At 45.7% G+C, this 71,843-nt stretch overlaps 3 protein-coding genes across 7 annotated transcripts in view; all 3 read right to left on the bottom strand.

The window, feature by feature from the left end:
* The window catches only part of EML1 (EMAP like 1), a 142,152-nt gene extending 136,728 nt beyond the window's left edge, over positions 1 to 5,424 (bottom strand). For all 5 annotated transcript variants that reach the window (XM_080619803.1, XM_080619804.1, XM_080619807.1 and 2 more), the window contains exon 1: positions 5,267 to 5,424. In XM_080619803.1, coding sequence (XP_080475929.1) covers positions 5,267 to 5,294 — 28 coding nt within the window. In that variant the 5' untranslated portion in view covers positions 5,295 to 5,424. The remainder of the gene's footprint in view (positions 1 to 5,266) is intronic.
* Positions 5,425 to 40,364: 34,940 nt separating this feature from the next.
* LOC308221237 (extracellular tyrosine-protein kinase PKDCC-like) lies at positions 40,365 to 48,073 on the bottom strand (the record flags this gene model as incomplete). Its single annotated transcript, XM_080618223.1, has 7 exons — positions 40,365 to 40,486; positions 41,888 to 42,064; positions 43,499 to 43,603; positions 43,686 to 43,765; positions 44,882 to 45,153; positions 47,249 to 47,371; positions 47,549 to 48,073. The coding sequence occupies 7 exons, from the start codon at positions 48,071 to 48,073 to the stop codon at positions 40,365 to 40,367; spliced, it is 1,404 nt and encodes a 467-aa protein (XP_080474349.1).
* An 8,077-nt stretch (positions 48,074 to 56,150) lies between these two features.
* Positions 56,151 to 70,912, bottom strand: CYP46A1 (cytochrome P450 family 46 subfamily A member 1; the record flags this gene model as incomplete). Its single annotated transcript, XM_080619444.1, has 15 exons — positions 56,151 to 56,312; positions 57,189 to 57,255; positions 58,146 to 58,234; positions 58,492 to 58,602; positions 60,461 to 60,545; positions 60,989 to 61,061; positions 62,142 to 62,204; positions 62,456 to 62,612; positions 63,398 to 63,508; positions 64,836 to 64,974; positions 65,615 to 65,701; positions 66,368 to 66,441; positions 66,991 to 67,072; positions 67,312 to 67,389; positions 70,785 to 70,912. The coding sequence occupies 15 exons, from the start codon at positions 70,910 to 70,912 to the stop codon at positions 56,151 to 56,153; spliced, it is 1,506 nt and encodes a 501-aa protein (XP_080475570.1).
* Positions 70,913 to 71,843: the final 931 nt, after the last annotated feature.

Raw genomic sequence — 71,843 nt, 5'->3', positions numbered from 1 at the left:
CATTGAAATTGTAGACAAAATATAGCATTTGACATGGTGACCTCTGTATTTTTTTGATAGAATAACACTCTACTGGAAAATCTGTGACTGGCTCTAATAGTTTACATTCATTTTCTGACTGGACTTCCCAAATGTGACTGAGGAAAGTGGGGTTGTTCAGCCTGGAGGGAAGGGCGCTGGGGGAAGACCTTGTCACTCTCTACAGCTACCTGAAAGGAGGTCGTAATGAGGTGGATGTTGGTCTCTTCTCTCGAGTATCAAGTGATAGGACAAGAGGAAATGGCTCCAAGCTGTGCCAGGGGAGGTTTAAATTGGATATTAGGAAATATTTCTTCACTAAAAGGGTTGTGAAGCTTTGGAACAGGCTTCCCAGGGGAGTGGTTGAGTCATCATCCCTGGAGGTATTTAAAAGATGTGAGGATGTGACACTTAGGGACGTGGTTTAGTGGTGGACTTGGCAGTGCTGGGTTAATGGTTGGACTCGATGATTTTAAAGGTCTTGTCTAACCTAAATGATTCTATGATTCAAATGGGGTAAATGCTGGCATTTGGAAATGCTTCTTTCTTGAAGATTTATACTGACTGACAGACATTTTTCCTTCTCTCTTTAAGACATTTGACTCAGCCATGTCCATTGCAGCTACAGAGCATGTAGCAAGTTAGCCACAAGCAAGGCTGGCCTCATAAACCTTCAGATTAAATCCATAGAGAGACTTCAGGCAACCTGCAGTGGCACCTAAGTCCAGTGACCTGAGCAAGGCTGCACAGCTTCAATGACAGTAGGCATTCACAGTCACTTTATTCAGGCTTCAACCCCATTCTTTCCTAGAGTTGAAAGTTTTATATGGTTTTGCTTGTTTGTTTCTAAGAATACTGACTGCAAGATTGCTCATGCCTCCCTCTGCAAAGCTAGCTCTGTAGGTCTGGGAGTACCAGCACCCCTGCCTCACTTTTCCCTGGCCAGGGAATGTTCCCAGGGAGCTCCAAGCATGGAAGCCAGAGCTGGTGGCTTTCATGGGGTCAGGAGCTGTCATTCATCCTGCAAACTGCTCTCTTGAGATGCTTAAGAAATGCCATTACCTTTCTAATCTGCAGCAGGGAGATGGGTTGATGTGCTGAGAAAAAATATCGTTGCCACTTCCCTGCTTATCCCAAGGGACTAAATGCACTCTGTACAGCAATTCTGCAAAGCGATTTCAGTGTATTGCCTTTTATTTAGGGTCTCACCCTGCGAACAGTAGTATTCAATGGGACCACTCACATGACAACATTAATGTCTGAGTGAAGGCTTTTTACCTAAGGTCTAAAATACAAAGCAGAACTGGTGCTCCAGCCCTAAATGGACACACAGTCATCTGCAAAAAGCTAGGCATTTTTTACCAAATTTGATGAAAGACTAATATAAAGCAGAGTCTTATTCTGAGTATGTGAAATTGGGCAGTTTTATTGGACAGGAGTACTGCTCATGCATGTGCTGAGTCATTTCTAGTGATTTTTCTTGTCACAAAAATATATTTGTGATGTATTTCATAGCGACTGGTTAGAGACAGCCCAGTGTGGGAGCTGGAGGTCTCACTCACTAGCAGCCTTTCTGACAGAGCTTAATGGACTCCCCCTGACAGTGAAGAATATGTGTTGAGTTTCAGAAAATCTAAATTCCTGTAGATTTCTGGATATCCTCATTCTGAAAACACTAATTTTAGCAAATTGACTCCAGTCTGTCTTAAAGACACGTTTGAAATGTGTAATTTTAGCTTTGAAAGGAAGTACTTAACTAAAGAGTCAGGAACATACTTCAGATGAAAGGTCTTGCTTCCTCCTCTGTTGAAACAAGGCCAGTAAAAGTTTGGGAGGGATTTTAAGGGAATTCAGTTAGATTCGCATGCCATCTGCTGCAGAACAAGCTACATCAATTCTGTTTCTTCCTTTTTTAGCCCTGCTGTAGTAAATAACAGAGGAAGCATGTGTCTGAATAGCTATTCCTGCTTCAGCAATATAATCTTCATCTACTGTGGGTGAATCCCTTCTATTACTGCAAAAGCTATGTTATCCGCAAGAAGTTCCTCATGCCAGAGTCAGTCTGTGGCTGAAAAAATAAATAAGAAAATAAGGAAAGAGGCACTTTAAGGACCTTTGCATGACTTCAGAGGGTTTTTTCCTGAAGTCAAAAGGATTGTGTTAAGAACCAGAACCATCATGACTCATATATTCCTAATCAAAATGCTGGGTGCGTGAAAAGCTGTTCAGTTGTACGGAGACTGAACTATGTTTCCTTACAAGAGAAAAATAATGCACACAAGAGTATACTCTTACATAATTGTTGTGCTTTTCTTTTATCTGCATGTAGGAATGACAGGAAATCTATGCAGCTGGCACTAATGGATAGCATCAGTATGCCAGTAACTGCTAATAAGAAAGCAATAGGAGTGCATTTGTCCTGAAGTGATTGATCTTTCTTTCTTCTTTAGTTCCCTGTGATACATTGCGAATTTAGTAGTGTAAATTTTAGGAATCTTCTCACTAATATATCATTTTGATAGTGATGCTTTCAAAGGCCTTTTTTGGTATTAACTCTGTCCAAAATAACCGTACACATGCTTACAGTTAATCTGCAATCTGACATCTAGGATCCTTTGCTTAACTCTTCTGCACTACACTCAAATAACAACATAAAACTTTGTTTGAATCACATGTTTAATTTTCCATTTGACATCAGTGAAAAGGTGCAGCCACACTGGAAGTGAACATAAAACAGAGAATTAAAACCACCCAATGTCTTCATCCTGAAAAATTGCATAATCATTTCCAGCACAGAAGTAGGATCTTCTTACTGAATAAAGCTTCTCTGTGAAGAATCATTGGTATATCGACCCTTTCGTACCCAGCTATTTAATTCAAAGATTGTATTCAGCAGTTCCCTCTCAGTTCCTTGTCTGAGGGAACAATTACACAGCTGTTCTTGCTACATTCCTGTGTAGGCTGAAAGCAGGCTAAAAATTCTGGCATTAATTTACTGTAACTACAATCTGCTGTTCTCCAGGTTGTTGGTTGGTGAAGTAACACATACACTTGACACTAATATTGTGCTTTGGCTAAACTTATTTATAGCTGTGTGCATGTGTATACATGGGCGCACGCATATGTCCGTGCAGTCTGTGTTATAAGCAGGGCTCTGGATTCTAGCCACATTGCAGTGCTAATGATATCTGTCACTGCAACCACTTTTTGCAGCTATATTATCGGGCCGCATTCAAAACCAAGAATTTTAAAAGTACAATGCCAGACTTATTCTGATTATTGGACTCAGCAAAGTGGTATTTCTGCACTAGTGGACATTAATCATTATTTTAGAAAGTTCGATGATGATTTTTGCAACCCTTTTAATGGAGTTTTTACTGCTAAAGTGTTAAACTCTGAGCTGGGTAGTCAAAGATGAATAACCACAAAGAGAATTATTTGATTTCGAAATACCTTGATGTGAAAAGAAAGCTGTCAACAATTGGTTCACTAAAATTGCTTAATAACTGCACAGGAGTGCCACCATTTCTATCTCCAGTGCTGGTTTTGTATGTATTTGTACATGCATATATGCATGCACACATTTATACATACACAAACCAGAAAATAACGCAGTGGGGTGGCCACTCAGCTGTGATGACCTGTTATTTGTGCCCAGCATGGGTCAGAGCAGCAGGAGGCAGGGTGAGCCCTGCTACCAGGGAGCTAGAATGGAGGCCCCGCCAGCTCTGGGAACACGGGAAGACTATTGGGGGAGGACAGAAAAACGAACCTTTCCTCTGCATATGGTGGCACATTCCTGATCCACGTCCACATCTAAACATGACTTTGTCTTTACTTTTCATTCTTGCTCATAACAAACTGCTTCCTTCCCTCAAATCATGCATCTACAAACACTTTTATGGAGGAAACCCCCTAAGTCCTTTCAGCAGCAAAGGTAATTGAGATATCAGTAACTTCTGCACACAACATGCCATGCACTGCCAATATCAGTTTCAACATTAATATCAGATGCCAGCTAAATATTGTCACTGAAATATGCCACCCTCAACTCAGAGTGCTTAACAAGCAGGCTGAGGTCAGGCCCTTAAATCAAAGTCTGCAGAAGAGAAGCTTTGCTGGTAACAGATCAGCCCTTTGAGAAGGTAAGCAGGAAATACTCATCCTCATTTCTCTTTAGACAATGCTAGCAACAGCACAGGGGATTGCGGATGGTGCAGTTTGCTCTGCACCATATACATAATTTACAGTTTTCCACTCTGGCTTTGAGTACGTGTTATTGGACTTGGGCTTGTGTTTGTAAAATGGAAGCAGAGAGAGGAGAAAAAAGCACTGCTGCAGCCACCTTCTTCTCCAGCCCCACTTTTTAGCCCAAATCCTCATCTCTGGCACACAGCCTTCACAGGCCAGTGAAACACAAGTGTTATACAGTATGCCTATGTATAAGTATATATATGAAAACAGAAATGCTTGCCATGGCAAAAGGAAAAACGAAACTAAAAAGATGTTTCCAGTGGTCCATCTCTTTATTAGTAAAATGCCTTGGCAGAGAACTACTCCAGCATTTTGACAGGAGTTTCCTTTTGTGCAGACAGTCTAGTGAGTGTTTATAGTTCCTATAGAAGTTAAAAAAACCAGCTGAGAAACGTGCTTCTTGCTGATGTGCTCTCCTGCTCAGTGAAGTCTGACTTATACAGCCATAAGTGCCAGTAAAGGTCTCCTTCCCACATTTAGGTAAAACACGTAAGACACTTATTTTGAAAATAAGATACATTTCTATTTCCTTTCAGCAAATAAACCCTTTGCATTACATTTATCTGCCCTTGCGGCATGCGTTACTATCCCGGAAGGTTTATCAAGGCATGAACACAGGGCACATACATGGCGTGCTTGCTTCTGCAGGACGCATCCCCGGAAACTCTGCTTCTCGAGCTTGAGACCACGCACACCAACGCTATCATCTCTCCAGACACAGACACTTCAGACCATCTACCTGAATTCCAAAACCCTTCCTCCGATCCTTCCCCTGTGCCTTTAGAGAAAATCCAGGCATTACTACCCACACCAGCCCTCCACCATGGGCTCGTAAGGAACCGCACCAGGATCTGCAGTGGTTGCAGGGAGTTTCTCCTCTCCCTGCTGCAGTTCCAGCTCCCTTTGAGAGCAAACGGCTTCGCGTGTGACTTTGCAATCTGAGAATGTGAACTAGTCGGCAGAACACCGGGGTAAATATAAATCTGGCACTTACCCACAGGCAGTCCCTCGCAGTCAGACATCGTGCGAGAAGTCCTCCTCACTGGGGGCTTAGGAAAACCACAGCAGGACTGCAAGCACTGGTCCTTCTGCTTGCAAAGGCAGGGGGGAAAATATCTAACAATTTACAGCCACCCTTCTCTTACACTGTACATCTACCCACCCAGAGAGCTGTAGCAACAGTCCCGTCCCTGCCTTCTCATTATGGGATGTAAAGATAAGAATGTGCTTTTGTGCCAAAAGAGTGTGCTATTGGTGGATAAATTTGTTGTCATCCCTCCCCTTCGCAGAGTTTCCTCTTTAATGTCACAGAGGCACATTACCCTGTCGGAAAGGCCATCGAATATTTATGAAACGGCTTTTAAGAGCTAAGCTGCAAATCTGCGCTGGAGAACCGGGCTAATTGCTGTGCCGTGGGGTTGGTGCTGGGAGCCGCACCACTGGAGCCCTCCTGCTTCCCAAGGGGGGGTACAAGGGGGAAGTGGTGGGGTTGGGAATACGCTCTGACATCTTGCTCTGTACCTTCTGAGTCTGCAGGTTAAGGAAGGGTCTGAGCAGAAGTACTTGCTGCTGAAGGGGGGGCAGGAGCCAGGGTGTATCTGTTTAAGGGGGAAGGAAAAAAATTATCTTCTGTTTATACTCTATATCTGAAAAACGGGTTTTTTCAACGCTGTAACTAAAGGCTATTTTGAGGTATGTAATATTGTTGTGAGAACAGATTTCTCTGTGACTTCATGACTTTTGCTTGCTTAAAATGTGCCACTTTAATGCTGCCTTAGTAAAGCATTTTGTGGCTGCTCCTACAACTTCTTTTTTTTAATCTTTGGAAATGTTTATGTGGAATTTGCTTGGTATGAGATTTCCACAGCAGTCAGTAGGGTGCCCCTGCACACTGGTGTGTTCATTAGGCTCCTGAATGAAGTGGAAGTAAAAGCTCTGGCAGCTTTAGACACATGGTAGGCTTAGCAGAGAGATGTGTGGGACCTTGCAGGTGTCCTCAGCACCTGGGGGGTGGTTTGCTGCCACTTTGTCTTCTGGGAACAGTCAGAGACAATGTGAGCTTTACCTGACACAGACCTTTATTGTCTGAGCCCTTCGCAAATGTTGGGCTTTGCACCCAGAGCCGCTGTGAGGGCTGGGAGGAGAGAGAGGCTCTCTGGGGGGAACTCTGTGAAAAGCTTCCAGACCGTTGGCCAGACACAGCCCCTCAGGGAAATGAGCCATCAGAGCCCCAGAGGACACCTTTCTTCAAAATGCCTTGAAGAACAAAGGATTAACTAGCATGAAGTATACTGGGAGCTCAGTGTACTCAGCGTCTCTCAAGAATTTGGGCTGGTTTTACTCAGATGCCTCAGTCTAAGGACCCAAAATCTGGCACCGCTGGCTCTACCTGTTTTCTCTCTGAAGAGAAGCCTTTTAATACTGTGGTGGTTACTCAGCAGCATAGCTAGCCACAGATTCAATTCAGGATGTCAGGCCAGTGACTAAGAAGCTAAAATAACTGCAAATGTAGATAGTTACATGTTCCCAAAATCATCCCTCAGGCTGCCTGTCAGGCGAGAGGGCCCCAAGTCTCCCATAGCCATGAGGGTTTGCCAGCATGAAGATCTGTTGGCATCATTCAAGGAACAGCACTTGTCAGGGGCTGCTTCTAGGTCTGCTCATGCAACAACACAGGGATATTCACTAGTGTAAGGCTCACCTGGAGAGCAGCTCTGAGGAGAAACAGAGCCTCAGGTTGTGGTCTCTGCCAAAGAGGCTGTACAAAGGAGAAGTGCAGGGCATCATGTTTAGCCTCTCCATCCTGCTGCCACCACAGACTCTGAGTGGTCCCTAGCTCCTCTGAAAGATAGGGAGACGTGGAGACATATGGTCTTAATCTCAGTATGCATCTGGGAAGGGAAGAAGGCCTAAACCAGACCACAGGGCTTTTTTTCCAGTGCAATTTCACTGCAGAAACATATTGCTCCAATGTGTGAGAATTGAAGCTTTCTTAGCTGGCTTCTCTGCAAACGCAGGCTCCCTGTTCTGCCGGCATTTACATGCCAGTACAACATCAAGCCCCACTGAAGTCCCTGGAACTACTCACAGTTACGAGATTAAACACATGCATAAGTATTTGCAGGATCAAGAGCTCACCATCCTTGCTGAGCAAACAGCTGCAGCTGACTTTGGAGTTACCTCTCACAGCTGCGTGCTGGTGCTCCTCCACTGAAGGTTCAAGCTCTCCAGCAGAGCTGGACAAGTGCCTGCAGCCAAGGCATGCCACGTCACAGACTGGTGTCTTAACTCCAGCTCATCTTCAACAGCAAGTTAAGAAACCCATGCCTTAGTCACCGCTGTTGCGTTGTCCTTGGCCAAGTCTGCTACAGGGGGTCAACATCTTCTGCAAGAGGGCAAAGAACGTTGAGGACAAATACATCTTAAACTATTACAGCAAAGTTGGCAAGAGTTTGTCTGCCAGAGCCATTATTAGGATTTGGCCTTGGGAGAGCTCTTCAGTGAAACGCTAAACATGAAGTTATCCATGGAGTCAAAAGTTGAACAAATCACACCCAGTTTTTACAATGACACTCACAAACACTTTCCTTTGATGAAGACTACTCCAGTTAAAAAATTAGCTTCTATTCCTGGATACTTTAGTTACTGTGTTGTTTATTTGAGAGGGCATAAGACTTTTTTTATTATTTATTTTGAGCATTTCTTTTAACTTTTTCTGTTCCTCATCCTGAAATAAATCAATGCCTAGTCCTGGAGAAAGACCAAGCCTGGAAAATTTAAGTCTGAAAGGAGAAAGTTTGGGGAATTTATGAATAAGCCTGGTGTCCGTCATGGCAAAAAATGCAAAAGCCAAAAATTGAACTAAACAATAAAAGGTAAGAAGTAAAACACATATTATTTTAGGTGGTATTAAAATAATGTGGGAAATGTGATAAAAACCTGTCAATAACTGTTCTCACTTGGGATTTCCAAGGAACCGAAAAGATGCTTATCCCTCAACACACAATGAGAACCAGTCATGAATCCTTCTGCTTCATACTTGTACTGACAGATAGTCCACTCCATAAAATCCATGTCAAGTACCATGAGTGGGATCGTAAATGTAATGTATGGGAGGAAGTCACTGGAATATTTCCTAAAGAAGGTTTAACTGGACTCGTTTGGTCCAGGACAGTTGCACTGCCCTGATGCATCTTGAAATACTTAATCTATTGCTGCAGTGGCCTCTCTGGAGCTTTCCAGGAGGAAATATAAATGTCTTGTTTGCTGTTTATGCCACAAATCCTGCAGACAACCCACACTCTGGACTGTGCAAAGGGCTCTTGAGACACCAAGAACCTGGAGCTGAGCTGATATACCTGGGGAAAGAGGATGTATGTGGGAAAACCTGGGTGTAGGACACCTACAACAGTACAAGTACACGGTCACCTTAGTGCTCAAATACTTCATGTAGCAGGACTTACTTTCTAAACTAGAAGTTTACACATCCCATCATACTCCTGATCTAAGGGCCTAAATGCCTTGGAAAATCTAGTATGTAGGATTTTAAATCCCATGAGAGGTCATAATTTTCCCACAACCAGACAGGCTCAACCCTCTGACCACTCAGAGGGCCAGATCCACCCGAAAACTCCCAGCTGGACCAGGGCTTTTGCCATTTGCTGACTCACCTCTCATTCAGTCTCATTCAAGGATGGAGCCAATCTCATCCAAACCTCATAGGAAAAGCAGGGAACTGCACTTCTTACAAGGATCTCAGGCCCTGCCGGATGCTGGCCACCTGCTAACATCACTGGTGGCTGACATCACTGGCTTTGCTAAGCTAGTCACCACTGTAGCAGCATGGACAAGTTGTTCTCCTTCCTTCTGCCTTTCTCTCTCCTGGCAGAGAGATATGACAAGAAGAGAGAATGATTTCTTTAGCTAACCAAGTCAGATCTGATTATTAAATCTTCAATTTTCCGTGAGATTGAAGCAAGCTCCTTACTGCCTGCTTTGGCAAGCATTTTTATCTCTCATCAGTGCGATTTCCACGCAGTTTAAATGGAGAATGGCTGAAATGCTCTTCTCCCTTCTAATTTATGCAAATTCCCTTGGGTTTTCCCTGCCGTGTGAAGAGATTGCTGCCTGTTGGATATGGGAGGATTCACAGCCTGGGCAGGGGGAGGGGAGGAATACGGCTAGAAGAGAAACTGCAGGCTGATACAAGGAGGTTGGCATCAGGATGTGGGTGACCTCCCAGAGCACTGAATGGCCCAAAACACAGTCCTGCTGGCGGGGACCATGCCCAGGCATGGGGGCATTTACGGAACATGACCCACGCTCAGACAAGCTAAATATTCCTGCTTTCACTGATAGATGAGCTGAATAAATTCAGCACATGCTTTAAGTCTTTTGCTCCTCATGCTGTTTTCTTTGGGAGTCACAATTAAGAACTTTTTAGCAAAGAGTGGTTTTCTCCCCTTGAAAAGCCCTGCAGCTGGTGGGGAGAGCACGGGACTTTCTGGCCCGTAGTGTAAGGAGTAAAATTAACCACAGCTTTGGAACTGCACCCAGATAAAGTGCAGAGAAGCAAGGAGGGACCATGCTGGCCACTCTCTCCCTGCTCCTGAGTCACTGGTGGGGCCTTGGCCATACCTAGGGGACGCGCAGGCCAAATCTAGGGTCCATGGGATGCTGTGCCATGTGCACATCACAGAGAAATGACTCCAGAGCTGTCTGATGGGCATCAACCTCTGCACATCCTCTGCAGAAGCCTGCCCTGAGGAAAGCAGCCCAGCTCAGACTAGAAGTCGAGCGCCCAGCAAGTCCCAATAATTGGGATTTTATTTCATTATTGTTTTCTGACATAACTCTGTTCACATTTCAACTTGATGGACGGGAAGTGTAATAACGCAATCACAAGAGAAGCTGATGCACTGACAGTATCTCACGTGGGTGCATCCAGTGAAGGGAAATCGAGTGAAAAAAGGCAAGATACAGATGACAGCTAAACCAGTCCTCTAGGAAAGAACAAAGTAATGAAAGTAATAGCAAAATAGCTGTAATAACAGTTATATATCATAACTTTCCATTTTTTAAGTTATTTTATTAACACAATTTTCACTAGACACAATAGAATCTGAGCTTTGTATTCAAGAAAGGAAACATCTGCATCATATCCTCTGATGTCACCCCAGAGAGAAGATTAGAAGATTAACTATGTCAGATGACACCAATCCAATGGCAGGGAAAATAATTTTGCACATTCAAAGAGAAAATGGGGGAGAAATTCCAGCTATGTGCAAGGAATGTGAACCTTACCAGTGATAATTGCTGGCTCACAGAGAAATATTTTATGCAAGCATGCAGATATACGGTAAATAATATAAGAAGATCAAAGACTTGGAAAAGGATTTATCTTAAAGAAGAACTGAGTGGATAGCCTGAATCTTGGTGGCATTTTAGTTTTATCTAATTTATAAGTGGTTCCATCCTCTGGGGAGGAGTTATGAAAGGCCATTGAAATTAAGTGAGGAAATAGAAAAACTGCATCTAAAGGACAAAATTGGCTTCTGAGCTGTTCACAGTTGTTGCTGGTAATGTCTCCTGACACACTGGGTACCAAAATGAACCTGCCCTAGCTCTCAAGTGAAGTGCATATTCACGAGGATGGAGAGAAGGTGAGTGTGACAGCGTGAGCCTGGCTTTCGCTGATAAACACAAGTGGCCCTTTGCTGGCAGGCTTTGCAGGAGTCACCCAGCACAAGGGGACTGATGCTGAAGCTATTTTCCCATCAATATATGGTAGATTTTCATGCACAGTTGCAATTTGCATTAATGGGAGTTCCCTCTGCAAATGTTCCAGGTGTTACTGAATAGTCTCACAGCGAACAGAAAATCGAAGAAAAATTATACAATTCAATCTGATCCTGCTACTTCTGGGTTTAATGGCATTATTCCTGCTTGGTTCAGGGGGATTAAGACTGAGTCTTGCACAGCAGAGCATAGCTGCATTTGCTCAGCACAGATCCGGTCGAAAAAAGAGTGTTGAGTCCTGAACGTAAACATTACGGTATCAAGTGGTGGGTTTGAGGAGAAGGTGAGAGTCTTGCAAACCTGATTTGGCAGCTGCAAAAACAGCACTCGGGCAAACAGATGGTCTCTGCCATGAGGGAAGTCTTTAGAAGTTTCACAAATGAATGAGCTCTGCCAGGTTTTCAGTGGTTCCTGTGGAAATTCCTATAAATCAGCCTAACTGGACAGGGAAGTGGAGACGAGAGGAATCAATAACTTCCCTAGACAGCCTGTATATCCAAGGCTGGCTGACAAAGGCTTCAGAGCTGGAAAATCCCAAGAGGAATTACAGAGGTGCAGTATCATCCTCTCAGAAGACAAAGGCCACAGCGTTTGTCATGTACTATCAGTGCTCTGGGAACTAATTGCAGCCATCCATGATTAAGGATATCGGTTTGGTAATAATAGAAGGTGAGGTGTCAGACACTCTGAATCATCCTGGGAATACTGAAATGTGCTTTGGGGGAGCAAAAGCCTCCTGCTTCCACCACAGGTCAAAGGGAGCCTGCACCTTCACCCACCTTCAGTCTTTATTAAAACCAGGCCCAGATAGTGAATTACCAATGCAGAATATTTACAACAGCCAAAAACAGTCCTAGCTTCAAATAAATGATCTCTCATTTCTCCCTGCTCTATGCAAAGAACAGCAAGAGGCTTTCACCAAGCTGAAAATATGTCATTGAAATTGCCACTGGCCAAGGTTAGCCACAACAGGTAACCAAAAGATCAGAGTTTCATCCCAAAATTGAACAGGAGCAAACTATGCTTTTGGGAATGACCAGAAGGGGTGCACCAGAGAGATCTGGTAATGCTCCATCTGATCGCCTGTCCAAGTGGTCTTCTCTACCAAAGCAACTGCTGTCTCCACAACACGGAGCAAAGGTCTGCCATGCTAGAAGACAGAATTAAGGGACTGCCAATGGAACCAGAGTTGAACAGCAGGGGAAATTATTCATCTGGGTACCTGTGAAGTTTGTAACGTGGTGCATTTTATGACCCACTTTCATTTTCTTCTTGACAAACGTTTGTCTCCGGTGTTTGACAGAATTAATGATCTGGGAGGAGTTTTCATTCTCAGTCATTTGGAGCTGCCTCTGTCTTACAATAAACACAGTCACAATTAACGGAAGCGGTGACCTTGTTGGCAGTTTCTGCAAAGGAGACAAGACTCTGTGGGAATAGTGAATAAAGCAGATTATTACCATGTAAGTGACCTCTCTAAGTCACATTTAGGGTGGGGCATGTAGCTGGTGCAAAAGGAAAACTTCCTTGTGACTGCTTCAATAGCACATAAGTAGTATTTCCAAGCAGTTTTCATTGAAAACAGGATTAAGTTTGTTTTAAGTTCTCCAATATTGATGTTTTTCATATGGCACCTCCAGTTGCCTCAAGGAGAAATTCAAGACTGCCTTGGTGTGGTTAGACTCAGCTCTGCGGGTGGGAAGCCTGGGCCAGGACTGCAGCACCTTAGTGCTGAGCCAGGCACTGCAGGGTGACAGGCACTCAGACCCTGGGGAGGGAATCAAGGTTCCCCCCTGCCAGCATGGAGAGGAGGAAATCCTGGAAGGAGGTAAAGTGAATTTCCTAGGCTCACCCTATGAGGCTGCGGCATGGTGGCAGGGGAGCCTGGGCTCTCCTCTACAGGAGGCAAACAGGAGAATTCACTAAATCAGGTTGTCAAATTGGAGTGTTGCTTGCAAACAGGGGAGTCTCAATAAATCTAATTTGCTTATTGTTATTATAAAAGAAAAAAGGTAAGAGAAGAAAGTCCGTGCTTCCATTCAGCACTCATGAAAAGTGTGAGGCATCCAGAAAGCACAGATCAAACGTTTTATGCTTTAAAATTGTAGGGACAAACTTCCTTGTAGTTTCCTAATCTGATGCATGAAGCTGCTTCTTCCTTCTCACTGTCCAGTTCTCCTCCAGGGCTAATCTGGGGACCAAATTTCTCCCGCTGCAGTTTCTGCACACAGGCATCACACCCACTGGAGTGGAGCAGTTAGGGGAATCCCAGCGTTTTCACATGCAATTAAACAAAACCAAGAGCTCCCATCTCAGCACAGAACCGGGGATGCTGCTGCCTCCCAACATCCCCTGGGGCTGCCTCTTGCAGTTCTTAGTGATGCCTTGTCCCTACTGTGCCTCTTCGGCACAAACCCAAGCCAGTATTCCTGAGGTATCCTGGATCCATTCCTCATGTATCATGTCATTAACCCACAGAAATGAAATGAATTAGAAGTAGCAGGTGAACGATTGCTTCTGAAGCCCTGGGATACAGCTAACCAAGAGCACCATGCACATAAAATCATGGTTATGTTGTGCAGAGCAGAGGCAGATGTGAAGAGCCATTCCCAGGCCACCCCTGCAACAGCTAGTGTGGACTAACCAGGGGTCCTGGCATTCTGGAAATACGGCGTCAGCATAGAGTTAGTTCCATTTTATCACAAAATTATACTTAAAAGATACAAAACCTTATTAATAACGAGGTGTTAAACTTGCATGGAATAGATCAGGGAAGGCCCAAGGCTGAAGAGCTGAAAATTAAACAACCATTGATATTTTTTTTTTCCCTTTTAATTCAGAAAGCAGCAGAAGCCTAAGAGAAATCTATCTCACTGCAGAGTCCACATCTAAGGAAATTCCACATACGGTCAAATGTCAAGTTCCTCCTGCTGCAAAGGGCAATGTGGCAATTGTATTTCCATTTGGAGAGAAGGTTTTTCCTTCAAGCCGAATTTTTCAGCAGGGGAAGAGGAGAGAGAGAAGGCAAAGTACACTTTTCCTTTCAGCTCACATGCAGTCAGAAACCCGGCTGCTCACTTTATAAGGTTACGGCTGCCTTCCCCACTCCTCCCAGTGGGCACAGCCTGGCCAAACACACCTTTGCTGCTGGTCCTCCCTTCCTAAGGTCTCCCTTCTTCTTCAGCAAGGCTCCTCAGATTAAAGCAAGCTGTTGGAAAGGCACACACTGCTGGCACTGAAATAACTCCCATCCTCCTGTCTACAGGCAGAGTATGCTGGGTGCTTTCTTGCCAATTTAATGTTCATTTTCATCGCTGTTTCCTCAAGAAACAAGGTTTGTACACTCCCTTTGGTAATAAATCCTCAGCCCACCAGCTAGATCTAAGCAATGATGAGGTCCAAAAGGCACTGAAGTTCCCGCAGCTCCAAGAAAACATCTGGGACTCTATTAAAGGGGAGAGATTGGACCAGTTTAAGGCTGCCTGACAAGAGATAGTCTGGCACTGTGAACCACAGTCAGTGTGTGTGGCCAGGCCAGCCATGTAGCGCGCACAGAGCCCTGAAGCTGGCCTGTGTGTGCCACCTCCATACCTGCCAGTTGAGCTGGCAGGGTTATGGGGACACGGGCAGGGTAATGGGTTACACAGGAGGAAGGTGGAGATCGAACAGGGAGGCTGGTGTGCCAGCAGTACTGCAGCAGGGGCTGCTGGAGAAGCGATGGGAGACTGCTGTGATGTGGTGGGGATGTTACAGATAACCCAGCAGGAAAACAAGCACTGCTGCAGCTAGAAAAATTGAGAGGACAAAAAACTATAGCAAGTCAGTGACTGTCATCATTGCAGGGGTGTAGGGGCTGCTCCCATCTCAGCAGGAAGCCTGGCCAGTGTCCGCTGCCCAGTAACTCCCTAAACCAAGAAAGGCTGTGCTTGGCCTTAAACCCATCCCTGTAGGGCTCAGCAGTCCCAGGACAAAGCTGAAAACTTGCCTCTTTGTTTCTGGCATTCACCTTCATCACCTTCACCTTCCCTCCTGATCTTCCTCCCTCCACTGCCCACCCCTCCGTGTCACTCTGAAGCAGGAGACACAGCTCTCCCAGATGCAAATCCTCCTCCCTGGCCATTTCACTGCTTCATCAGGTCACCTCCAGCCCCAGTGGAGAGCCCCCAGCTCTCCTTTCCTTTTCCCTGCTTGGTGCTATTTATTGCTCTACAGTATTCAGGACAGGAATGCAGCCTGTCCTGGGGAAAGGGCTGCAGCCGCCAGGGCTCAGCAGGCTAAGTTTAGTTCCTGGCTCTGCCAGGGATCGCCTCTGTGACACTGATCAAAGATTAAATTTCTCCCTGCCTCAGTTTCCCTCTGTAGATTGCAAAGTTTCCCCTTGCAAACTGTCTGGGGCAGGAGCTGGTTTGTACTGCTTGTTTACACTGCACCTACCACTGGAGCTCCTGCCCTGGCCAAGATCTCAGTGTACTTCTATAACTTGTACATTCGTGTTATGTTTTAATTAAAGGTCTTGTTGCGCTTTTGATATGAAATACAAAAATACTAACTACAGCTGAACTATAATTCTTCACATTATGCTTTTTGTGTTGCGTAGAGTTCCATTTAAATTGTAATTCCCTAATAAACAAAATGACTCTGGGATTGCTCTTACAATTCTAAATATTGATGTGAGAGCTGATGTGGCCACAGACAGTCTGTCAGTCTTACAGCCCTTCCCATGGGTTCCCCGGGAAGAAGTCAGCATTCTGACTAACTTCTGCAACCAGAGCTACAGTCTCTGTTTTGGGAATGAAATGACAAGAGTCTACGAGCAACAAGGAAAGAAAACCTGCTATGTATGAGCTGAAAACTTGGCTTGATGCTGTCTCTTTAAAAAATTGCTTAAACAAGACATTAAAAAGCAAACCTCTTCTATCACATACAAATTTCATCTGCACCTTGGAACAGTAATTAATGGCACAGGAAGCTCCATTTGACAAGCTGTCCTGGGGGCAGACTTTCTACTTCTATCTATATCAACAGTACTAGCTGCTATTCTTTCCCTTGGCTAAACTCCTCAGCTTCACCCCACTCCTTAGCGGAGAGGTGAGCAGATATGGGGCTAATCCACCTTTCTCTCTCCACTGGTGAATACTTCACTTCGGTACAACAGGATTAAGAGGAATAATTTTTCAAAGACGGAGGAAGATGTATGGGGGCACACACAGCAGGTGGTGAGGAGAAAACGTAAAGCCTGCCTACTGTGTGAAATAACCAAATGCTAATTCAAACTGAGTATAATCAGAATTAAACACCATGGGCCAAACCAGTCACTGCTGCAGCACCAGTAACCCAAAGGCAGATGATTAGATTTCACTGAACTTAACACTAGGAATAAACTTGACCCACAGCATTACACAGCATCTAACAGTATGGGTGGGAAACCTGAAATACATCACACACATCCAAACACAGGTGGTCTGGTTGTGGCTGGTGCTCTAACACGTGGCTAGTTGTTAGCTCTTGTCACCCACAACAACTATTTCTGGTGGTCATTTACCCCCATCCTTTTCATAATGATGGTGGTCATTTACCTTCATCTTTATGAAAAGGTTACAGAGGCTTTCCAAAAATACGAGGACCAATAAAGCAATTGGGTGTATGTACCTACTAAATATTGGACGAGCTGTTTCTTCTAACCAATTTGAAGGAGGGGGGAAGAAAAGGAAAAAAGTGGCAACCTTTGTGCAAGATCTGCTCACACAATGTGAACTGCATCCATCACAAAACAAAGAGCTTACAGCAGGATGGAGATGCACAGACATTAACTCTGAGAAGACCTGATGTGGTATGAACCATAGGATCCCAAAGGCTTTCAGACACCAAGTTATGCATCTTAAGCTATGAGGAGGAAAAAAAATAGGTTTTGCTTCTTCCCTGGGCTTTGTAGCATGCAAAAGCTGAGGCTGCTGAGCCTGGTGCCTCTGTTTGAAGGGAGATGCTGCAGTGTTACCCAGCAGCCCTGCTCAGGGACACAATGCCCCAGTGGCAGGGACCACCTCCAAGCTCAGCACAGACTCTGCTTCTACTTGTCCAAGGGCTAGGCAATCACATAGCACCTGATTCAGCAGCACTGAACTCCGTGGGAGCTCTGCCGTCAGCTCTCAGGGGACCGGGCCAATACTCAACAGTATGTAATACTTACAGCTTGATTATAGACCCTGTACATTCCCTGAGCACTTTTAATATCCAAAAGTAGGTTTCATGTTTGGTGTTCCGGCTCTAAGGTTTACCCAGCTGCTCACCTGCATTTGCACTATAGTGAACTATTGAATCTGGCAACAGCTGACACTGCTATCTCTTCTTATCAGTGATGCATATATAAGACCTCAGAGGTGGGATGGCTTTGCAAACTCAATCTATTGGATAAGGTTTGATAAAACTATAGCCAAAACTTGGCTTTTTGTCTGGTTCTTCTTCTAGATTGCATTGGGTTTAATTTGGCTTTTGAATCTTGCAAACAAGGATTCCATTCTTTTGGGTAATTTATCTACAGCTTAGTATCCACTACCCACATCTCTTTCACTATACAATACTGCAAAATACTGCTTAATGCATATATCTACAGCCATAGAAATAGTCCTTTTATGAGTAACACAAATAAATTTATCAGTATTAAATATTGCAAGACTTGCAATACATGAGAATGAGGAAAATTATCAAACCTTGAAATTTTGAGGCTCATACAGATACTTGATGTTTCCAAAATGATCCCCAAAACACAGGGACTAAAGCAACTTTGGTGAGGTGGCACAGATTATTAAATCAGTGACAACACTTAAAGGAGACAGGCATATCAATACTGGACATGAGGGTCTTAAGGACAAAAAAGCAAGACACCAGAAACCAAGATAGAAAAAAACATTTGAGCATGGTACCCAAAAACTGCAAGAGCTAATAGAGCTCTCATTCTTCTGATTAACCATCTTGTATCGGTGGAAAGGAAGACATAGGAAAACAATGAACTGGAGGCAGTTGCAAACTATAAATATTTCTTTAAGAATTCAAAGTCTCACATTTTTACAGGTAAGTGCAGGCCTTAGAGGGAGCTGGAAAGGAGATCCCTGAATCTGGTGACAAGACTCAACTCTCTACACAGAAACCAGATTTCCCTCCCCTCTCACCCTCTACTTGCTGTACTCACCCCACCTACAACATACTCCTGCTCATCCCTCTCTTATGGAGCTGGAAACAGTGCGATTACAGATAATGAGCTGCTGATTAGCGCTAGAGAACACAACTGAAAACATTTCATTTCAATTGCCTTTTTTGTTGGGTTAATTAAAATATAACACAAAGCTTCTCAGCTGTGTTAGGAGTCCTGCCTGGCTCAAAGCACTTCAGCTGAACAGGTTTGCAATTAATACTTGTGTTGACTTCCACCTAGCATTAGCATAACAAAAGAGACTAATAGCACCTTTCCAATGATTTTTAGTGATGTAGCTGCTGACTTTTTGCTGAGGTGCTTGAGCTGTCTGGAAGGGGTAATGCAGTTCTGCAAGACTTGCCGACGAAGCAGTGCTAAGAGAAAATGTCAACTGACCACCTGCTCCATGGTCCTTATACTGAGCTTTATACAGTGCTTTAGTATCTGCCAGCTGCTTATGATGGGACTTTGTCTAGGTCTGTGAAAACTTTGGCTGTAGCACTAGGGATAGTGTTTTTGACCCCAGACTGATGGTTCAGAAAGTTCAGGGTCATGTTTTAGTCTGAGAGCAAAACTGCAATCATGAAAGCTGAAATAAATGTTTGCGTGTGCTTGGGTTTATAAACGGCTTCTAAACCCTGTGGACATATATATATGACTGCCCTCTCCTGGAAGATGATGGAGTTGCTAGCGCATTCTTCCAACCAGCTAAACGTTAAACCTACGGAAATTGTACTTTTTGCTATTTTAGAGTTATACCATATATATTATAATACGTATGTAATCTATATATTATGTATTTAGCACAAATGTAATCTATATGCTATGTACATAACATAGGCATGCATATGTACGAGCCAAAGGCACGTATACCTGAATTTTGTGCAATTGTAAGCGCGTGGTTACCATATTACTGAATTTTCTGCAATTGTAAGCACGTGGTTATAATGGATTTACCTCTTCTTCGTGCAATAGTTTATAAACAAACCTGCTCTATTTTTGGCTACCAGTATTGTCATCTTAGTAGATTGACTGAAAAGTATTTTACCAACTGATTCAGGTACACACATCTCTACATTCTGTCTCTCACCTATACATTAATAATAGAAATGACTGTACTGAGTTTAAATGAAGGACATGCATAGATTTCTTGTGCTTTTACAAGTTGCCATCTATTTTTCTAGCAGTTTCATCAAAGTGTAAACAGAATTTGACTGTCTGTAAATAATTAAGTAATTAATACAGAGGGTTTTAACCAAAACCAAATATAGTCTTTTCATAAATGTTAAATGAGTAAGGAAATTGTATTAGTTTCTGTCCAAATCCACTTTTTTAAAGAGTTTCTTATAACCGGGTGGTGAGATATCACCTAGAGCAGCAAAGTTTCATAGAATCGTAGAATGGTTTGAGTTGGAAAGGGCTTTAAAGATCATCTAGTTCCAACCCTCCTACCATGGGCAGGGACACCTTCCACTAGACCAGGCTGCTCAAAGCCCCATCCAACCTGGCCTTTCGTACTGTTATTACTAAGCATAATTTTCAATAGGAGCTTTTCTTCTGGGCAACTCAGAAAGCTCCCATCTGAAAATTTCATTCTAGCAAGGCAGATTTCAAATACAACTCATAGCACAAAGCCCCACCTTCACTGAAGCAGCTGCTTGGACTGCACCAACCTCACCCAGCAAAGCCTCCGCAGAGGCTGCTGCAGTTGGGACAGGATGGCTGCAGGCTCAGCCTCCTGCTCATCATGACCGATACTGCACTGACTGATGCTGTTGCTGCTGGGCTGTGTATCACGGCGTCAGGGACAGACATAACAGCTGCCCACTTCAAAACAGGACTGGTATCCAGTGATGCAGGAGTGAGGCAAAAGACAGCGCGTAACATCTTATAGCAGCAGAGCTCATTTAACCACAGCCGTGGAGCAGAAAGGTTGGGTTTACACCTCAGATTAAAATGTCTGGCCTAGTTTTGAATACCCTACCAAAATGTCTGCTGTTGCTAATTAGTCTCCAGTGTGGGAAAGATGATGTGTAGTTAATCATTTAGGAAGCTCAATAGGTTTGCCCCATATTCAGTATTACATTTGCTGAGGTCTTTATCTGCCTGAAAGTGTCTTTCAGTATTTTCTGCAAACAGATTGGCACCTCTCAGTAGCACTGGGGCAAGTAATAAAACTAATCAAATTCATTATCCCTCCTTTATGTTGATAGTGCTTCATTAATTTTAGCAGCCTCTCTTGACACATGCAGGTATAAAGGAATTCCAGACACCTGCTTTGCTATTTTTGGATGCTGTCTTGAATCCATAAAGGTCAGAAAAGCATCCTTGGGCTTATTTAAGCATTTGTGTGTGAAGCGGGAAGGTTTACTCTTCCAAAATTATTTTTCAGTAACTCATTTTAAGACATTTTACTGAAGAAAGAACCTAAAGCAGATAGATTTGCTTTAACAGAAAATAACATCCTATTTTAAAATTCATACTACAAAGCACTTGATTCAATGGGAGCTAGGGACCTGGCTGTGTCCCTGGCATGGTTTTAAAACATTGACATTGATACCACAGGGACAACCACAAGGACAAATTCACTAGAAGAAGCAGGGACGAACTGCAGTCATTCATTCCCCATTAACAGAGGCAAGAATGCCACACTCATGGGATGGGAGAGCAGATGCAGCCCTTACCCTGATTCCATCCACACTGCAGCTGTGCTAGGAAAGCAAGCTCCTAATTGTTAGCTGATGGGGTGAGCATCCGTGAGTTGGAAAGGGGCAGGCCACCATCGTCATGCTCTGAGATCCTGATAGATGTATTACATAGGACTTCTCCCTATTTTAGTCATCCTCACAGGAAAAAAAGCCCACAAGTCCCAACTGTGTGGGAATGTGCTATGTAGAATATTTTAAGCAAAGGAGCCTTTGTAACAGTATCAGCTTGTGGGTTCATGTCAGGGATGGTTGGTCAAGGTAGCAGGGGAGCATAGTCACTCATGCTGATGTCCAACTTGTCCCTGTGCAGGCCCAGAAAGACTGAAACACATCCCATGCTCTACCAAACTAGTGAAAAGGCCAGTGCTGAGTGATAAACGAACCAGCCTGTTCAAGTCTCTTGCCAAATCAGGCTAATCTTTCATATAGATACAAATGGTTATCAAAAACCAGCATTTTGCTGTGTGTGAGGAGCTACTCCGCAAAGAAAAGCTGGAGTGAGATGGAAGTGGGTCAGTCACCTCTTCTGGGGATTATTACTAGAATCAGCTGGGAAAATAGTGAACAACAGGTAGAAATGCACAGCAGGAGCAAAACAGGAGAGCAGACAGTTGTAAGCTTCATTAGCTCATTAAAGGTGGAGATGCTGGCCTGCTGGGAAATGATTGTCCACTTTATATCTTGATATTGGAAAGAAATCAGCTAAAAGAGCCAAGGCAGTTTTAGCACTTGAGCTATTTAATTATGCCTTTTAAAACTGTCTTTGAAGCCATGTAGTGAAGGATGAATGAAACACTCTCTGAAGATCCTTATTAGTCATTCCCTTCTTCGATGGCAATAATTACATCGTCCTACATTGGAAGGAGTGTTTCTAGCGAATCCCCATACTCCTTGATAACATCTCCAGCAGGGCAGGCAGAGATAATGACATGGGTAATTAGAGCTCCAGCTGCAGGGTACAAGAGCCATGGAGGTCAGATATGAACATCCCTCCTGGGCAGCGCATCCCAGACTCAGATCCAGAAGTTTAGGCCAGATGTGGAAACCCTGGGACTGAGCTACAGTCCAGCTCAAGTGATTTTACTCCTGCTCCTCTGTGTGTGAACACCAAGGGAATTTCCTTCCTTATTGCTGGCCACAGACAGAATGGTAGATGAGACCTGTGTTAGACCTTAACCACTAGAAAACATCATTAAAATGATGTTTTAAAAATCAAATTTTTAAATTTAAATCAAATTTTTAAAAATCAAAACTTCAGTCTATCCTCTTGCGTAACGTGCTGTGTGACCTACAGTACAAGCTGCTAATACTGAATACCCTGACTCTATTAAACCTTGAAACCTATCCACTAATGGCTTACAGCAAAAAAAGACCTGTAAAAGGCAGTGGTCTCAGCAGCACTTTTGTGCTCCGATGTTTCATCTGGCATTTGGCAAAGCAAAACTGCACAGAAACTGCATCCCGTGAGCACCTGCCCATGTGGCAGCAGCAGCAGCATCTCTGGCAAGGCAGCATGCAGGCAATGGCAGATCGCAATGAGACTTTCCCTGGCAGCACCTGACATAGGCATGAATAATGAAAGGACTCATTCATCATTTACAGAACTGCTGTTCCTGTGGATTCGTCAGTGTCAGAGACTCACGCTGAAGTCTTTCTCTTTTGATCCCACTGATCACTTGCTTTTTGTGCTTGGCAAGGTCACCCTGTCCCTAGGGTGGGGAAATTGCAGGGGAGGCAGCTTGGCCACCTTGGTACCCCTGCCTTAGCTCGTATATCTCACATGTACAACCTGGCCATGAACCCAATGGGATGCACATTCTTTAAATAACAGATGGAAATGTGAAAAGAAGTAAAAAAAAAAAAAAAAAAAACACACACACACACACAAAAAAAAAAAAAACCACAAACACAAAAAACCCCCCCCCCACACACAAACCACAAAAAAACCCTCATGTTTAAAAATGTTACTCTTCTTCATCCATTACCTCTCAGTGCTCTGCCTCCTCAACGCACCCCTCTACTGCCTGCCCAGCGCCTTGTCTCCCTTCCTCTCTCTGTTCCCCACCCTTCTCCATTCCCTAGGACCCTCCAGCTCCGCCTCAGCCCTCCTTCCATACAGCCCCCTGTGCGGCCTCCTGTGCTCCCCGCAGCAGCCCTGCCTACGCTCCCTGTTCGTTGTGCTCGTCCTGCTCGGAGCTGCCATGCCTGTACCGGCAGCTCTGCCTGCACCGGCAGGTCGCGGCCACAGGAGGGGAACGCTGCAGCACGCACAGGGCGGTTTTCCCCATCGTTCCCGACCGGAAGCAGCGGCGAGACCCTCAGTCCTTCCCTGCGGCGGGGGCACGGCGGGAGCCACCGGACCCAGCCAGCCCCGGCGTGATAGCACACCGGTAAGGGTCCGGATAGCTTAGTCACAAGTAAACGATTTGAATGAACGCAGGCATCCAGCCACTATTATGCCGAGCAAGAGGAGAGTGTGTGATCACATCAGCGGTGTGTGTCATACATAGCATGAGGCTATTAGCGAGTTAAATGTCTCAGGTGCCCAAACACGCAGCAAAGTCAATCACAGCGTCTAGATCTTGCCGTGTTCGTGATAACGCAGGAAGGACTGGGGAAGGGAAAATGTGCTGTGATTTCACGCTCCTGGAACATTCATCCAGCTAAGGCTCTTCTCTGTAGTATCTAGGGGGAAAAAAAATGTCCTTGTTAATGTAAATAAAGATGTTTTTCTTTTTTTTGGCATTTCGAGATGCTTGGTTTCCATTGACCTCTAGCTCAAGAACAGGCATAGTGTGTCTGCTCTGATTACTGCCTGGCTGTAGGCACCTTATGTTTCAATAGCCTGTAGGCCAAGGATGGAGACCATGGCTTTAAGGCAAATATTGGGCTGGATCAGAAGCTTGCTGAAGTCAACAGGACTCCCACTGGGTTTTTTAATCAGGCCTATCATTAATTCCCTAATGAAGTTAGCCATTTATCTTTATTAAATGGACTTCTCAATGAATTGATTTAATCTAGACTTCTCTTCCATGACAGATTTTCAGAGCCCCACACACTCCTGCCTCTGCAAGGATCCCTGCCTGCCCTCTGCCAAGCGTGCTCCGCTTCCTAAGGAGCTAATCAGCCTGCCCATCTCCTCTCAATCAATAAGCATTTATTCTAATTGAAGCCAACATCGACTGGATACCGACCAGGAATGTGAAATGCTCTATAAATAATGGGCATGAGCCAGAGCCTGAATGCAGGCAGTGGCGGAACTGTCAATGGGAGCTCTAATGGCAGGGACATGCCACCCAGCACTCTGTCACTCTCCCAATGTCCTATTTACAGCTCTCACCAGGGAGCTCCCTGTCTTGCTTTGATGATGAATTAATTTCCTCTGACAGATCAACCACCCAGTCCCCCATTGCAACACCTTGCAGAATGCATTGCCTAACAAGAATTGCTCATTAACATATAAATCATGGTGTATTTCTTTTTTGCACCCCAGGCAAAACAATGGGCCGAGTGCTCCTCCCTCATCTAGCTTTTCCCTGGAGGGAGAACTTTCATTGATTGCTAAATGGAAGGTGGAAAGAGTGAAATCATCTAGTTGTATGACTCCTCTGATGTACTATTGCATTGACTTTAAGTTAGCACACAACTTCCCCAGCACGTATGCTGTCTTCAGATTTTATTGCAGGATAAGGTATGATTCTTCTCCATCATAACCTGTTACAGTAGTACTTGTGCAAGTGTTAGTTTACCAACAATATCAGGCTCTTCTGAATACCCTACCTGCAATGGGGATAAAGCCTAAATTAACAGATAAGGATCAAGACAGGAAATCTGTCATATCTGTCCAACCTTTTGAAGATGGATCTGTTTTCTCTGTGCCACAGGGAATATGCCCAAGCTGCACAGATACAAGGCAGCCCTGTGTCAGGAGCTGAAAAGTCACCACTAGCACTGCTCTGTGATGAAGTTAATAAACCCTTTTCATAGTCAGCCTGTGAAACACCAGCAAAAATACCTTCAGGAATTTATTGCTTTATATCTAGTTCTGCTGCAAACTTAGTGGGTGATGGTAGGTGGCTGCCTCAGTTTTTTCTGCCTGTATAGACAAGTGAGGATCATCTGAGCTAGTAAATTTTTAGGTCCTAGTATTTCACTCTACAGTGATTAAAGAAAGTGCCCCAAATGCCCCGTTTCTTCTTGGTTGGACTATGCAGCAATTCGTTTCTGATTCTGGATTTTCATATAGGTGTGTTATGGGCTGATAACAATGTGGCAGCTCTGTCTATGAAATCTGACTTGAAAAAAGGATAGGAAGCATCACTTTGTCCATTGGACCTTATGGTCCAATGTATCTTGGTGAGAGATATACAATGTAGTTCCACCCCAGGCCTTAATAACATGGCCAAGCAATGGACCATGCCAGCACTGCCCTCCGCAGCATAAGTTAGGAGCTGTTAAGAACTGGGACCCTGCAGAGAAGCCACCTTCGAGCATCCCCTTCCTCCTCTGGAGCTGCACCAGGGCCATGGCATGCAGGAGCTGGCAAACCTATCATCAACATAGTTTCAGTACCTGAAGAAGTAATAAGCACTATGAGTTAGTTCGCTTTGATGAACAGCAAGGAAATCTGTTGACCAAACAGACTCAACCCATCCTGCATGCTCCTGACTTCTGCTCCAGAGGCACAGCCCATGGAATCTGTCCTTCCCAGCACTCCCAGGAAAGCCTGTCCTGTGGCCTCTCGCATTTCCCAGCACGTCTGATTGATGAATCAAACTTCCATATGGTGCATTTGGCATCAGGAGAGCATGACTGGGGAGCACAGCAGATGGTTTTTGAGGAACAAGATGTGGTTGCTTCCCACAATACTTCATCCCAGATGATGCAGCAGAAAGTCTGCAAGTGTCTGTTTTCCTCTTCTGTGGCACACTTCTACTGGAGTCTCCATGGTCTCAGAGAAGCCACAGGGAGGAACCTCACATACCTGAAATATTCACCAGGACCTGAGGCCAAGACGAGAAGCTTTTCTGAGAGTCTGACCATCCCCAGGGTAGATCTACAACAGCAACTCCCACCACATCCATCCAGCAATACACTACCCCCTGAGCTCAGATAGCTCAGCCTTTCCCCAAACCACTGCCAATGCTGCCTTGTCCCAGCCTCTCCTGCCTCCTCCTCCCAGCCACAGCACTTGCTACACAGGAGCTCTTCCTCCACAGGCTTCCTCCTACACCCCCCTACCTGTGCTCCTCAGGTTGAGGACGAATGCAGTTAAATCAGCACAGGCACCATCTGCTTTTCTTCTCCCACCTTTTCCAGGTAACTTTGTAATTTCACACTAAAATCCACTGAGAATTTAAATTTTGCCAGTTTCAACAGGAATAATAAGAATGGTTTCAGTGTTGCAAATTCAGCTTTTTGCTGTCCTACCTTCTGTCAACGCTAGACAGCAGCTTACATTGCCTGCCTTTAAATCAAATGCTAAATGCAGCCTCCACATTTAAACATGCACAAGCCAGCTAACCCTTCCTTCAGCCTTCTGTTTACCATCCATTTGCTACGTTACACGGGATTTAAAGCAGGGATACATTTTTTTTGTTTGTTTTGTGTTTACATTAGTAAGATTGATATCAGTTTAATTAAAACAGCTTAAAAGCAATTCATAGCAGGCACTCTTTTCCTTGTGTAGACAACAGTAGAGCACAGAGCCAGGGCAGCTCCATCCAGCTTTGTTGAGGTGGGGCTGAGCCAGCGGCACAAGGAGGGGAGCCTACAGCGATGCTGCTCAAGGTCATCGCCTCTGCCACAGGGAGAGCTTGGAAATTCCAGCAGGTCTCCCATAAAGCTGTCCTAAAAGATGTCCTTTGTTAGCATGAAGGAAACATGAAAACTTTTCATTGCTGCTGAAAGGAAGCCTGGCGCCATTACTGCAAGGCGGGCTATAAAACAGGGCACGTAAGGCAAGTTCTTCCTAAATCCTAAATCCCAGTACCTTTGTGCCATGTGTGCCTCGCCAACACCCATTTTGCTCATTAATAGAGCGCTATTTTCAGTTTTAGAACTTTTTTGAGGTGCTGTTCACTTACAGCCAGGCCTTAGTTGGCTCACCAGCATTAGTCCGTAGATGCCCTGGCACCACCCGGTGATACAGCCCTACTGCTTTGTTGTTGTTTTAATTGTTCTTTTGTTTTTCAGAAACACTGGAAGAACATTGGGTTCTGCCTGTTCAAACTGCTGAATATTTCCTTCACAATTTTTAGCTGTGGGTTTGAGTCATGGCTATGGATTCTCTTCTACTGACTCAAATGAGGGGAAGAATTCATCTCTGGTAGAAGGCTAAGTGATTAAAATGATTTATATTTATGATGATAGATGCACAAATCATATGCAATCCATCCCTTTAAATTTTACTGTGTGTCGCACAGACCCAAACTGTAAATGGCTTGCAAGGAAATTAAACCCATTGTGAGTGACTTTGAGCATGCCAGTTCTCTGGTGAGCCTCAGCTGCCTGCAGCCCTGGGACCAGCTTTTGGAAGAAGCCTCACAGTGACAAAGCTGCTCACCAGCCTCCACCAGCAGAGTCGAAAGGAAGCTTGTGATCATGGAAGAAATTGTATGATTGGCTCTTTCTAACAAGCACAAGGACTTGTGGAGAACACAGCTCTGCCTCAGAATAAAGCTCTTTACAACATGGAGCAGTGCAATAGCTGGCACATGAAGCATCCAAGGGCACCTGGGATCTCCTCTGGGACCTCACCAAGGACAGCATGTGACAGCCTCTTCCCCAATAGCCATACCCTCATCTTGGCAGAGTCCCTGCACAGCTGAGGAAGTTGACAAAAAGCGTGTCTGCCTCTGCTGCTGTTGTAAGACAGCACATTGTTGCCATCAGTAAGCAGGCCATGAGTCAATACAGAAAAGATGCATGAAACCTCTTGCAGCTGGGGTCATCCAAAGTATTTCGCACTTCCATCATCCTGTCCTTCCTCACCGTGCTTTCAAAATAGAAGTGAATTGGTCTGAGGAACCCCTTTGAGCAGTATTACGCCTAGTGATTTGGGGTTTTCTGAGGCTGAGAGCTTTACTAGTAGTCACCTGAATAGCTCAAGCTGTGGTACACAAGAGTTAGGTATCACTAACCGTGTGTCTCATCCGGTGTGGTTTCCCAGCCCCTCTTGCATGCCTGGTTGCTGGCACTGATGCTTATCTGAGCATGGGGTAAGTTATCTTGGGAAAATAAACAAGCAGAAGACTGACCTGGCAAAAAAAGATAATTGCTTTCTGCTAGGTAAGCTTCTGTGCTGGCTCCTCGCAGGTTCAGGAGGATGGGAGTACTCCTCAGGGCCTGGAGGAGCTATCTTCACTTGGGGAGAGGGAGCCTATGACAGCACTGACCAAAGTAAGTTTGAAATGGCATGGTAGAGCAGGCTCTGTTGCCTTATCATATAAAGGGACAACTAGACACAGGAGTCCAGGCATCATGATGAAATAAAGTACCCCTCATGTTAAAACTTAAAGTCTTCCCCGAAATCCCTTGTAGAAGAGAGAATGCATGTACACCTGTGGTGTTCACACTGTGTTTGCAAATAGGTTGGCTGGGGAGGTTGTGAGGTCTCTCTCCTTGGAGATATTAAAAAACCATTTAGACACAGTTCTCTGCAACTGGCTTGAGCAGGGAGGTTGGACGAGGTGGCCTCCAGAGCTCCCTTACATGGATTCTGCGATTCTGTGTTGAAGTCCCATTAAATATGGTTCAGAAGCTGCTGTAAGCTGCTGTAAGGAGCCTCAGGGTGGAAGGCCCAGCCACTGGAGTGGAGAGCCAGAGTGCACTTCCTTAATTAACCTGAGTCAGCCTCTGCCTGCACTGGTGGTTGATGGATAAGTGGGGTTTGTGGAGCTCCCTGGTTCTCAGCCACCTTCCCACTGCCTCCATGGCCTCCTGACCACGCTCATGCAACCACATGCTCCATATCAGGGGCTCTACTTACTAGTACTAATACATTTTTCAGGTTAGTTTCTGGCTCTCTAGTGATCTGGCTGGGTGTGAAGTAGTCCTGCTATAAAGGATGGTGCAAGGGAAGTGCTGGGAAAGCTTTTCCAGAAACACAGATTTGCTTTTACTTTAATAGAGCATGAAACCACATGGGCAATGTTTCTGTACCGTGGTGCGCTGAGCCAGCTCTGCTGCAGCTCTGCCCTTCCTCCTATACTTTCCATATCCTCCTGCCCCTTTTTCAGCCTTTCTTTGCTAATATGTGCTAATTCCTCAGCAGCTTCTCCCCTACTCTGGCATTTATTGAGCCATCTTTTTCTCTCTAATCTTGCATACTTACATTCTTTTCTTTGATTGGAAAGTTTCCTGCCATTTTGGTGGGTGAAATTGGTTTTCCAGGCAGCAGGAGCTGCAGGTACCTGGCAGAAGCATGGAGGCAGGGACAATCAAGGAGTTTGTGACACCCTGTTGGCAGTGGGTGAGATGCTGCCTTGGCTTGGCCAAGCCGGGGTCAGATGATCCTGTTTGGTCTCACTCTCAGATTTAATTATTTGTGTTTTCTCCCGCACTTCACTGATAAAAATGGAGTTTTTAAAAGGGTTTGTGAACTTGGCTTGTAAATGTAATCACATACATTTTTTTTCCCAGCCACTGAACCAATCCATTTAACAGCTCACTAGCCCCAAAGGAACACTATTATATGGCTGGAGTGTGGATAAATAGTGAGTTGATAGCAGGGTTGCGATGCAAATCTACAGATAACATTTGACTTCAGGGCAGCTGCTTGCAGGGAAGAGGCTCTCAGAAGTCCTAACACTCAGCTGTAGCAGCACCTCAGGAGCAACCCTGGAGGAGCAGAGAGAAGAGCCAGCAGGCTGACAGGAAACCCCTTCCTATCCCCGTCCTCATGTTTAAATGCAAACAAATGCCAACAACAAAAGCCAGAGAATTATTAAAATATATATATTCCTGCTGTTCCCCGCATGTGATTAATCCTCTTTTCCTCTACCAGAGAATATATTAGTGAGAGTGGGATTATAATACAGAGGCATCTGGCTGAGACTAGAAAGAGATGCATGTTTATGCATTATTAATGATTTAGGAAAAACAGACTTCCGTGGCCTGACTGTATATATTGGATCAGTATGGAATGGCTTTTATAGGGTAGTTAGCACTGATAACTGGCCCATTTTGCTTATCATTTGCCACAGAATAATCTCCAGGATGAGGCATGTGTATTTTATCAAACAGTGAAAGAAATTATGTTTTGAAATAGCTTTTAATGAGCAGTTAGTGCCCAACATTTCTTTATTCTTAAAAGGCAGTACACAATCTGGGAAGCAGCTCAGGGCAAGCATAATAGGGAAAATGCAAATCTCCACCTTAGCAAATCTGTAATCATAAACTGGGTCTTTAAAGATCCTTGGTTATCCTGGAACAACAGCAGTGCTGCAGTCTCACCATTGAAACAGGAAATATTTGAGGGGAATATAAAATTATAGTGGGGCTTCCTAAGGCATAACTTTGGCATGGAGGAGCTGCATTTCTTTAACTGGTTTATGTCTTGACAAATGTAATATGACATAAGAAAGCTAAAACCCCAAAGCTAGTGCAGTAGATCAAGGGGCTGTGGGGGCTGCCCAGTTACAAGACATAATAATCAGCTTTGACTCCCATCAATTTATCCATTGGAAGGTGGTTAAATCAGCAAGAAACTGGAGGAGGCCCTAATCTTGCAAAGATAGAGATACATTCATTTGTGTGCTGCTCCTTTTCAAAGGATGAAGTGACTTTGTGAGTATCTAACTCGCAAATCAGGGGGGTAATGAGACAGCCTGGCTCCCCTTCTGTCCTGAAGACCTCAGCTCAGCGGAAGGATAATCACATTTCCAGCAGCTCGCTGAGTACACCAGCTGTATCTCTTAGCTTACGCAGCTGAGTATTGGCAACAGGCTCCTTGAGTAGGATTCTTTTCCTATGTCTGTGTCTGAGCTGGGCTGCTTCTATGATCAATAGGTAGTCTGAGGATGTAATTCATCCAGTGCAGGAGTAGCTATCTAACACAGGTCAAATGCTTTACCACAGAGAGGGCCTGTTTCTCTCTGCTCATTACAAAGACCGCCAAGACTGCTGCCTCTGCTGTAGCCAGCCACAAAACCCTGGTCAAGACCTCACCCCTGTGGCAGAGATTTCTGGCCACAGCACCCCACGTGCTGGCCACTCAGCACTGCTGCAGCAGAGGGCCGTGACTGCGTCTGTGGGGTACCACAGCTTCACAGCACAGGGGCAGCACCCTGGCGTGCAGCATGGTGACACCCGAGCAAAGGCCCCTTGTGGGAGCACTGCAGTGGGCTGCTTGGAGACAGGGTGTACGTGGTGCCCTGGGCCAGGGTGTTTCTTCGGGGAACCTGCTGTCCGGGTGCACACATAGTCAACGCATACCCAAGGCATCTTGAAATCCCAGCTGAAACTGGGGCTCTGCTTAAGCGATAGGAAAACATGCATGAAATAGGATACCTTGACTAGGTGTCAGCAAGATGCACCCTTCCAGTGCAAAGTGCTACCTGGCCAGCTTACGATACAGTCTTCTCTGGAGATGATGAATATAGGGGAACTGATCTGCCATGGACAGCCCTGGCAGGTCAAGGTGGCATGGAGCTGCTGTGCCCATCCAAGGGATGTGCAGGCGTGCAGTGACTCCAGCCTGTCTGGGGATGGGCTGCGGTGGCTGTGCAGACGCTGGCTCACTCCCAGGACCATAAGGGATAGCTGTGCCACAGTCTGTGGTGGTGCTAAAAACCAGCCAAATCTTTGTGTTTTGGAAGGACTTGTCTTTCTGGAAAGCCACGAAAAGAGAGTAAACCAAGTTACTCAGAAGCCTGCCACTTTTCAAGACACGGTGCATTTTGACAGTGGCTCCCAAGCAGAGCCAGGGAGCTGCATCCACCATGCCAAGTAAGCCCAGGAAAGAGCTGTGAAAGGCACAAGACCCAGTGCAGCTGTGGAAAGCATTGAGGCAAAAGCCCATGGAACGAGATTCACACCCAGCGTGTGAGACTTGACGGATCTGCCACTTCACAGAGCCAGACTCCATCTCCCAGTGAATGCGGATGACAAAAGGATAGATGCTGCCAAACTGTTTGCCCTTGCTGTTGCTGCAATGGCAGTGACACTCAGCTCAAAACCCAGCGGCCCTGGAAAAGGAGTTCAGTTCTTTGTCTTGCCCACAGGACTGCAGCTGTCCCCCAAGTGCATGAAACTATCTGAGTTTCTCAGTGATATTTTCCATCCCTAGGGAAAGGAGAAACCCCCAAAAATGCTGTTATTACAACACCCTTGAAAACAGCACTTTTCTGCTTGGGAGACTGTGAAAATTCGGGCCACACTTCTGCAGTGTTTGACCCTCTGTTACCTGGTCCCCTTAAGAGCCCCTTTCTTCTCAGAGGGAGGAAGGAAAGCAGTTTGCCTTGGCAAACAGCTTGCTATGAATATTATGAATTCAAAAGCACGTGGAGCTTGTGGTTGAAAAGAAACCGTGTGATCAGCAGAACTTTTCTCCCTCAGCTTGTAAGGGCAGATTCAGTCTCAAGGCCAAGCTGCCATGTGGTTATAAAATAAAAGCAGGCCTTGTAAGAACTGATCTAACTTTCTTCAATTGTCTGTGCATCTTTAATCATGTTCACCACTTAAAATGCAGTGGAGCTGGCAGCTGATAATTAGGCTGAGCCTGCAGCAGCATGGCCAGTGGCCAGATCACATGGCTCCTTTCATCTGCATATTTATGCATTTAAAGGAGAGGAAAACTTTCATAACATTTTAATAACGAGGTTCTTCTGAATCCATAAATCCAGTCCTCCGGGCTCAGTCTACGCGCTTTCTGATCTTACATAAGTGGAAGAGGGTGGGGTGTTTGTTTGTTCTCCCTATTCTTTTCCTGTGCATGAATGTGCAAAGCTCATTCTCTGAAGTTCAGGGTCCTCCAGAGGATGGGAGGGTCAGACAAGGTAAAACTGCACTTCTAAGGATGAAAGTATAACTTTGATTTGGTTCCTGGCATGGGAACAATTCCACTTTCCCAAGACTTGCCAGTCTCTCTACAGACTGGCAGGACTGAAGCTCCTTTTCTAAACAATGTCTCCAAACAAAGAATTCCTGACATCTCTATTTAAAGCAGAAGCTACAGTGCATGTTGGCCATTGCACTTTTTAGCAAATCACCATCAGATCTAGCCCTAGGATGGCGATGCTTCGGACCACGAGCTGAAAGGTGTCAGAACGCAGGGAGCCAGTTTCAGCCTGGTTTGGCAGGTACTGGAGCTCTGGCTCCATTCACGCTGCCAGGGGCAGCAATGGGCAGACGGTGTCCCTCCATGCAGTGCCTCCAACCTCCTCCCATGGGCAGATGCAGCCTGCCAGCTCCTGGAGGCTGCCAGCCTACTGAACAGCTCTGCACTGGCCATCGGCCACCAGCCACTGCCACTTGTCTCCTGGTGGGAGTGTGTCAGGGTGATGCTGCGAAGGGCTGTGACAAGGGGGATGCCATCTCCATGTCCCCAGCCTATGGGTGGCAGCTCTCTTGACAGCCTAGGTGACATCCTACAGGGTCCTTCGCAGTGAGGCTTTGCAGACCATCCTCCCTCTCCCTGGCAGCATCACCCAGCCTGTGCATTTGGGGTTTTCCATTAGCACTGAATGGCAGCTGCTATCAGGAGGAAAACAGAGAAGGTGAGGATGAGAGACTAATCCTTATGCTTCTGTGTTATCTTTAGTAAGATGGAGGAAGCACTGTTAAAATAACACGTCTCTGAGTTCTTTCAAAGGTGAAGCACTCAGTTAAAATAAAAACTATTTCATTAGATGCAGTTCTTAAAACACTTTATTTTTTTTTAAATCAAAAGTTAGTTATTCTACCTAAGATTCCCTGGGTGAACTGAAGAATATTTTTGCTGGTTTAGAAGGGTCTTTGTAGAGGCTTTAATTGTTCTTACCATACAGCAAGCGAACGAGCAAGCCAATGGAGATGATTAGGCAATTTCCAGAGCACTTCTTGAACTGGCCTTTAGCTGTGCCAGTAAAACTTCGGGGTTCAACGCTGCTTTATAGTACAAGTGAATTTAGGCTGATGCAATTTCTTTGTTTCAGAGGTAATGTCATGTAACATGACATAGTCTTGCAACAGTAGTTTTGCTACATGAAGTGAAATAGTCAAGCTCTGAAAAATGCAGACCATGGCATTAACTTCACTGGGAGGGACTGTGAATTGTTTCTTGTGTGTTTAAAGAGTCAAAAGAAACAAACAAGGGTGAGATTAATTAGGAGTGGGAGTTCACGACTCGCTCTCCAAGTGAATGAGGAACAGCATTGGATGGACACAGCAGCAATGCTGACATGCTTCTTCCTTCCATGTAAGATCTGAGAGAATTTCCTTTGCACCCCAGTGTCCTCAAGATATTCATAAAGTGCCTCTCTGGCTCCCCAGTGTGATGGTTAACTTGTGTACCCAGGTTCCATTATCAAGCTTTCAATCTAAGCCTGAACTCTCTGATCTGTCATCCTAAGTAGTGAGCAAATTTGCAGCAGGGCTTTTCCCAGAAAAGAAAAACAATTCACTTGCTAAAGACATTATGTGGGAAATATAACTTACAGATACAGAATGTGGGAATTTGGGTATTTATTTTGCAGCTTTAGGAGACACTGATGTTTTACTTCATTTTCTACTTACATCTTAGTACTGTGAGTAGGGCAAAAGTTTTCAGCCATAAAGTCTGCGAGAGACTCCCATTGATTTTGATGGGGTTTGAGGATGAATACTGATAAATGTAACATAATGTAGGAATATGCATTTTTTTAAGCCTTGCCTAGACTTGGATTTGGAAGGTGTGATGCACCATGTGAATAACACAATGCAGTTTAAGCATTGCAGTTTTAATGCATGGCTTTAACCCTGGTTGTTTGCAGGAGGCTATTACTACATTGTATTTAGTACTTGTTAATCTAAAAATCATTGATGGTAAGTGAAGAGAAAGGTTACAAATCAAAGGCAGGCTGATCTTGTGGTTACACCATTCAGATGTGGCCTCCTGCTACATGTAGGACTATTTTGCTTCTGACAGTATAGAAACAAGGGCTCCCCACCCATACCTCCACCTGTGTGTTGGCTGCGAAGGTAAGAGGCTGTGGGGCCATGCCCGAACATTGAGGGTGTGGGTCTATGAATTAAGAAGTGTGTGGGCTGGGATAGCACATGAGGAGTGGGAGGTGAGTAAATGACAGGAGAGAGAGACCTGAGTGCAGCCTCAGGTATAGATTTAGGGGTGGGGAAGAATAGTAGTTGTGGTACTTGGGATAGGGCAGTTGTAGTAGTGACTGAAGTGCAGGGACATAATTTGGTGCCCAGAAATGCCAATCAGATATTTCTTAAAAAGCCATCAGCATCTCCATCTCCTGCACAGCTACTTTGAGGAGTTTCCCTTACCAGTAAACCCAGTGCTTTTGCCATCTGGGTTGGCCAGCCAGGAGGACTGCTCCAAAGCAGAAGCCCTTGTTTGGAGCCCTCACACAAAGCCAGGAGGTCAATTTCAAGCAGAGGTGTCTGGCAGACATTGTGTCTGGCTATCACCCCTCCTTGGTGCACTCAGACTTGTTTGACGTACTCTGAAACATTTTCCCAATAACCAAGAACTACCGTTCAGGACAAATCCACCATCCTGGACTAAGCACATGCTACTGAGGAGGCAGAGGGGCTCATGGTTCTTTCTCATATAAAATTCTCTTCCGTGAGTTTTCCTTCACCATTACTATCTCCACACTGTTATTGGTGGCACTTTGGTAAACTGGGACAGTGGAACCAAGGAGAAAGATGCAAGTGCTATAGTTAGGGGGGAAGATTCACTCTGAAGTCCTACCAAGCTGTAACCATGGGCTATTCTCGATGCTGGAGTTACACTTCACTAATTCCTCAAACTGGACCCCAAACCAGATCTTTCAACCCAATAGGACCAAAGTGCTCTGACTTCTACCCACAAGTATTGGTGCTTGGTACGTGAATTTATAGGAGACCTTACAGAAATTAATGTTAACCCACATGTGTGATTTGGGCCTGCAGCTGCCTGTAATAAACTCTTTTTTTTCCCCAAACCTAACTTGAAAGTTCATCTATTTGAGTGCTGATCACCAAAGTTTGCAGAATGTCATGTAAGAATACAGGTATGACTTTCACTGTTATTTCAACCTTGTGTGATGCTCCAGGAGTTGCTTTTTCTTTATCAGGGTCTGTCCTTCTTGCTCTGCTCTGCAATCTGTCATGAAGTCACCAGTTATGTTAAAGCCTGCACAAACATACTGAACATGAGTCATGTGGCATCTGTTGCTATTTATTAAATTGTGGTTTATATCTTGGGAGTACATGGTATTATTCTTCCTGGATATAGCTTTATCTCTGTTTTTACAGCACGGAATTAATTAAGAATATTAAAGTGTGTGTTTAAAATAATGATATTCCTAACTTTTATCTATGGAGGCAACATTTTCATATCCATTCTCTCCTAATGGCAGCATCCTTTGGGAAGAAGTGATAGACACATTTAGGTAAATATTATTCCTCCAGCACACATGGTTTCCATTGCAATTGATCCCCCACTGTTTCCTTCTAAGCATTTTCCTCCGTTACATATTCCACGATGGCGGCTCAAATACTGATCAGCGATAGCAGAGACAAATTGACTCCAGCAACTGGGAGCTTTTTAAAGGGCAGCAAATCTTTGTATCTGAGTTCCATACAAACCATAGTTACTGAAATACAGTTTTTAGGCATGCACTGAAATTTTCACTGGCATTGAAAGTCTGAAGTTGCTTGAGGCAGTTATAATTTAATAAAAGGATAGAATGAATAAAGACTGAGTGAGATGAGACATAAAGATAGCACACTACAAACCAACCACATAGGCTCACAATCTGTAGAGAAGATGCTTGCTCCTGTAGCCTCCCCTTTGGGCTGTGAGCACCCTGGGTACTCCACACAGCCCTGGTGCAGGAGCTTGGTGGTCACAAGCTGCTCACTGCAGGCTGGCAGAGAATTCATTCTACAGGCTTTCAAACTGGCACAGCCATTGGAAAAGGTTTCTTAGCAGATGATAACAGCAAGAAGGTGGGAAAAGCAGGGTGGGAACCACTTTTTCCAGTGACTGTGTTTCCTCAAACGCACGTCAAACTATAGCTCTAGATGTGGCGCGGTGATAAAACATTTTCCCTCACCCAGCATTCTCTGGGCACCATTGGGCTGCACTGGGATGTCACTCCAAACCACTGAAACTGGTATGCTCACCAGGTGCTACGTGCTGTGGGGCACTGGCAGAGGTACAATGAGAATGGTGCATACACTTTTACCAGTGTATTTGCAGCATCTTCTAAGTCTCTAGCACATGAACAGAACTGGATACAAATGTATGTCTGTGCCCTAGCTCTTTGTCTGTGCTAGTATCCTGGGTTCAGCAGTAGCAGTCATTTTTCTCCTTCTTAGTAGCTGGCACAATGCTGTGTTTCTGACTTTCAGCCTGGGAACAGCGCTGATAACACCGATGTTTTCAGTTGCTGCTCTGTAATGTTTACTCTGACCAAGGACTTTGTGAGTCTCATGCTCTGCCAGGGAGGAGGGGAAGCTGGGAGGAAGCAGAGAGGTATTCCATACCACAGCACATCATGCGCAGTATATAAACTGGGGGCAGCTACCTGGAAGGGTTAGATCACTGCTCGGGTCAGGCTGGGTGTCAGTCAGAGGGGGGTGAGCGGTTGTATTCTCTTCCCTTGTTATTTCTCTTATCATTATTATTATTGGTGGTAGCAGCAGTGGTTTGTGTTATACCTGAGTTACTGGACTGTTCTTATCTCAACCCGTGGGAGTTACATTCTTTCGATTCTCCTCCCCATCCCTCTGGGAGCTGGGGGGGAGGAAGCGGGGGAGTGAGAGAGCGGCTACATGGCTGACCGAGTGTAAACCATGACAGCTAGCATGATGAACGTGCTTATACGGGTCCAGGTCCTAAGAATGCACCTACTTGTTTGCAGGGAATGGTCTAAATGCCCTTCAAAAGCCACTTGCAATGGCAACAGCAGATCGAGTGTTGGGATTCCTTGAAGCCTGGCTTTCCTTTTTATTTATTTATTTATTATTATTATTTGCTAAGCACTGTGTCCTCAAACCCTTAAGGCAGGATGATAGGGCCTCTACTTCCAGGCACTAACTGCATGTTTGAAGCTGGAACCTGCATTAAGACAAGTGACAGTGACATACCCTGCCCCATGTGCCAAGGGGCTGAACCTTACTGCCTGACAGGCAATCATACAATGAAAACTTGATGGAAAATTCTGCAGTGTGAAAGGATCATCACATGGCTAAAATACACACATAAATTTTTTTACCAGGAGAGATTTTTAGGATGGGAAGATTGTTCTAACACAAACTGGAGTCACTTTAACTTTTGCATTCTCTCTGTTTCTTCCTCTCTGAAATGACCTCAGGCTGGCCCTTGCCCTTGCTCTGGGGAATGTACTTCTGATTTGTATCTCAGGAGCCTGAGAGATATGGAATAAACACTCATTACCTCTTGCTAATGTAAAGCACCACACAGCAGATGCCTGAAGCTCTGCTCAGTGGGTTCAATGTAAAACAATAGCGGACCCCTGGCAGGAGCTTTCCTTCAACTTCCACAGGACCCACTGTAATGGACAGAGTGGTCTGTGGCTGTCCGTTTAAAAAGCCTTGCCATCACAAAGCCTGTAGCAATGTGGCCGTTACTAAGAAGAGCCTTCTTGTTGTGCTAACTAGGAATTCTCTTTAATTGATATCACTACCAGAGTCCCCAAGCTTTAGCATAAGCAGTAGGCGTTGTTGTGCATGAGAAAGCCCACATGCAATGGCATTGCTGTGGGTTAATAGAGTACTAACAAGCTGAAAGGTGAGATCCTGCACTAGGAAACACATAACCAGATCATGAAAAACATCACAACCCCAGGCAAGAACTCAGGCATTTTTAGTCGGGGGGTATCCCAGGTGCTACAGAGGTCCACACGGAAATAGCCATAACGTCATAGGCTACAAGGAGTCAATGGCAATGTCCCAAGAGCTGTCATTTCCACCAGAATTATGGTCTAAGTGGAAAACTCAGTATGGCATTGCACAGAGGCTGCAGTGTGGCTCCCCTGCACGAGGCTGGGGACCTTCCCTTGCAAGGCATGAGATGAGCGGTGTTTTGGGCTTTCCCCAGCTACGCTACAGCAGAAGAGGTACTGTATGATCACTGCTTCCAGGCACTCTCAGGAGCGGAACGTTGTGTTGCCATCTCCTACAGCCTGAAACTAGACTAACCCCTGCCCTTTTCTCATTGGCCACACCTACAATGGGCCCTTTTCGCGAAGGGCATATGCAGGAGGCTCTTGGGACCAGACTGTTTCTTCTACACCTACGAGTCTGCAAGCATAGCCACAGAACATCCTGCAAGACCTAAGTACCCAAGGGGCTCAGCCATATTCATACACAGGTTAGAGCACTCACAGATTGTCCTGAGGAGTGGGTAATGATGCAAGCTGAGCTCAAGGTGAGAAACACTTGCGTTTCTTCATTTGGTTGCAGTAAAGACTTAGACAAATATTTCTCACAGCATGCTTAGAATAAACATATAATTCTTTATCATACAGAGTCACACCTTACACATAAATAATTTGAATGTCTTGTTCTTTCATGGAAAGTAACAGAGAAAAACCTTCAAGGTTGATACATGGGATCTGGCATTACAAATCACATAGGGTCAAACTCAAATCCTGCATCCAAACACGCAGACATTTGGTTCCAAAGCTGACTTGTACACCACCTCCCTCCCACGCCCTGGAAGGAATGGAATCAGGACCCTCCTTGGAAGACCACCCCCATCATCAACCTCTGGTTATGGATCCCAACCCTGCAACCTTGGCCCCATAGCTCAAATCCAGTCCCTTACATCTGCAGTGGTACGAAATCCTGGTCGGCAGCTGCAGAAGGAGCCATTGTCTTCTCCAAGGTGTGTTATCCATAGGTTTTCAGAGGTGACTGAACTAACTAAGCATACCCAAGCTGAAGACTGTGCAGTTGTTTCTATTTCTTGGCTGACAAGCTGGTTACCGAAGCAGCAAGGCGAAGGATTGCACAGTCTAGCTACATTTGACTACAACTGACACTGCAGAACAGCAGTGTGGGAACAAATATGGAAGCTAGCAGGGCTGCAATGAGAAATCTGAGCTTTGATCAAGGAGGCAGCAGCATCTGACTCCATCCGGGCTGGCAGGGTGATCCCATCCCAAAGCAAAAGAAAATAAGCCATTCTTTTCAGCAGATGAAATTCTCCCCAGTGGTTTGTTCCTCCCAGGATGATTTTATGTGATCTCATTGTCTCTAAAGTCTTTCCCTGAGGAAGCCGATCGTTTAACATAGACTACAGCGTTAGCATCCGGTATTAAATCAGTCAGGCTACTCTGAAATGAGGCGAGTGGGCGTCCTGGGAATGAAATAAAAACCCAAGTTTAATAGAGGACATAGGTTCACCTTGACCCATGCTATTTGTTACAGAAGACATAGCAACACACAGGTCGCTCAACAGTGAGCCACTCCACCCTGCCAGAGATGTGTTTCACACTCCCAGCAAACTCCAGATGCTCATTGAGTGTGCACAAGCAACACACAATCGGGCCCCAGAGGCTTTTACATCTTGATTTGCTTTACCAAGCTGCCCTAAGAGGAACTAAGCATGTTCCCACAACTCTTCTTAATCCAAGTGGCAAAGTTAGGCACTCAGCATTTCAGCCACACACTTTTGGCATCTTTGGCTGCAAAGATGAGCTGTAAAAATGTGGAAGAAAACTGTCAGGAAGGGAAATATTAACAGACCGCAGGCATGGTGCAGGATGGCAGGGAACAGCATTCGAGCCAGGAGCAGCAGGAAGGGTCTTCTGCTGCTGTTTCTTCATCCCCACTGCTGTTTTAAGGGGGTTCCTTGCAGCCAGGCACTGAACACAGCAATTAACAGCTGCCTTGTGAGAAACCAGATGCGATGTGTTGGGCACAGCTCACACAATCCATCGTCAGTGTGAAACGGGCTCAAAGAGCATTGCATCAATGTAAGTGTTCTTATGTCAATAGTTAGCCACATGCCAATTGCACACAAACCCATGGAAAAGCTGTGGGTTTGGCAGTTTTGGTGTTTGGGGTTTTTTTTAAATGTCTTGTAAGCCAATAAGACGTGATTCTTTGGCACCATCACGAGTGAAAACACCCATTTACCTCACTTAGTGTTTCACTTCATAAGTAACAATTTAGCCAGTGATTGAAGTGTCAGTTAAATGAGGTAATTTATAATAATTCTGAAAACCTGCGAACCATAAGAAGCTATAATCAGAGCTAATTACAGGGACAATTTGGAAATCCATTGGTTTAGGGCTTTAGTTTTGATAAAGGGGATAACAACTTGTAAGCTATGATTCTTCTAATTGTAACAATAGTAACCACCTTCTTTTACATAGCTTCTTTCATCTATAGAAACCCCACAGCTTTTAGCAAACTATACATACCACAGGAATCATTTAGCCCAACACCAAAGTGAGGCTATCTCTACATGAAATAAGTAACTGTTTAATAATGCCTAGCAGTCCTGTGCCAAATTTGCAGAGGAAAGAAAGTGCAGAAAGAGAATGTAATTTCTTTCATGTTTTCTTATGAATACTCAGGGGATCCTTGGATGCCCACTGCAGCAGCCATCTGATATTGAGATTAAGGCAGGCAGTTTTTATATGCACCCATAGACTCATGGCAGTACGAGCAGGGCAGCAGCAGCATCCCCACTCATGACTAAGGAAGCAGGGGCACCACATGGCAGGACCCCATCGTATTTGCCCAAACTCACCTGTCCAGGTCTTCTGCTGGGTGATGATAAAGCTTTGGCACTGCAATTGGGAGTTACAGATTGCGGCAGCTTCCTCAGCACTGTGAACAGAAAGCAGGCATCCCAGATGGCTGTAGGAGGGCCAGCACTTGTAGTCTTCTCCTTCCACCATTCGGAAGCCCTTTAGAGAGATGTAGTCTGGAAACAGGAAGAAGGTTTTTGGGGAAACTCTTTAGCTGCATTTCCAGTGGCTGGTTACACTATACACTTAGTGTGTTGCACTTCAGTAAAGCTGTAAGAAATGTGATAGTGACAGATTGAACTGATGTACCTAGATGGAGTGGGTGCAGCTGCAAAGTTCAAAGAAACCTAAATCCTGACTTTTGGTTTTGCTATGGAGCACACAACAGCAGTTAATCCACAGATGTAAGAGAGGGAGAGAGCTCTCAAGGGTGAAGGGGCCAGGGGAGCAACCGCAGGGGTGGGTGAGAGGGGAAAGCTGTTGTGCTTCTTCTCCAGAGAAGCCAACACCACAATGGCCTCTCCTACACCCCAGCCCCAACACCTGAACCAGCTCATCACAGATCCAGCACTCAGCTACATGGGGCACATGCTGGCCCACCCATAGGTGTGGGAGACTTAGGAACCTCACTGGGGGAAAGGGAGGCCAGCTGCTGCTCCAGTGGGATACAAAAGACCTGACAAGCCTGAGCAGACATGTTCAGGCTATTGTTCATTGTCTGCTAAGAGTCTCTCTCTACCTTCCCACACCCCTAGGATGGTGATTGTTTTGGCACATTGCTATTGGGCAAGTTGTGAAGCCAACAGGTAGGTGTTGTTGGAAAATACTAGTAATTTCTGTTGAAGCTGCTGGTCCTTCAGTGCAAATGACAGGATATCTTTGTTTATAATGGTGCAAATTCCAGTTTTTTCACACATAAAGATTTCCTTCTGTAGGCCACTCCATCTCAAATGAACTTTCAGGAAAATGTAAGCCACAGTAACCACTGGGCTTTTGAAGCATCCCTTTTGATTAGCCTCATTTCTACCACCAAATGGATCTCTTCCTCATAAAAGTTCATTTATCTATCCACAGGTCCAATAGGATCTTCAGAAAAAAAGAAATTTAGAGGGCATCAAAGCCCCAGCTCCTCTGCCACATTCATCTCAGTGTTGTCACCCCCTCACTGTACATTCCCACAATAACCTGTGTTAAACAGCCAGAAGCTACTAAGTGAAACGGGAAGTTTCAATATCAGCCTGGAAAACTGACCTATTGGCCCATAGGATAAGATGACCCTGAAGAGAGACAGGAAAACACTCAGTTTGCCACTCTTGTCTAGTTGTTTAAGCAATCCCAAATATATTCACTTGAAACACTGGTGTGCATTATGAGAAGAGTATTTAGAAGCAGTGCAAGCATACCTCCATATGGAGGCCAGACTGTCTGCACTGCATTTACTTTGCAAAGCAGTGCAATCATGCATAGCTCCCATGAAAAAACAACAAAAGGCTGCTCAAAAAAAAAGATACTTTTGGTGCTTTTCCCAGTGACTACACAGAATTTGACCAGTTACCAAGTTCCTCACTCCCTCAGTAGTCATGTTACCTAAAGCATTCAAAATCATGTACCTTTTAAAAGCAGAGGTCTTTTCTGCAGGTAGAGCCCAGACTTGTAGAGATGTAAAACCTTTTCGAAAGCTTTACGTGTTTCATTTATTCCGTATCGTAGATCACCTACGATGATGACAAGATGAGCAGTTCCAAAAATAACATTTAGAGAGTTCTAATAAATAAGTTTGTGAATATTAGCTGGTACCTGTTGCATTCAGAATATCGCTCAAGAAGGGCCGCAAAGCTGATGGTGCAGAGTGTGGCAAAAGATAGGTGAAAAAATACCTGCAAAAATCCCACATACTGATGAGAATACAATCGCTTCATTTCCATGGTAATTAAGTTGTCTACATTTTCCTGTGACTCCACCATCCATATGCGACTAGTAATTCTACTTGTTTACTGAGCTATGCTCGAGCCCTTCATTGGTATCTCACAGACCGCTCCTGTGAGTTGGGCTGAAAGCTTGGTCCTTGCAGCACAGCATGCTGGCAAGCACTGCATGAAAAGCCTTTGCAAAGGCACATGCAATGGAGCTTTCCCTCATTCTCAGGGCCCATTTTGTACACTAAGCAGTGCATTTCTTACCAAAAAACCCAAAAGACTCATGCAAGACCTTTCCCTTGCCCAGAAAATGTTTGGCATTCTTATTGTCCCTGGAAAAGCAGGACAACTCATTCCCTCAACCTTACAGAAAACTCCTGTTCCACAAGAGACAAGCTCACTACTGCAAGGCTGCAATAATCTATGCAGGGATTTGTCCTTTAACACTGAATCCTGCAAATTCAGGCTCCCTAAGTCCTTCTATGTAAATACCCAGCTGCCAAGGCTTCCCCCCATACTCTACCTGCCAAGCATCAATGGTGAGTGAAGTCCTCACACTTTCAGCTGGTGGCCTATAAGAAATGCCACAGCAGTCTCAGCCCCTTGCCCTTTTCCTGTTTCACTGCTCCTCCATAGGTTCCCATAGTCTCCATAGGGAGACTTGGAGTTAAAGGGAAGAGTTAGCCTGCTTGGTCCCAGCTATGGGGACTCAAAGCTGGCAGGCTGTGGCAAGCAGCCGGCACTGCACTCCTTCCAGCAAACACAGCCCACGGAAGTCAAGTGCCAGAGCTTGTTTGGCAAACAATAAATTCACAGGTGCAACCTTTGGGGTAGGTTTCTAGAGGGCCTTGGGAAAGGGAGCAGCAGAAGAAAGATGCCTTCATTCTCACCAGACAACAACTACACTGTTTTCCTGCCTTATAAGGAAAATAAACTTGCTTCAAAGCGATCCTTAACTACCCTTTGACAGAGGTGAAGGGGAATCACTGCATGGAAGAAACACAAGATGCCAGAGGCTGCACGGCAGAGTGTGAGTTCAGCCACCCCAGATCTTTTCCCCCATCTCGCTGGACATACCGATATGCATTGAAAAGATTCTTCTTTTCATTTATTCCTTCACATTTCCCAACTGCAGAGCAGTTGAGGGGGAAGCTTTTTGTAGGGAAGTCAAGTGTGCAGTCACTATCTTCCTTGCATGACAGTTCCTCAGTGCTGGCATCATCCATGTCTGTCACTTTCAGGTTTCCATCCACCATAACAAACTGCCTCGGCTGGAAATCCAAGAGGACTATTGAACCCAGGGGAGAATGTGCCAAGTAAAACAGCAGTTCCACAAGACTCAGGCAAATCTGAGAAAGAGAAGATGAATATGCATGGGAAAACCAGATGAAAACCGGCTATTAAATTGGAAGTAGAACAAAGGGGAGGGAGCATTCAATGAAATTAAAGGCAAAAAATGCATATGGTACTTAAAAGGTAATTATATGTATGCTACAAAATTTATTATCAACATTGCCACAGGATTTGACTGGTAAGTAGTTTAGCAACGTTTTTTAAAAACATGCATATACAAAGAGAGACATTTGCAATTAGAGGAACTACAGGAGAAAGCTGTGAGGAAAACAATAGCAGCCTTCATGTTTCAGGAGCTATACTGATTTGCTAGCTGAAATCAGAAGGGTTTATTCCCACTCCGGCATAGAATTAATACATTCCCCTCCCTTCCCCCATGCTGCTCCATACAGACTGAGGCTCCATGGTCATTAATACCAGATTCATGCCTTGCTGCATCACTCAGCAGTATGAATTTGGGCACACAATCGTTCTTCTGCAGAATTAGCCAAAGCACGCAATGTACTTATTGCCAGCTTTTTTGCTTCTATGTCATCTTTCTGGCAGCAGGGAAAGGTCAGGCAATACCTGATCCAGCAGAAAGCTCAGCAAATGTTTTTTGAACAAACTAGAGCTAGAAAAGCACATTCACAGTGCAACAGCACTTTGTTCAAGTAGCTTTTTGCAGCAGTTTTCAGTCAGTACCGGGAGCCCTGGCATCAGACCAACTATCATCAGCGAGGTGTGCCAGGCAGACCCGCGCCACCCCTTGCTGTGTCTGATAGTGATCTGTGCAGGCGCGAGGGTTTGTTCACTTGGAACAGCTTGCAGAATCGCTGATATCTGATGTGGCTCATCAGAGGGGAACCCCATCCGTTTAGACGCCCTAATTAGGAGACAGGACTAGACAGTACCAGTGTAAATCCTGAATCCATGTCTTTATCACTTAAAAGATTATTAAAGCCTTAATGCCACTGTAGCAGACCTTACCAACAGCTAATCCAGCATCATGGGTTTCTAGCTCTGCAGGAGAGCTTTGACTCATTTGAGATGAGGTGCTGGGAAAGCTGTGTAGAAGCCAGTATGAAACAGTTTGTAAGCAGAAGTGGAATTCTGCAGGCCAACAGCAATGACTCTGGAAGCTCTGACACGATTTTAAGTTGATTAGTGAAGCAATCATAGGAATCCCAGCTTCACATCCCACTGCTGAGCAAGCACAGTTGCCATACTCCCCTCTGCCTGGGATGGCAAGGCTCCTTTTCAACATTAAGGACCACATGCAGGCAGGGATTTTTATTTTGGGACTTCTGCTGTGTTTTTATTTTGCCTAAAGCATTTCTTGGTGACATTAAGGTATCCATGCTTCTATCTGATGCTCTCTTTTGTCCTGGGAACCAAGCAAGTAGTAGTGAACCCCCAACCGAGACCTTGAGGCAAACTGTAATACAAGCTATAACCAAAATAAGTGCCATGTCACAAGTCATTTATGTTCCTGGGGAGCTTAAGAGGATGCTTAGGATACAAGGCAGATCTCACTAACAGGGATGCAATCCTACAGCAGGAGGAAAGCAATTTAGTAGTGTTTGTACTACAGTAATACCTAAAGGGCTATGATGAGGAACATCAGACATACACATGGTGAGAGACAGGCTGCTCAGCTAGCTGCCTAGGACAGGTAATACACAGAAACAGCAAGCTTAGAGTGTGGCAAGGCAGCTTTTCCCACTCAGACCCATCCTGCTGAGGGGCCTCACTACAGAAGCCCCTCTGTGGATTGGAACAACATCGAAGCAAAATCAGTAATATAGTGTAATACTGGGTATTAAACACCACCCCTCTGCTGAGAAAGATTTTGTGGCTATTTAATCCAAGATGTAGCTCTTTTAACATCGCTCTAGAGAGAGGGACTATAACCCTGAGATGCCAGGCTAGGGCAATATTAATGTGCTTTAAAAGGAGTGAAAGCAAACCAATCTAAGGACAATCTGGGGGAGCAAACAGAGTGTCAGCATGACAATTCCGTTTGCCCAGCAGTCACCACGGGCTCTTCGCATTTACCCAGTTTGCAGTCTAAAAGCGACTGATAAAACTCCCTTTGTCTTGTTTTCTTACTTTAAATCTCTCCTCCCAGGGGGTCTGCAGAAGCTGAATCATCTCCAGGGGGGATCCCAGCTCCAGCATAGCTGTGACCCGTATTTCAGGATCTCCGCTATTATCATAGCATTGACCGTGCAGCTGTGGGGATGGAAAGAGCGATTGTCAGAGGGATGCCGCTGCCAGTGCCAGAGGGTCCGGGCCCTCCCACCCGGTGACACGGAGGGCAACACGGGCGGATCGACCGAGCCCCACCACCGAGCGTCCCCCCTCCCCATCCCCAAAGGTTTCCGTGCCGCTGGCGCAGCTCCGCCGTACCTGTACGATGCCGGGATGCCGCAGGCGCTGCAGTAGCGTCACCTCCTTCAGCAGCTTGTAGGCGGCCAGGCGGCGGCAGCCGGCCGGCGCCCCGTAGCGCTGCACGCACTGCCGCACCTCCCGGCCAGCCCCGTGCACCGACTTGAGGGCCACGGCGCCGCCGCCCGCCAGCGCCGCCCGGGCCACCACCTTGGTGAAGCCCCATCCCAGCACGCTGACGCCCGTCGCCAGGCTCAGGTCGCCGCAGCCCAGCCCGCCCGTCACCGCCTCGCCGCCGCCCGCCGCCGCCTCCAGGCGCCGCAGATCGCGCCGCCTCTGCCGCAACTCCTCCCGCAAGCCCGGCGGCAGCGGCGGCGGCGGCGGAGGGGATCCCGGCTGCCCCACACCGCTGCCACCACCACCGCGCCCGGCCGTCAGCGCCAGCAGCGCCAGCAGCGCCAGTGCCAGCAACGCCAGCAGCGCGGCCGCGCTCAGCCGGGCGCCCCGCCACGCTCGCCCTACCGCTGCCGCTGCCGCCGCCGCCATGGGGAGCGGGGCTGCGCCGCAGCAGGCTCGGGCCGCTCTGCCGCCCGCGCTGCGCCTCACCGGAGAAGACGAGCGCTGCCGAAGGGGCGTGTCCGGCGGGAGCCTCCCCGCGCCCGAAGCCTCCACCCCCGGCACGGCCCGGCCCGGTCCAGCGGCGCAGCCGCTTCCCGACGGGGGCCCGGGGGCTGAGGTGACCGGATCCCCTCGAGGAGGGGAGGTGCCGCCGCAGCGGTGCAGGGAGAGGCGGCTCTCGGTGGGAATCAAAGCTGCCGCGAGCAGCGGTACATCCCCACTGACGCCTGCCCCACCTTCCCGACGGAGGCTGTTTATGGCAAAACCCGCGGATTTTACGGGCGTGAAATCCGTCCGTCCTGCTGCGGCTACCGCAGAGTGCAGCCGAGGGATGGAAAACGGATTAAAGTTAGCACAAGCTGAGATATCACGTTCCCGTGCCTCCGAAAAGCCGCAGGTTAGGTTTCCAAGAAAGCAAACGCTGGCAGTCTCCCTGGTTAGAAGGTTGAAACAGCAAAACGCTGGCGAAAGCATCGAACTGTAATTCTTTTCTAGGAAAAACACCACCAGAACCCCCTCTACCTAAACCAGACAATCCAGGCAGAAAATGCAATATAATTTATTTCTGAGGACATCCATATGGCTGGTGGTACACAGGCAGCGCAGGGCTGCTTTCTGCCACACGCAGACACCTGCACAGAGGAGAGCGCTGCAGCGATGGCTGCGGGGAAGCGGAGCGGAGTGCTGCCTCCTCTCTGTCCCTGCGTTTATATACCTGTCTGCATCGGGCGCTGCTGTGCAGAAGCTCGGTCGGGTTAGCTTAGGCCAAAGGCATCAGATGCATTTTATCTGCTTCTGATGTAGGCAGTATGCTGCTAGCTGTCCTCACCGAGTGGCCTGAAATGCCAGCCCAGCAGCTTGATTCACTTTTTAATTTACCTCTGCACTAGTGGGTTAGAAATTAAACAACGGTCTGCCTCTGCCCGCTTCGCTTCAGTATCTGCTGTAATCTTTTCTGGCACAACTGGCCTAAGGGACCCTCCCCAGAGGAAGCAGGGTGACATTTAGCCTGGTGAGGTGGCCTCCTCATGACAGCACTCCTGCCTGCACCAGGAGACCAGCGGTTGTGGTGCCTGAGATTACACAGGGGTTGTTCTAGCAGTGATCAGGCAGTGAGACCACTCAGTCCTGCAGTATTGACACTGCCCTGGGACACGTCTGCTCCTCCTTGGCTCCCTCAAGGTACAGCAGCGCTGTTGTCTCTCTCCTGACTCACAACACAGAGCACACTGCTCAGGTTGCTTTCTCAAGCCACCCTGCAAAGGAGCCTCTGTGAAACCTTGCTAAGAAACTTGACTTTAATATCATGGCCCATGGGATAGATATTTTCAGAGACTACAGCAGGGCAGTTATCATGACCGGTGATGCCCCAAGACCATTTTAATAGAAACAATGAATACAAGCGATCACTTATAAATAGCTTCCTTCCCAAAAGCCTGCAGAAAGTTCCCCTTCCACTTCCTGTTGGTTCAGCTTCACTGGAGCAGCCTGTGGGACAGGGTACGACCAGGAGCACTGCAGCAGGGCACAGTTGCTCTGTAAGGCAGCAGGAAAAATTAACTCTGGATTCACCAGGACATTTCCAGAAACAGAGTTGGCACAGTCTGTTCCAGAACCCACAGTCTGCCAGTGCATAAAATAAGGGAGGAAATCTCACTGCCTGTACTTATCCACACACATACAGGTTAGAGGCATGATCCCAGCATGGCTCTTTCAGGAGCTGAATTTCCTTTGTTGCTTTTTAACCTTAATAGCTCTTTAATTACCATCCTTATTTTCAAATCAAGTATACATCTATGTCATAAATAATATTCATTGTCACCAAAGAGCTATTAAATGCATTTTTACCTGTGTTTCCAAGGGAATAGATGTCAGCTGAGCATAGTATTATCTAGTTTAGCCTGTCCTCAGCACTGTAATAATATCAAGATCTACTAGAGAAGACTCACAAATACATACAAATGATAATGGTTGATTACTTGTTTGCTTTATAGTAGCACTTGAGGATTCCTGCCAATATCATGGCTCTGCTGTGCAAGGCTTCTTGCAGATGATGGCTCAAGAGGTGGCCTCACCTTTAGAGCTGATGCCTTTAATGGGAAACATGGCAAAATGCTGCAGCAAGGATGTAGCAGAGGAGCATGTGGTCATTTGAGTGTCCTTTAGTTCCTTGGAGGCATTGCACAAATAAAAGAGGGGAGAGGAGATAACAAGGGAGGAGATGGAAGGTGAGGGTAAGCGAGACAAGGATCAACCCTTATCAAACAAGCTGAAAGACCCCACAGAACTGGAGTCTTCCCTAGTGCTTGGCACCAGTATCCCCTGCAAGAATCCTCAGGGTGGATTCAGCATAAACTCTTACTGGATGCTGCTGGTGCCTCAGGTACCAGAGATGCTCCAGTGCCTGCTTGTAGCTTACAGTGCTGTGATCTTCTGGGGAACTGCACCAAAAGTGAGGCTTAATCAAATAAAGTCCATTTGAAAAGGAGGAAGCAGTTCTTTAATACTGTTATAATAGGTCTGTACTGGAGGAACAATTTTTCCCACACCAGTCCAGTGAGGACAGTGGCATGGGTTAAAGAGTGCAAGACCCTCAACTGGAGCTCAGTGCAGGGGCACTTTAGAGCAGAAGCAAATCCTACAGTGGACCAAAGAGGAGAAAGACACGTGGATCATGAGACATCAGTGTGGTGATATTTCCAGAGAGAACGAGATGTGTGGAAAGCAGCATTGCTGAAAGAGAGAGGGCATAGAGCTGAAAGGGAAGGATGAGAGGCAGAAGTTCAGTATTGGAACTAAACAAACTGCTATCAGGGTTAGCCTGTCAGTACAAACTGACTCTAAAGGTGGGCAGGCTTCGCACTAGTACAGACTGGGAAAGTTAAAAGTGACAGACACATTCCTAGATCACTGGTACATGATCTTCCCCATAGCTACATTGTTTGAGCAGCCCCTGGCCACTGTCACTCTCCTGACAATTTCTGGTATGATCTTGGAGTCAAGATGTGCCAGACGGCCTTCCTGATACACAAGTTGCATGTGACCACTGTATTTTGAAGGATAAGAGAGCTCGATAGACACAGTTATTCTGTCCCAGTCCACCTCAGTGCCAGGGAAAGGTCCAGGACATACTTCCTTTGTCACCTAAGTGTTTTGAAGAGAGAAGAGGAAACAGTATCGGTGTTTGAGAGGTTCTGCTTATGAGCACTGTCTCACTCCCAGCAAATCTGGGGGCCTTTGCTGGCAGGAGGAGGATCAGAAGATGGCTTGTTCCGAAAAAATATTGATTCAGAGTGGACTTCATGTGTGTTGTGGGTCCTGGGAGGGACGAAGAAGTGCTGAACATAGAGCAAACTCCCTTCAGAGAGGAGTACCTGCTCACTGTAGTGGAAGGCAGATAGCTTTGACCGTGTCCACCACAAAGCCTGTTGAGATAGCAAGACAAGTCCAGGAGACACTTCAGGGCTTGAAGGGAGAATATTTGAATCAGTACTTCCTGTTTCATAAAACACCCATCACTGCCAGTTCAGTGACAGACAAAAATCACTTGCAACCTCACACGGACCCGTGCATGGGCATGGTGAGCAGGGCAGGACTTGCCACCAAACATTTCACACAGAGACCTCACATGAGAAGGGAAGGCACGGTAGAAAGACTTCTGAGCTTGCTAGCTTTGACCTCTTTATGTCATTTTAATTTCCATTTTCTGAGCCTCCCTGAGTCACAGTACCTGCAGCTGGGGGGCTTTGAGTCTGCAGCAAGGGGCTGAGCTCACAAGGAGTAAAACATAGGAAAGGGCCCCCTTCAGCTTCAGCGTAACCTGGGTGCAGCCTCCAAACCTTACCATGAGGCAGACCAGCAGTGATTAATTACAAATAATGTCATCAAGTGTCCTGTAGAGCAGACCAAAGCACTGGCATGGGCAGCAACATGGAGAAACCTTAAAATGATCCCACTGAGATGCTGGCAGTGTCCCACTGTGGACAGTTTCTCCACCCTGCTGGTGCCTCCCTTGTCATTGGTACCACTGAAGGAGGGAAGTAGAGCGAGCCCACTGCCTCAGTGAGGAAATGTCACCTCGTCTGCAAGTGCTTCTTTTGTCTCTAAGTCCAGGAGAACATATGTTGCAATTTGTGAGAAAATTGAGAGAAGGCACAATAGTTCTGTCTGACCCAGTACATGCTATCCCATGCCATCCCTCTCTTGTAACACAGCAGAAAGAAGTTTCTGTCTGACATTATTGCCTTTGCTAGCATGTGAGCTAGAAGAAGAATGGGTTGTGTTGTGGAGACCTGCTTTGTGACTGTGTTGTCTCAATAGCTGATGTTGCTTGGATCGAGCAAAGGCCTTCTCCTACAGCTCTCATCGTATAACCACACCGAGCACAAATACACGTTTGGTTAACCTGCGTGCTCGCACCACATCCTAGGAGCCCCAGGTTTTTTGAACATATGGTGATTAAATGTGCCCCACACACCTAGCACAGTGCTCTAAAGCTGGTGCAGTGAAGAAAGTAACTAGAAGTTGACCATGGCTGGATAGATGAGCCTGAAATATCCCGGTTCTTACTCTGCATACCTGGCTCCAGCAAAGAAAGACAGTATTTTATGCTTTCTTACGTACACTCACTCCTCCAGAGGCTATAGATGGAGGAAAAGGCTGTCCACCATTCAGAATACATAAGGCTAAGCTACAGGTTAAATGAGCACAATTGAATCCCATGCCTCTGAGCTTCTCTTGGCTTCCTGCAAGGGTTATGACGAGATTCCTCTCATGAAAAGTTGTGGAGATTTTTTCCACTTTTGTCCTGGCACTAATCTAGAGCTGGGGTCCTCTCTGGAGATGTAGGTGAGTCTGTATATGAGATGTAGATGCAAAAACGGAGAGTCTCCTGTGCTCCATACACACCTGGGAGAAATCCCGGAGGGAAGTCTTCGCTCTGAACTCATATATGAAAGTCCTGGGCGTAAGTCCAGAAGAGGGAGGCAAAGAGTTTATAGGTCTGGGAAAGGGATCAAAGAAACCTGCATCAGAAACCTGCACCAGCCATCTGTCAGAACAGGATGAAGACTTAGACATCGCTAATAAAGACAGACTCTTGGGAATAAGTGTCACCACCAGTGCCCACACCTTTAGTGAAGGCAGCTGCTCACCTTGAGTCCTGCCAAGCTGAGCTCCTGGCTGCCTCCAGATGGTTCCTGTCCATCTGCAAGCATGTGCATCTGGAGCAGGGTGAGAGCCAGAGGAGCTCAGAGGGCAGGCTCTTGCCTGCAGGATGCAGGGGCAGGAGCTGCCCCAAGCAGCCTGGCTTTGCTGTTCCATGTCAACCAAGAAACCTTTCTGCCTCCATCCTCCAGGCATCCCACACACGGCTGCACTGCATGGCACCCAGGGTAAAATCACCCCAGCAGCCACTTCCAGGTTTTGCTTTGTTTTGCCCAAAAGCCAGGAAAAGGGTACAGGAAAAAATAGCTACAGGTATGATACTTTCCTACAGCCAGCTGCGAATAGCACTGGGGAGACAGAACTTGCTCTGCTTTTTTGCCTTATCAACCATATCTCTAGCAGAATTCTTGGTGCAGGTAACAGATGTTTGCTCCAGAAGTGAAGTAACACGTTTCTCTTCCCCAGAATAAGGAAAACTGTCCTTTCCTGTGGTGTCTGAGAAAGCTGCAACCCTCAGGTCTTTTACAGCCTATGGCAGACACAGCTATTTCTCCAAAGCCACTTCTGGCCTGAAGTTTCTCCACAGCATTTGGCAAACCCTGTACCGGCACCAAGTTGGCATTCAGGGCACCAGGGAACAGCTTTCCTGACCCTGAGGTTTTTTTGACAGAGCAGGGATCACGTCCTGGCTGGGGGTGCAGGATGAAGCCATGAGAACACTGTGGGGTGTTTGCACAACACTGCAGGGCATCATCCTGTGGTGGGATGTCCTGGAGGAGTCAGGACAGCTTGTCTCCAAAGAGGAGCTGTCAATAAAGAGCGCTGCTCCTGTTAGGTGCATCGCCAATGAGAGCTTGCCATCTGCTGGAAGGCAATCGGCATTGACAGGCGACAATGGCGAGAGCTCTTGGGGGTCCGAAAAGGAAAAAGGCCCTTGTCAGCAGTCCCTGGAGAGCTGGATGGCATTTGGGCTTGCAGAGAGAACAGGAAGCGCATCCAAGGAGGAGCATAAGCACTAAGCAGACAGAAAGCTCTGGTTTCAGGCAGATAAAGTCTGACAAAATTTGCTGCAGGGCTTTAACATACTATCACCCCCCTTAAGCTCTCCTTGGAGGTGCCCATAGCCATTGCAGGGGTAGCAGAAGGCAATACCTGTTTGTGCAACTAATGCATTTCAACTCAGTCGTTAGGGCGGAGCAGAGAGCTGGCACAACTGTGCCTCACATTTCCATGGCACAATTTGCCAGCATGTCTATCAAGCTGTCTGTATGCTGTTCATAGCATACACTGCTCCCTGCACCACTGAGTTCCTTCCCTCCCTTTGACCTATTCTCACAATTCATCCTTTTGTTACACCACCAGCCCACCTAGACCAAAGGGCATTGAGCATCCTGCTCTCTATCACATCAGCTCCCAGGAACACACATCCAGCAAGAAAGTCCTCAGGTTTTCCAATGAGATTTTTATTAATGTCTAGAAGGATACAAGAATATGTCCAGCACAAGGGCTTGAAGAGCTGGTCTACTAATACATGGACTAAAACTTCACTAGCAATATAGCTATTGGTACCGCAGGGTGTAAATCATATCAGTACATTATATGACATTGCCTGTATTACCAAAAACCACATCAACCTTCTTGGCCTCCTATCCCACTGCTGCACTGAATGAGATGGTGTACAACAGGGAAAGCTCTTCGACACACTCCTGGTGTGGAAACTTGACAGTATACAGACTGTGTTCTTGCCCTTTCCATTCAAAAAGGTAAGAAACAACAATGGCAGCACCAAATGCCTTGAATTTCCTGTATTTCATGATAGATGAGGCCCAAACTCATATGAGGTATCCACATATTTATGGAAAGTGGCAATTTCACATGATATTTTTTTTCCCTAGCAGAACTAGGCTGCAAGCCTACATGCAGTGGGCAATTCTGGCACATTGGCAGAAGGGGGTGCAGGACACCTTTTCCTGCCTGTGGCTCAAGTTATAAACACACCTCAGCAGCAATGTCACTTTAAGCAGCATTTGGCTACAGGCACTTACCACCAACCCTGCTGCACCTACTAAACCATCTCGTCCAAGTCCTGGTGTAGCTTCATGGTAAATCAGACAGGGAAAATGATCCAGGTTAAAATATACCCAGCAAGACCCTCTCATAAAAAGGAACAGTGTCTCATGAGAATGAGAACAAGCTGTGGGGAGGAAGCAGAACAGCATCCTTCTGCAGCATGGACTCGGAATCTATGCTTTTAATGATACTGGAAGGAAGGTAGGAGAGACTGAATAAAAATGAGGCAGTAGCAACAGGGAAAAGTAGTGCCCTCAGTTTCTGATTTTCACTTCAGATTGCTTCTATTAATTGTTCTTCTCATTTAGAGTAGGGATGGGAAAATTGCTTTCACCACGAGAATATCTCCAAGCTTTTCTTCCCAAGTTCAGCTGTGTAAGTAGGAGACTCCCCCAACAAGGGCTTACTTAGACCATTTTGTGTTGTAAGGAAGCTTAGTGGAAACTATCAGCTGGGATTTGAATGCAGGTTTGTGTGGAGCTCCGGAGCTATTCCAGTGAAAGGATGTTCTTTTCCAAATCTGGTCAGAACCAAATAGTCCCCCAAGAAAACAACAGGCTTTGCAGTTCCCAGTACACGTCCAGATTGAAGCTGCTCACTAGAGTGACTCCTATGTTTTTCTTCAGTAAATTATGAGGAAGGCTAAGAAAAATTTCAGTCTAGTAAGCCTCTGAAGGGGCCTGAAAAATCTAATCTTGGATTAGTGTGAAGATCTTCAAAATTAGAAGATACACTAACATTACCATGTCATGCTTCTCTCCCCGAGTAGTCACTCCTGGCAGCTTCTTGCAACACTCCTTGGCTTTAATTTACACATTACTCCATCTAGTGGCCTCAAGGTTCCAGTATCCAAGAGTTTAAAACTCTGCCCTGGTACCAGCTCAAATTCAAACCTCTGCAGCAGTTTTGCCATCACCACTTTCACCTCCATCTGTTAAGAAAAGCAAACTCATTATTAGTGACAGCAAATGCAGCTCGGACTGCAGCTTCTTACAGTTAGTGTATTATGTCATGCTGCTCTGTCAAAACAGAGATTTAAAAGTTAAATATTACTCCCTTAATGCAGCTGGCTGAGCTTGAGCAGGAAGAAGAGTCACCTGAGGCTTCCTGGATTTGAGGACCATTGACAGGCACTAAGATCAGTCCTTGTATTTATGTGTTAGCCTCGTTTTGGAAATCAGAGTGTAAAACTAAGCACTTTAACCTGAAGATCTTGAGCACTGCTGCTTAGATAACTCAACAGCACAGACCCAAACAGCCAGCCTCCTACTCTCCTTCTGAAATGCTTCCTGCCATGCTCATTACTTCCATAAGTTGTTCCTCCCATCCAAGCAGCCCCCTCCTCACCTCCTCAGTGCCAGTCCTGGCTTGTGTCCTTATGCCAGCTGATGTTTTCCCTGCCTTGACTCTGCCAGCTGCACTCATGGGATGGCCCTTAAGCCCTTGCACACCCTGAGTGTGTCTGACTCTGGCTGGCAAAGGGATGTTGACTGCAATTCCCATCAAGGGGGCTGGATTCAAGCAGGGTGACCCAGGACAGTTCAGAGGGAGAACAGCCTGCTGCTCTCTTCCCTGCAGACATCTTGGTCTAATGAGTGCAGGAGTGATATGAGACCAGCTCGATACATGTATGTCTGATAGCATTTGAGAGACATGCCTGGACATGGGCATGGTGGTGATCTTCCATCTAGAGGAAAGAGGGCCAGTGCACCATCACTGTGGCCTTTGGTACCATCACTACCAGCTGCAGCCAGCACACCCTGAGCTGACCCAACGCTCACTAATGAAGTGTCATTTCAGGCCTTACCTGTGCGAACGCCTGCCCGATGCAGGACCGGGGTCCCAGAGAGAATGGAAAATAGCAGTAATATGGCCTGCAAAAAAAAAAATGTTCAAAACTGTCACCTCAACAGCTTACAAGGCAACAAGTGAATATTTGACCACTGCAGCAAAGAAATGGTCTAAATACCAACTCACTTAGCTCACTTAAGAAAATCTCCAAATTATCATGGTTTTGCTTCAGAGCAGCAGTACAGCTCTGCAACAAGTTTCCTTGTCATGTACATGGCTTAGCTCCCAGAGCTGTTCCAATATGTGCAAACCTTATTTCAAAGCTGAATGTCAAGCATACTCTAAATGCTCTCCAGCCCATCATGAGGACGTAACAATCCACCCAGTTATTGCTCCTTTGGGCAGCTCTGAAACATGTGAGTGAGGGAGCATTTGGTTCAGGAGACCAGACTAACTCTAAGCTGAAGCAAAATCCATGACTCTTAAAGTAGATAGATGCAGGGATCAGCACCATCTGTTTAGGTCACTGGTCCCTCCTACTGCACTCCTGACTACTGATTAAGATTACTGATCAGGCTGCCTGTCCTGTGGCTGAACAGCATCTTCTGTCCCTCAGCCTCTTGTCCCCTCTCTAATGTGGAGACATATCAAGCATCCTGGAGCCAGGGCTACCACACATTAAATGTTTGTATTGACAAAATATTCAACCTGGTATTGGCCCAAAGCTTTGACCTCAATATAAACATTAAACAACACTAGAATTGGTCTTTTTTAGAAGATATCATGTGGTCTAAAGAACTTCTGAACAAAAGCTGCACATTATGACTCTCTATTTGCATTTGGATAAGGCTTTAGCAATACTCGTACTGGAATGGAAAAACAGTTTTATTCCTCTCTCCCTCCTCCTTGAAATCTCTTCCTTTAATGGTTCCTTATTACATATTTAATAACCTGGGAGTAAAAAGAAACTCACTTAGGTGCATCTTTGCTAAATCGGTCTGGATTGAAAGTGAGTGGATCCTTGAAATACTTTTCCATCCTTCCCATTATGTAAGTGCTGAACTGTCAAGAAAGAGTTTATTTATGTTAGTCAGGAGCAGCACACTGAAAATGCCTTTTCACTGTCATGGCTACAAAATCATAACTTCTTTCCATACCCCAGACAAAAGGAACCCAAATTCATAACCCAGTTTTGGACAACATTTTAGAGAGGCTGGTAGAAATATGCTCAGGGAGGATTTTTGCCCCCTGATATACAAATCCATCACATTTGGATCAACTGCAGCAGGTAAAAGCTGCTGATGGTGGATGGAACTCACAATGAGCGTTGTTTTTGCAGGAATCCTGATACCATCGATGACATGCTCCTTGTCTATCCAGCGCAGTGTCCCTGGGATGGGTGGGTACAGCCGCAGCGATTCCTTCAAAACCTGCATCAGTGAAAAGCACAAAAGGTCAGTTAGTTAATACAGTGTAGGAAGCAGAAATAAAACTAATTACTTCCCTATGGCCTTTCACTTTGGCTAAATGGGAGCTTCGGCTTGTGGAATAGATGCTGATGTACCTGCCTTGGACTCCTGTGGGCAAAATATATGGCTAAGTCAGCTCTTTCAGGCCTGGTTCTTTCTTACAACTGGTAAAACGCAGAGAAAAAAATGTAGAACCACAAGAGATCCCATGCACTGAACTGATCTAACACCTCAAGGCAAGACAACAACTAAGTGAAAAAGTACTGGGAATCAAAATCAAAGAAAGTATCTGAGAGTGACGTCTCATGCTCCTGATGAGTTGTTCGCGGTGCTGGCTGCCATAAGGATAACTGGTTGCTCCCACCTCTTTCCCACCCTCAGCACTGCTCCCACCTTTGTCCTGCTTCTGCTGCTCAGGGAGCTGAGCCAGGTCACAGCACCAAAATGACAAAGCAACTTGGCAAAGGAAAATGAATAGGGAACAGCAAGTTAAAATAAATGGAGTGAGACCATTTCTTTCAGTAGCAGTGAGCTGTAAGAATGGCTTATTTCATCAAAGCGAAACCTAATTAACAGCACACATTAGCATCACACTGCAAATGCAATTAACAGTGTGCATGCATGAGTGGATTAATGAAAAAAAAAGTGTGGACAAAAGGATTCAGAATTGCCTGAGTGGCAGGAGAGGAGTCCCATGGTCTCTGATACTTCAGTGATGGACTGGCTCTGACCAACGATGACTCTGATGTTGGTTGCATAGATCCAAGCTTGTTCATTAAATAATCTGCTTTGAGAGGCTGTCATATGAGCTGTCTCAAAACTGAAAGGCTTAGATACCTCATCCTAATTGGAGTGGTATAATTGTGATGGTGTTTGGAGAAGCCTAAGGAAACCTGTTGATTTCTGTAATCACACAGAGATGCCTTTTTCTTAGGAGAAATACATCTTTGAAATGTACCTACTGTCAAAACACAGTGATTTGTGGAACAGGATACATCAAATGGTAAAACAGCATCATATCTCCTCAGCAGGGCAATTTAAGAGAAAAGCAATCATACCACACTACTAAAATCACATGGAAATCTAAGCAGAATAGCTGCCATGGCTGCAATTCAGCCTCTCCTGAGGGCTACTGGTATCCCCCTTCTTGTAAAAAAGGATATGCAATACAAACACTGGCGAGTAGCCAAGTCCTGGCTTTGCAGTTCATTACCAACCAGCATTTCTATACACAAGACCTCTTTCTTAGGACCAAACTCTCTTTTATTCAATCCCAACCCTCCAAGTGACTGAAGAGGGTTTCAAGACTGAGTAATAAAAAACTGGAATTACAAAAACTACCCTCTATTTTTGGATGTCCTCAAATCCCGCTGAGTTTATGGTGCATGGTGAGATCATAGCTGGAAATGCTTTAACAATAATCAAACAAAAATAGAGCTGTGAGTTTGGGAAGTGCGTGGGATTCACACACAGGCTGGGCTCAGAGTTGCAAACCCTTCTTTAAATATGACTGTGGTTTCAGCATAAACAGGTAGGGATTAAGCAACTCCAGTCTAGCTCCCAGCTTGCTAATAATTAAGGGAAACAGTGAAGGAATTGTGTGGGATTTTGGAAAACAATTTGAGGAGCATCCTTCCCAACAAGCCTGGGCTGCTGCAAATGGTTCATGGTACCTCCTTGCTGACTCTCTGGGGACAAACACCATCAGGATCAAATTCGACATTGTCTCTAAAATGTTGAAAGTGTGGGGCTTCTCCATGACATGGCAGAGGTGCTACCAAACAGCTACAACTGGTATTTTACCTCACTCCTGCAGTACCTGGGATAAGTAGGTGAGTTTGCCAAGATCCTCATAGTCAAGGTCTCTCTTAGCACCAAGAACATCATCCACTTCGGCCTGAAGCCTGAAGTTCAATTAAAAATGGTTAGCTGCAGACACCCATTTCTTGCTAGGCAAGTTGACAATTACATTTGTAATTTCCCAGACACTGAGTTGGACTTTGACTCCCATCCTCAGGCTAAATGCCTACTGATTCCCAGCCAGCCTGCCTGAACTTGTGCCTCGTATCAGCAATGGGCTGATACCAGCAGTGGGTGTACAGCACAGGCAAATCAGGTAGGATTCAGGATCAGTATGTATAAAGGCTTTGAAATAAAAAACCTCACCAGCTAGATGGAATTGAAATAACTCCTCTTAAGTTTTTTTTTATATTTTAAATATACTGAGACAATGAAACTGTTTATTTTGGAAGGGAGGCTAGAATTTACTGGGAATTTATCCTAGCTTTTTAATAATCCTTATCAATAAGTTCACCTTGAAATTAACAGCAAGCTGGAGCACACGCACCTTTCCAGTATTTCAGGATGCTGAGCCAGTGCCATTACGGTAAATGACAACTGATTGGCAGTGGTTTCATGACCTAATGACACCAGAAATAGGTTGCACTGTTAGTATGAAATAATATCATGATAGAAAGATGGTCTGTTGGTATAATTTGTGAACAGGAATCTTTAAATGTCAGGGCCAAGATGTTTTATTTCAAGTATGCTAGAAATTAAAGGAAATACTAAAAAGGTTATAAATCTTACATAAGGAGCTTCCAGGAATGACAAGAACAAGATGTAGCTGGTAAAGATACGAGCCATCTTGCTCAACTCAGTGCCTGCATATAGCACCTACTCATCATGAGTTCCCTAACAGCCAGGCCAGTGAGGTTCAATATTTGCCTTGCCACATCATGGGATGCACCGCTCTGCCATGATGCAAGGATTTACTGGTTCTGAGGGAAAACTGAGTTCTAAGCATCTTTCCTTGAAATGTCTGCTTTATGAGGATAGTTTAAACTTTTTAATGGATGGGCATATGTACTATTTTAAAACAGACTTCTACAAAGATGTCTTTGTTGCAATAATGTTTTTCTTGCAGGAGAACAGTGTAGGGACCTCACCTTCTTAGGAACCTAAATCCTACTGACTTGCAAGATTGATCTTTCTAAGTTGTTTACCTCAAGTGGTCACCTCAGCTCCTGCTTTTGCCGACAGGCCTGACAGTGCCCTCTCCTACCAAGTGTTGACTAATGTTCTTAAGGCGAGAACTGTGTTTAACCATGTGGGTGGAGTGACATGAAGACATGTGGAACATGTTACGGATTTCGCAGTATCAGGGAGGAAGCACAGAACCCCATAAGGAATAGCCCTGCACCCCAGGAAGCGGTGGTGCCCTCTGCACTGCAGGCTGGAAACCACTGGCCTGGCATTATTTGCTGTGTTGATATGATGGAAGGAGGATAACATCACATTTGCCTATGAGAAACTGAATTCTCTTCAGACCTTGCCCAGCTGGTCCTATGCCAGTGTAATACTGCTGTCTTCCAACCAAGTGGCTCCTTGTTACAGCAGCATCACACAGAGTGAGCAAGTATGTTAATCATGGCCCTGTAAGACAGCCCCAAAAATGAGTACAGATTCCCACGCGACATATCCAAGCGTTAGATACCAACCTGCAAAAAAGAAAGTGATAAAGTTATCCAGAATATTTTCATCGTCTCTAGTTTTCTCCAGAGCTGTCAGGAGAGAAAAGCAAACAAGATTAGAAAATACCCCCATGCACCCATCTGGAACAGCCAGACTGCTCTGCCCCATTTTGCACATTTTGTCTGAGGTGGGACTGGGAGGGGATCACCATCTTCAGCATGAAAAAGACATTAAAAAAGGGCCAAAGCTTGCAAATTTCAGACCACTGAAACAATCCCCCCTGAATCTCATGGCAAATCATAACACAGAGAAATTCACCCAAACAGCATGTGTTCCTTACCATCTCCTTTCAGTATCTGCGTAAGAATATCCAGCGTGTCTTCCTTCCCACTCTGGATGGCTGCTCTCCTCTGGTCAAGGCACTCCTGCCCCACACGCCGCAGCAGCCTCACACTCTCCTGGACCTCCTTTACCAGCTTCTGTTTCCCTGGCATGTACTGAACACAGAATTTCTTCAGTCATTTTATTCCTTCTGTTGGCAAAATATATTGCCAGTGTTATTTTTCAAGCAAGCACCTTGTTTTCTGCTAGGCTACATTTGTCACAAATCTGTGCTCCACAGAACAAAGTGAACATCCCCAAGGTAGAGGGTTTGGGCTGATGTGAGAAATATTTCCATCACTGCATGCTGATGTCCTGCTTTGTCAGAGCTGAAGTTTCAGGCACAGTAAGAAAAATTCCTCACCTCTCCATGGAAAAAAACTGCAGCATGCAATACAGAATCTCACCTCTGGACCCAAAAGGAAAACAGGAGCTCTAAAAGCCTGAACTACAGTTTTTGTGAGAAACTGGAATGATTTTCAATTTAAATATTTCACATTACATCCGTAATTTCCTAGTATATGAAATTAGGTCAAAAATATGAATTCCTTTATTTTAAGACTGTTCAGATTTCTTCCACCTTGAGTGATGGCTGCCATCCTTCTTGGGCAAAGGGCAAAACCCACAATTTTTGTAGTGATGGGTGTGAAAGTGTAAAGCCATGTGAGATGATGACACATGCAGGGTGGAGAAAAGGCAGAAAGGAAGCATTGAATGTACATTTTGCAAGTGCCATAAAGCATTACTGAATTTTATCTTAATGCACATTGGAGGGGAAGAGATACTGATGACTTTCCCCATTGTATATGGGCCCTGCACAGCTCCAGCCCACTAACTCATGCAGGAGCAGAGGGTCCATGTGGACACAAAGAGGGAGGACTGAAGTGAGGATTATACAGACCCGCAAGAAGGGGATACGCATCTTGGTCATTCCCTCCAAAACCATAGTCACAGCATGCAGGAAAGGTGTCTGGTCATCGCTCAGTGCGTTTAATTCCAAGCCAAAGGCTACCTGAGGAGTGGGAGAGAAAAAGGCAACTCACTGTATCCCCCTGGCTCCCTATGGCTGAGGTGAAAGAGAAGGACTGCCTCACTCCACTGCCTTTTCCCCTACCTCAGAGTAGACCCTGCCTTGCATGAGGCTGCAAGGGAAGGGTAGTATCTACATTTTACTTCCTCCTTATTTGGAGGATTAGTAATTTACTATTACTCTCCATTCATCCAAATTGTTTGCATAAAGAAGGGAAAAGCCAGTGTAATGTAGAGTTCATGCTGACATATAATGGCAACAATGCAACATCCACACATGAATGAGCACTAGTGTGCCCCTTCTGGCACAGAGGGACGTGAGGTATGAGGCTGTAAGGGCTTTTGCAAATGATCCCTGTCCTGCAGGTCACACCTAGGCTGTCCAGTCCCTTCCCTAACTGTCCCTTCCTATGGGCCAGCCCAAAATGAAGTGACAGATAGGACAAGAGGAAACAGCCTCAAGCTGCGCATGGGGAAGCTTAGACTGGGTATTAGGAAAAAATTCTTCAGCTAAAGGATTGTCAAGCATTGGAACAGGCTGCCCAGGGAAGTGGTGGAATCACCTTCCCTAGAAGTGTTCAAAGCCCATTCACATGAGGCTTTTAGTGACATGGTTTAGTGGTGGAGTTGGCAGTCCTGGAGTAACAGTTGGACTTGATGATCATAGAATCATAGAATAGTTAGGGTTGGAAAGGACCTTAAGGTCATCTAGTTCCAACTCCCCTGCCATGGGCAGGGACACCCCACACTGAACCATGTCACCCAAGGCCTCATCCAAACTGGCCTTGAACACCGCCAAGGATGGAGCATTCACAACCTCCCTGGGCAACCCATTCCAGTGCCTCACCACCCTCTCAGTAAAGAATTTCTTCCTTATATCCAATCTAAACTTCCCCTGTTTTAACCCATTACCCCTTGTCCTGTCACTACAGTCCCTGATGAATAGCCCCTCCTCAGCATCCTTGTAGGCCCCCTTCAGATACTGGAAGGCTGCTATGAGGTCTCCACGCAGCCTTCTCTCCTCCAGGCTGAACAGCTCCAACTTTCTCAGCCTGTCTCCATATGGGAGGTGCTCCAGTCCCCTGATCATCCTCGTGGCCCTCCTCTGGACTTGTTCCAACAGTTCCTCAAAGGTTTTTTCAAACTCAGCTGATTCTATGACACAATTAGTCCTTCAGCTCTTCTCGCACTGCTGAAATAAAGGTCTTGTTCCCTGGCCCCAGTTCCTAACTCTGTCCTGCTGCTGGTACTCATTACTTCTATATCTTCCTGCCAGTTGCAGAGGAAACAAGAAAGCGGACAGCTGGTACCTTTGCAATGACATCCATAGTCACCCGGCTCATCATCGTCAGCATGCTAACCTCTTTTTTTCCATCTGCCTTTTCCTCTAGCTTCTCCATCAGCTCCTCTGCTTTTTCATTAAAAGTTTCCATCAGACCCATCAGATAGCTGAACAACCAACAAGAATGAGTGATGGGGGCTCTGGAGAGGACATCTTTGCTCAGGCAAAATTACCTTCGTTATTTTCCATAGAAAAGCATAAAGATGTTATTATTATTAATAATAATAAATTTGCCTTAATACTTTAAAAAGTAAACAGATAAAATTAGTTAAGTTCTTCTTACAGCAGCCCTGCTCCACCCTGCCATGTAAACAACAGCTGTCATGGCAAAGAGCTTTGGCCCTGTACATGCAAAAGCAAATGGACTTCATCTTCAGACCCTAAATGCAATGCAACAAACAAACAAACCAGAACAATCCCCTGCTTATCAATCAGCTGAATGATAAGACCCTGAGATCTGTTCTCCAATAGACTAAAGCAGCCATCACCACACTCCTGGATACACAACCCTGGGATTTTTCTGCCATCACTGAGCTTATATGGGTGCCACCACCCCATGGGAAGGCTGCTCACATTATGCTAGTCATGGAAATGGTGTGCTGGACTTTAAGTAAAACGTGGTTTTGGCATAAAAAGTTAGGCGTTTTTTACCTCTTTCTAAATATCAAATAATGGACCAATGATGAAGAGAATCATGAAAATACAGCAGAAATTACAACTAGATCATCCCAGAAATATTTGCCTTACGTTCTACTGAAAGCTGGATCCATTATCTTCCGCTGCTTGTGCCAATGCTCATGGTTGCAAACAGTTACCAAGCCATTCCCTAGGAACCTAGCATTTAGAAAAACAAGGACAGGAACAGTTTTCAACAAGGGAGCCAGCCAAGCCCCACGTAGCCACAAGGATAAATCTTACACATCTACTTCCTTGTATTTTTCCCACTTGTAGGGGGCACCGTGCTGCTCCAAGTACACAGTCATTGCATCACTGTGGGCAACGACTGAACTGCAGATATGTTTTGCCTGGTAGGTGTGGACTGCTGAGTCCAAAAGGATGCTGGTTCATTACAACCTCTACGCAAATAATTAAGGTAATGACTGGATTATTATATGTTTAAAAGCTTCAGCCTAAGAGAAAATCCCCTTTTTTATTATTGGACATAGGAACTGGAAACTCCCATGCATTAAGGAATAATTCAGTGCTCTAAAATTTAAGTGAGAAGTTTGATGATGGTCTTGAGCTAGCTGTTCTGAGACTAACTGAAGACCCACAGGGGAAAAAAGTACGATCAAGGTAAAAGAAATCCAACATAACCTCCTCCCTGCCTGGGAAGACATGTGACTTAGCACATAATAGGTACACGCTCTTAGGTATGTCTGGAATTAGTCATTAATCCCCACAAAGGTAAATGGTCTGAGTCAAAAGAAGTGCCATGCCTCCAACTCTACTAATCTTGCAATTTCCACATCACTATGGCTTCAGATGGGTTTCACTTACCTCTCACCAAATATGCTGAAGATGCGACCATACACAAATGGATCCTTTGGGTACTGTGGTGACATCAAGAACTCCTAAAATCAAATCTCAGGTCAGTGAATACTGAGTGTGATCCATTTCCCAGACAAAACATAAAAAGCTGCTCACATTGTTCACTGTTTTCCTCCTGTAGCAATAGGCTGAAGACTAGAAAATTATTTGGTGTGCCCTGATTTCACAGTTCCTGTGCCACTAGCTTGTGTTGCATGCCTCTAGTACTTTTTGCCAAATGACCCAAAATCTCACTCTGTGGTTATTGCAAAGACTTAAGAGGAAGAAATTCAGTCTCTTCTGCATTCCTCATTAGAGATACTAAGCTCTTGCAGAGTCTGCTGTTCAGGAATGGTGGATGCTTGCTCTGTCTGCTGTTTAAATAAAGGTAACAAAGTAAATCAACCAATCGAGGAGGAAAATAAATCACAACAGCCAGGTGAGCAGAGCATCTGGTACTAACCCAGCCAGAGCTGCCCCCTCTGCAGGGACAGACTGGCTGCACTGTGCAGCCCTGAACATCAGGCACCACCTCCCTCTTTCTGGAGGGACAGGCTGATCCCCACTGTTGATTCAGGTTTATTTTGCAGTACCTTCACTCCTTCAGGACTCAGAATCACTACTGAGACTCTGTGAAAGGCATTAAGCCGTACAACAGGTCCATATTTCTCTGCCCTACAAGAAGAGAAGGGGAGAAAACAAAAAAAAAAAAAGAGAGAGAGAATTACGGTACAAACCACCAACATGTAACAGTTCAGACCTAATAACCTCAAAGGACCAAGCAGCATGCACTGGGAGCTACTGCATACATACTGAATGATGCTAAATATGTAATTCAGGGTGTCTGCACCTTGATTTTCCAATTTGTGCTACATGGCTACTCTATGCGACATTACTTAGGTGTCTCAGCTTACCACTGTAGGAAGAAATCATGCACCAACTCTTCTTTCCTCAGCATTCTCCATAAGATCGGCAGATGTCCAAATAAAAAGCTGCAAAAAATAAGGTTTAGTGTCACAAGAATGCAAACACAGGGTTTTGTGTGGATTGCAACCTTTGTGCTCAGTGATGCAATATAAGTGTTGCTCATGGTTTCCTCCTTGTAAGGAAAAAGGAAAGTAACACCTAGCTGTGCCAATGCCCAGCCCTCACATGAGTAAGCAGGGAACTGGGCTCAGGCTGCTGCACTCATGAAACCAGAAAGTCCAGTGCAGAGATGGAGGACAAGATGGTTATTGCTACGGCATTAAAGGATAATCACTGGTCAGGGGAAAAACAGGCTCTTATTTTAAAATAAAATATGGATTTAAAATAGCAAACACAGTTTCCCAACATCTACAGAAACTTTTAATCCTCCATTTGTTTGACTCCTCCAATGTAACTGGACTCCAAAAAGACATGAAAGCCCTAAATATAACAGATGAGTTCTTTATCAACTAAAGCTCCAAAACCCACTTTATCTGCAGCACATGAGGCAAGGTCTCACTCATGGCTCCTCTTGTGCAACACATGAATCCTCAGATATTTTTCATCTGCTGTAGCATCATTATCCAATTAAGTCAGGTGTTACAACAGGCCTAAAGCATTAATCTGCTAATGAGAAGTCCCAGTTACTTACTGCATGCCATGGAGAAAAAAAAAAAACAAACAATAAAAAACCGGGGCTTGGTTTGGGATATGTAACTATGTGACACTATCAACCGAAAACATGTATTTGCAAAGAATCCTTTTTACCCATTTCTTGCTATTAAATCTTCAATATGAAGCAAACCTTTGAAGAGGTGAGCCATTCATGGGGTAAAAAGTACAAAATGCCACCAGGACTCACTTTTCCAGGCTGCCCTACACAGAACTCCTTCAGAGATGTGCTGTATTAGTTTCAATAAATCAACCCAGGAAATTAAGGGCATTAATACAATCCTGTTATCATGCAGCCGTAAGACTTTGGGCAAAGTCTGAGGTTTTGATAAGATTCTATTGCACTTCACCCTAAAAATAAGGCTTTCTTAAGCTTTTATCAAAGGGCCAGAGCCCTTTGATAAAGGAAAAAGGGAAAGTCATGCATCTGGGACATAATAACACCTCGAAAGGACACAGGCTGTGGACTGGCTGGTTGGGGAGCAGGTCTGCTGACCACAACCTGATGCCGGTGGTCAGCAATCTAGACATAAGCCAGCCTTTGCTTCTGGTGCTGCTCTTCTCCAGTTTACCAGATACAGTCCCAGATGAGAAGTGTTTGGATTTGGATTAATCCCATTTCAGAGTAATTTGGGTTGGCAAGAATCTCTGGAGGCAACCAGTCAAGTTCCCTGCTCCAGCCCAGTCAATATCAGAGCTATGGTACACGTGGTACATGACTCAGGGTTTCACCCTTAAGGTGAAAGTGTTTTGCCTTACATGCAACTGGGATTTCCCTTGAGACAACTTTTTGGCTGAAAAGTTGTTCCTATTGCCTTTTGTCCTTCATTTCAGAACTCCAACGAGTGTCAAGCTCCACACTTCCATAACCACCCATTAGGTAGCTGAAAATGGCCAGTGGATCCCTCTGCCCTTCAGCAGCTGCTTCTCCACCCAAAGCAAGCTGAGCACTCAGCTTCCTGGGCATCCTGGCTGCCCTCCATTGGACCTACTCATTTGTCAATGTTTGTCTTGTAATGGAGGGAAGGAATGCCATCCAGAGGGACCTTGACACACTTGAGGGGTGGGCCAATGTCAACCTCATAAAGTTCAACAAAGCCAAGTGCAAGGTCCTACACCTGGGTCGGAGCAACCCCAGGCACAGCTACAGGTTGGGCAGAGAAGAGATTCAGAGCAGCCCTGCAGAGAAGGACTTGGGGGTGTTGGTCGATGAAAAAATGAACATGAGCCGGCAGTGTGCGCTCACAGCCCAGAAAGCCAACTGTATCCTGGGCTGCATCAAAAGGAGCGGGACCAGCAGGTCGAAGGAGGTGATCCTGCCCCTCTGCTCTGCTCTCGTGAGACCTCACTTGCAGTATTGTGTGCAGTTCTGGTGTTCTCAACATAAAAAGGACATGGAACTGTTGGAACAAGTCCAGAGGAGGGCCACGAGGATGATCAGGGGACTGGAGCACCTCCCGTATGGAGACAGGCTGAGAAAGTTGGGGCTGTTCAGCCTGGAGAAGAGAAGGCTGCGTGGAGACCTCATAGCAGCCTTCCAGTATCTGAAGGGGGCCTACAAGGATGCTGGGGATGGACTATTCATCAGGGACTGTAGTGACAGAACAAGAGGTAACGGGTTCAAACTTAAACAGGGGAAGTTTAGATTGGATATAAGGAAGAAGTTTTTTTTACTGTGAGGGTGGTGAGGCACTGGAATGGGTTGCTCAAAGAAATGGCAAATGCTCCATCCCTGGAGCAATGTCAGGTTGGACAGAACCTTGGGCAAAATGGTCTAGTGTGAGGTGTCCGTGCCCATGGCAGGGGGTAGGAACTAGATGATCTTAAGGTCCAACCCTAACCATTCTATGATTCTATGATCAAGCCTCAAACCCTTAAGAGACAAAAAAGCAGCCACAGGGCTCTTCAAGCTGCCATTACTTTAGGGTGCTACTTCACACCTCGAAAGGAACCCAAGGACAAGCAGGTTCAGGTATGATAAGATCCATCATATCTTTGATCTTAGTATTTGACCTAATTACACAAGCAGATTGAAGCTCAGTGTTAGGCAGCTGAGCCTGGTATCCCTGTAGGGCGGTTTAAACTGTAGGCTGTGTGAACAAGTGCTGGTGTGGTGTCTTTTCCTGTGGCATGTCATGGAGAGCACGTGCACCCACCCATAGGTTATGTTGAATGGGAAGCCCACAAGGAAGGTGTCTGGTGGAGCTGGCATCAACATGCCTGCTGGAGCCGTGCAGGATGGCAAGCTGTGCTGGGATAGCGCAGGGCCCCTCCTGCATGGCTGATGCTGCCTGTCAGGCCCCTCTTTGGTCTCATCAGCAAGCGCACAGCTGAGATAGACAACCATGCCACTTGCTTCATGCTGCTGCAAGCAAGGAGATGTAGGTCAGCACATCCCACCACGCCAGCCCAAGCCAACGAGGCAGCGCTGTAGGAGTCCCCAGCAATGCCTTACTGTGCCAGCCTTTCCCGGAAAGGGACCATGGGCGTGATCTCCTCACCATTGCCCTCGCCCACATCAGCAAGGTCCGGTCCGGCCCGGTCACCCCTCAGGTCACAGGCTGGAGCGTTTATTTTCTGCGCTGACACTGTCTCATGGCTCTGGCCCGGCAGAGAGAGCGGCCAAGGTGCCATGCCTGCCGCTGTGCGAGCTCACGGGGAAGGGCGTCGGAGCTAATGCCAGCGGAGCGACTCGCCCTGCAGACGCCTGAAAATCCCACCCGCGCCGCACCGCCTGCCCGCTCCTTACCTCTCCCGCGGGCCGCTGGGGATGTGGTCGTACTTCACGTGGATGTATTTCACATAGCAGCAGTACAGGCCGAAGGCCAGCAGGCACAGCGCCAGCAGAAGCCCTGCCACCGCCCTCAGTGCCTCCATTGTTAGCGGACACCCGGCTTACAACGCCGTCCGGCCGTGCGTCCCCGGGCAGCGGGCGGCCTGCGCGGGTCTGCGGAACGGGCGGAAAAGGCCTCGGCTGCGGGCGGGGCTGGCGCCGCTTAAAGAGACCGGCAGCGGCGGCGGCGCCGGGGGTGCGTTGCGCTAGGAGCCCTGGGTTACAGGTGTACGGATAACTGCCTGGTAGCGGAGGGTATATATAGGCATATATATGAATATATATGTATGTATATGTACATATATATATGTATGCTTTCCTGGGTAAAGGTGTGCTTTGTACCACTGCGTGAGCAGGTCAGGAAGGATGCTGCACCCTCATGCGTTTGTTTACAGAAGCATTTTAAATAAGTCTCACTGCTGAAGGCTTAGACAAACTAAGCCAAATCAGGACACGGAAGGCAAAGGCTTTTTGTTGACCTTTAACTGCTTAAAATAGAAGAAGCAGAGGGAATATATTATTGATGCCCATAGGAATCAATAGATGAAGACTTTCAGAGCAGTTTGCTTTGAGCCCTGTGTTATACAATGTACTTACTCACCATCCAGACACGGAAATGAGAGATTATACACTTGTATTCAAAACAGGTGATCTAAAGCTGCCACAAATTGCATACGGATTGCAGGACATGAGGTACCAAGCCATAAAATTGTGAATATTCATTTCTGGTAAATCAAAAGTAATGCACATGCAAAAATAAATTATGTATCTAAGTCCAAATCTGTTATATGTGTTCAGTGGTGGCATTCATTCAGGAAATGTCAGCTTAATGCTCACTACAGATGAAAGAAGCAAGCAGAGCATTGGCAGTGATTAGAGGTAGGAGAGTGAGTGAACAAGATGCCTAAGAGTATCAGTACATAAAGGACTCTATAAAGCCAGAGCACACCCACTGTGTATGAATACCATACATGC

This window comes from Psittacula echo, assembly GCF_963264785.1.
Source record: "Psittacula echo genome assembly, chromosome: 5".
NCBI lineage: Eukaryota > Metazoa > Chordata > Aves > Psittaciformes > Psittacidae > Psittacula > Psittacula echo.
The sequence above is the reverse complement of the archived record's forward strand: the minus strand, read 5'-3'. Positions and strand labels throughout refer to the sequence as shown.